Source organism: Pelobates fuscus, chromosome 2 (assembly GCF_036172605.1).
Source record: "Pelobates fuscus isolate aPelFus1 chromosome 2, aPelFus1.pri, whole genome shotgun sequence".
NCBI lineage: Eukaryota > Metazoa > Chordata > Amphibia > Anura > Pelobatidae > Pelobates > Pelobates fuscus.
In genome coordinates, this window is record NC_086318.1 from 9,047,281 (window position 1) to 9,119,369 (window position 72,089).

At 45.5% G+C, this 72,089-nt stretch overlaps 1 protein-coding gene across 1 annotated transcript; it reads left to right on the forward strand.

The window, feature by feature from the left end:
• The first annotated feature begins 8,775 nt into the window (after positions 1-8,775).
• On the forward strand, positions 8,776-31,726 carry LOC134586414 (uncharacterized). Its single transcript, XM_063441917.1, has 7 exons — positions 8,776-9,982; positions 14,579-14,823; positions 24,414-24,540; positions 25,362-25,457; positions 26,082-26,195; positions 27,972-28,076; positions 29,917-31,726. The coding sequence occupies exons 1-7, from the start codon at positions 8,947-8,949 to the stop codon at positions 30,414-30,416; spliced, it is 2,223 nt and encodes a 740-aa protein (XP_063297987.1). The 5' UTR covers positions 8,776-8,946; the 3' UTR covers positions 30,417-31,726.
• The last annotated feature ends 40,363 nt before the right edge of the window (positions 31,727-72,089 follow it).

Genomic DNA, 72,089 nt, shown 5'->3' on the forward strand with positions numbered 1-72,089 from the left:
AATCATAGCGGGATAGTGAGATATAGTCCGATGGGTGATACATCAGAAATCATAGCGGGATAGTGAGATATAGTCCGATGGGTGATACACCAGAAATCATAGCGGGATAGTGAGATATAGTCCGATGGGTGATACACCAGACATCATAGCGGGATAGTGAGATATAGTCCGGTGGGTAATACATCAGAAATCATAGCGGGATAGTGAGATATAGTCCGATGGGTGATACATCAGAAATCATAGCGGGATAGTGAGATATAGTCCGGTGGGTAATACATCAGAAATCATAGCGGGATAGTGAGATATAGTCTGATGGGTAATACACCAGAAATCATAGCGGGATAGTGAGATATAGTCCGGTGGGTAATACATCAGAAATCATAGCAGGATAGGGAGATATAGTCCGATGGGTGATACACCAGACATCATAGCGGAATAGTGAGATCTAGTCCGGTAGGTAATACATCAGAAATCATAGCGGGATAGTGAGATATAGTCCGGTGGGTGATACACCAGAAATAATAGCAGGATGGGGAGATATAGTTCGATGGGTAATACATCAGAAATAATAGCGGGATAGTGAGATATAGTCCAATGGGTAATACACCGTAAATCATAGCAGGATAGTGAGATATAGTCCGGTGGGTGATACATCAGAAATCATAGCAGGATAGTGAGATATAGTCTGATGGGTAATACACCGGAAATCATAGCGGGATAGTGAGATATAATCTGGTAGGTAATAAACCAGAAATCATAGTGGGATGGGGAGATTATGGGTAATACACCAGACACCATATTGTGATCAAATAAGGAACAGACCACTGATGCATCGTAATACATCGTGATAATGAGTTATAGTTCGGTGGGTGGAATTCATAGAGGGAGAGTAAGATTGTTATTAATTGGAGTTCGCAGTGAGGTAGAATATTCTAATGTTCTGTGGATTACACAGCAAGGTCTGATATCTGATAATAATAAGTAATGCAGTAATCCGTAGAGTGGTAGGAGCTTGTGCACACTCCAATCAGTCTTCCTTTGTATATCATACTGCTGACTAGCACAACCTATATACCTCTGGCAGTCTAAATAATGCCAATATCCCATGGTGTCAGTCCTTTATACACAGCGGCTGTCACGGCAGAGGGAACTAGTCCATGCACACAAGTCTAGGGTTAGAATCGAAAGAATAATTATGATTAATTGACATTAAGTTATTAGGTAAATGAGAATATCAATATGTTGCACCTAGCATCACTGCAAGGAGAGTCGTGTTCAGAGGAAAAAAAAAAAACGTAACCAGCCATCAGCGGAAAGCAGTTGATCCCAAATCATGCTTCGACATGTGAAGCCCTTTCATACTCTATCTTCACGGTAGTCTGCGCTAATCTGCCACGTATGACATACTGCATAGCACAATGAAGGAGAGTATGAAATGGTAATCCATTGCAGCCACGGTACATTTACTAAACAGAGAGATCAGGAGGACTCACAAGGGAAGGGAGATTTATAGTCCAAATTAAGACAATCACACAATGGGGATTACGTATAAAAATATCTTGCTCAATTATCGGCTCGTTTTCTGACACCTTTCCAATGTGTGCCTATTCATTCCCTCATTTGCTCTAAATATGCCTTTCTGTGCCTCTTCCATCACTTTGTTGTCCTGTTCCAGTCTGATTCACAACTGTGTCAGTCCCAATGTGTACAAAAACTCTGAAACTGGTAACACATTGTCGCCATCTTCCTTTTTGTTTAAGGAATAAAAAAATACTAATATCTAAGGAGCAAAATAATTCGAAAAGGGATGTAATGTGCAGCCAAGACTTATTCTAACGCATTACAGAAAAGGCTGATAAAATTTAAGTGAAATCAAATGTGTAACTTTTTATACATAACCCACGTTGATTGAACTTTACAGCGGTTATAATTTCACAGTGCCAAGAGGACGTCGGTCTCTGTAGACATACAAGTTGGGATGTGGATCCTCCAATACAGCGGCCTCTGGACTGTGGGTTAGGTTCCAGGATGGAGAATAAGTTTGTAGCTTCGGATACCAGACTAGAAGATATACACACCCACAGAATTATAAACCCAAGGAAGGAAAGAGGCCAGATGAAATGAATTATACCATGTCTTTAGTCATGTATGAAAACTCCTCATTATGTCAGGGACAGCGTTTTAAATCTATATATCCAGTAAGATTTATTTTTTTCCAGCAGTGTATGATAAAAGTTGCCCTTTCTACTGTTCAATTTGAGGTTTTAAATATACTGGAAGGATAAATAGGTAGGTTCCCCATTGTGGAAAGTTGTAATATGATGGGAAATAGGTGTAACTATATTGATGTTTGTAAAAAATAAGCCGTCTGAATTCTTGATAAGACTTGCCTACGTACAGTTGATGAACTTATTGATTTGTACTCTCTCGAAGGTCTGAGAATAGGTCACTGATTTGGAAGGAAGTTAGTCATAAAAGGGTCTTTTTTCCAGGGTGTAGATGGTGATGAACCATATGTCTCAGATTTTTAGATCTTCATGCAGTAATAGATAGGAATGGTTTAAGAAGCTGTTGGAGTTCACTATCATGGGCCAATATCTTTGTCAGGATTACTAGTTGATCCAGCACGCAGACCTTTATCACACCTAGGACTAAAGGCAATGTCTTACCCGGGCCTTAGAATGGCCGGACACAAAAAGTACCAGAGAATAGTCAGAATACTTGCCAAGGTCAGGGACCCAGAAAGAGACACAACGATGAGGAAAAGCGAAAAGTCAAGGATACCAGAATACAAGGAAGTCAAAATAAAGCCAAAGTCAATAACCAGAAACAAACGCTCAGGAACACTCTCTCAGATAACCTACTAAGGGAAACCACGGCAGGGCAATGAGGAAAACTAAAAAAGGAGTTTAAATAAGCCTTCTTTATATCAGATTGGCTATACCCGGCCCTTGACCCCAGAACGTGCGTGCCTGTCCTTTTGGTGGACGTGGGGTTACAAATTGGTATGGATCCACAGCAGCCGGCGTCCTTCAACATGCCGCAGGAGTCAGATACACCGGCACAGGGCCGCTGAGTAGAACCTCCGTCAATGCCAGGAAGGCAGTTACCATCACAGACACCACAAGGTGAGCATGAACATGTGACAATCTTCTAATTATGTAGTTTCTAGGTTTACGAACTTTGGTCAAATGTGCCTATGACCTTATAGAAGGTTTAGGGTCTACAGGTCTAGATTAGCTAAGGCAAGTGGGTCTGTCTAAAGCGCATACTCTTTGAAAAGCTTAGTAGGGTAGCTCTGTGCATTAAAATGCAATCTTAGTTCATGAGTTTCTTGAAGAAATGATTCCTCATTAGAGCAATTCCTTTTTGCTCTAAGATACTGGCCAAAAGGAATGTCAGATTTGAGTTTATGAGGATTATGACTAGTCCAATGATATTATATATACATAGTACTCATGTTAAGGATGAGATTATGTACAGTTGTGCTCAAAAGTTTGCATACCCTTGGAGAATTGGTAATATATGTACCATTTCTAAAGAAAACATGAGTGAGCAGGCAAAACACATTTCCTTTACTTCTTATGGGATTCATATTAAACTGTAGGTTATAACAGAATGGCACAATCATAAAACAAAACATTGAAGCAAAAACAAAGACTATGAGAACTCAGAGAACGGACAAAAGCTTAGAGAAACTCAATAGCTTGTCCTTCGGTAAATCCTCTCTCAGGTCTCAGTTATTTTTGTTCACTTGTGCCATTACAGAGAGAACACATCTGAAGCATATCAGACTGGTCCCACCCGTACCGGCAGTCCAGATCCAAAATGCCAGCAAGTTCCCTCTGCATGACAAAAAAAAAAAAAAAATATGATAAAACAAAACATGGCAACAAAGCACAAAATGAAATGATCGCTGTACAAAAGTCTGCATACCCCTAGTTCTTAATACTGTGTATTGCCCCCTTTAGCATCAATGACAGCGTGCAGTCTTTTGTAATAGTTGTCTATGAGGCCCCTAATTCTTGCAGGTGGTATAGCTAGCGATTCGTCTTGGCAAAATGCCTCCAGTTCCTGCAAAGTATTTGGTCGTCTTGCATGGAACCGCACATTTGAGATCTCCCCAGAGTGGCTCTATGATAATAAGGTCAGGAGACTGATGGCCACTCCAGAGCCTTCACCATTTTTGCTGTAACCACTGGAGGGTCAACTTGACCTTGTGCTTAGGGTCATTGTCATGCTGGAAAGTCCAAGAGCGTCCCATGCGCAGCCTTCGTATAGAAGAAGGCAAATTGTCTGCCAGAACATGCTGCATTCATCTTGCCATCAATTTTCACAAGATTCCCCATGCCTTTAGAGCTCCCCCCCTCCCTCCCCCCCCCCACCCTCTATTTTGCTCTATTTTGGTCTTGTCACTCCAAATTACAGTGTGCCGCAAGCTGTGAGGCATGTCAAGGTGTTGTCGGGCATATTGTAACCGGGCTTTTTGTGGCATTGGCACAATAAAGGCTTTTTTTTCTGGCAACTCGACCATGCAGCAAACTTTTGTTCAAGTATCGTCGTATTGTGCTCCTTGAAACAACCACACCGTCTTTTTCCAGAGCAGCCTGTATTTCCCCTGAGGTTACCTGTGGGGTTTTCTTGGTATCCTGAACAATTCTTCTGGCAGTTGTGGCTAATGGTCTATCTGACCTTGGCTTGGTATCAAGAGATCCCTGAATTTTCCACTTCTTGACTGGCATTTTCAAGGCTTTGGTTATCTTTTTATATCCTTTTCCATCTTTATTAAGATCCATTACCTTGTTATGCAGGTGTTTTGACAATTATTTTCTGCTCAATATCTAGCCTGCTCAGTGAGCTAACAAACTGATTGACCATTTATACACAGACAGGAACGGCAATTTAAAAAGCCACAGGTGTGGGAAATTAGCCTTTAATAGCCATTTTATCCTTTGTGTGTTTGTAACAAGGCCAGATATTCAAGGGTATGTCAACTTTTGATCAGGGCCATTTGGGTGATTTCTATTATCATTATGATTTAAAAAGGAGCCAAACAGATATGTGATAATAAATGGCTTCATATGATCACCATCTTTCAATAATATATATATTTATTTTTTGCATGATTAATCATATTTTTAATTCAATGGCAAAATTTCACAATTTCTGCCAGGGTATGCAAACGTTTGAGCACAACTATATACACACACTCTCACACACACACTCACACACTCACACACACACACTCACACACACACACACACTCTCACACACACACTCTCACACACACACTCTCACACACACACTCTCACACACACACTCTCACACACACACTCTCACACACACACTCTCACACACACACTCTCACACACACACTCTCACACACACACTCTCACACACACACTCTCACACACACACTCTCACACACACACTCTCACACACACACTCTCACACACACACTCTCACACACACACTCTCACACACACACTCTCACACACACACTCTCACACACACACTCTCACACACACACACACTCACACACACACTCTCACACACACTCTCACACACACTCTCACACACACACTCACACACACTCACACACACTCACACACACTCACACACACTCACACACACTCACACACACTCACACACACTCACACACACTCACACACACTCACACACACTCACACACACTCACACACACTCACACACACTCACACACACTCACACACACTCACACACACTCACACACACTCACACACACTCACACACACTCACACACACTCACACACACTCACACACACTCACACACACTCACACACACTCACACACACTCACACACACTCACACACACTCACACACACTCACACACACTCACACACACTCACACACACTCACACACACTCACACACACTCACACACACTCACACACACTCACACACACTCACACACACTCACACACACTCACACACACTCACACACACTCACACACACTCACACACACTCACACACACTCACACACACTCACACACACTCACACACACTCACACACACTCACACACACTCACACACACTCACACACACTCACACACACTCACACACACTCACACACACTCACACACACTCACACACACTCACACACACTCACACACACTCACACACACTCACACACACTCACACACACTCACACACACTCACACACACTCACACACTCACACACTCACACACTCACACACTCACACACTCACACACTCACACACTCACACACTCACACACTCACACACTCACACACTCACACACTCACACACTCACACACTCACACACTCACACACACACTCACACACACACTCACACACTCACACACTCACACACACACTCACACACACACTCACACACTCACACACACACTCACACACACACACACTCACACACTCACACACTCACACACTCACACACTCACACACTCACACTCACACTCACACTCACAACTCACAACTCATGTGAAGCATGATTGTAGATATACACAAGATTGTCAGGAGTGCAGGAATTGTTGGATAATATATATATATATATATTTATTAGCCCAATGAGAAGAAAAATAGGAGGATATCCAAGTATCGGGAGTAAATAAAACAAAATGGTAATAATAAGGTGTAGTGGTTGTGGTTAGAGTCGAAAAAATACCTAATTCGGTGGAGAAATGACTGAAATGAAAAAATAAATAAAGCTTAGCTTTTAATAAATACTAGTGTAAAAAGTGGGATATGCACAGCAGCACAGTACCCATCATTCCAATAGGAGAAAACAGTCCCAAACACTAATAAATAATAATCCACAATCTGCTTAATAAGTAAAATGCCTGCCTATATTCCTTCTGATAAAGGAAATGTAGGACAGGAAGGGTAAGTCTACTAAATAAAGTGAAATGGAGGAACCTACAAACCTCCCACTAGATGTGATCTAAAAGTAACAACAACAACAACAACAACAGGAGTATATATATATATATATATAACATCCAGTATAAGATAGCACTCTAAGGACTTCCAGCTCAAAAAAAAAATAAATTTAAATGTTATTGCTAACATAAAAATCGATGTTTCAGTTTGTCACCTAAACTTTCATCAGGATCCTGATAGGACTCCTGTTATTATTAATATTATTATTGGACTCCTATATTATTATTATTATTATTATTATTATTGGACTCCTGTTATTATATAATAATAATAATAATAATAATATAATACCAGGAGTCCTATAATAATAATAATAATAATAATATAATACCAGGAGTCCTATAATAATAATAATAATAATAATAATAATAATAATATAATATAATAATAACAGGAGTCCAATATTAATAATAATAATAATAATAATAATAATAATAATAATAATAATATAATACCAGGAGTCCTATAATAATAATAATAATAATAATAATAATAATAATATAATAATAACAGGAGTCCAATAATAATAATAATAATAATAATAATAATATAATACCAGGAGTCCTATAATAATAATAATAATAATAATAATAATAATAATAATAATAATAATATAATAACAGGAGTCCTATAATAATAATAATAATAATAATAATAATAATAATAATAATAATAATAATAAGACTCCTGTTATTATTATAATTATTATTAATATTATTATTATTATAGGACTCCTGGTATTATATTATTATTATTATAGGACTCCTGTTATTATTATATTATATTATTATTGTTATTATTATAGGACTCCTGTTATTATTATATTATATTATTATTATTATTATTATTATAGGACTCCTGTTATTATATTATATTATATTATTATTGTTATTATTATAGGACTCCTGTTATTATTATATTATTATTATTATTATTATTATTATGATAGGACTCCTGTTCTCCCTGCTTGCTCTCAGCTGATTGGTTGCTGCTTTCCTCCTGAGGCGGTGCCATGGTTACACAGTACGCATGCGCAGACCCTGCCAGGACCAGACTAGGACGCTCTGTTTACAAGTGCGCCTGCGCGAGCACTTCCCTGCCATTCTGCGCATGTGCACATCGTGACCACGCCCCCCGCTAGGAGGACTTTGTGTTCTCGCGGGATTTGTTCAGTTTTTAGTTCCTGTGGCCCCCGGAGGTGTCATTGTTGGGGCCCCGTCCTTTTATTACATTATGTACGTCACCTGCTGTGCCTGCACCCCCAGCAAGCCACGTCATCCGGCTCTGAGTGACGTCATGGTGCTGTGAGAGTGGCCCCTGGACTATCCAATCAGTGTGTGGCCCCTGGATTATCAGTGTGTGGCCCCTGGACTATCCAATCAGTGTGTGGCCCCTGGACTAACCAATCAGTGTGTGGCCCCTGGACTAACCAATCAGTGTGTGGCCCCTGGACTAACCAATCAGTGTGTGGCCCCTGGACTAACCAATCAGTGTGTGGCCCCTGGACTAACCAATCAGTGTGTGGCCCCTGGACTATCCAATCAGTGTGTGGCCCCTGGACTATCCAATCAGTGTGTGGCCCCTGGACTATCCAATCAGTGTGTGGCCCCTGGACTATCCAATCAGTGTGTGGCCCCTGGACTCTGTCAGGACTTAGTGACAGTGTGTGGCCCCTGGACTAACCAGTGTGTGGCCCCTGGAGTCTGAGCCACCCCCAGGACTTAGTGACAGTGTGTGGCCCCTGGATTATCAGTGTGTGGCCCCTGGACTCTCCTGTCTGGTCTAGGTGACCGTGTGTGGCCCCTGGATTAACAAGTGTGTGGCCCCTGGACTCTCCTGTCAGGTGTTGGTGACCGTGTGTGGCCCCTGGACTCTCCATTCAATGTGACTGGGGTACCCAGTGTATCCATTCAGGGTGTCAGGAGCTCTTGGCGATCTTCAACATCTGTCAGTGTGTACAGAGCCTCCCTCCACGCCGGCAGACACCATGCAGCACCCCAGAAGGGACGAGGACACCGGCAAGCTGGATAACAAGAATACACTGAAGAAGACCAAGTTTGACCTGCGCATCATCCATGCGTACCTCGCCAAGGTGAAGGAGCAGCGCGAGCTACTGAAAATCCCAGTGGATGAGCTGGACACTCATCTTGCCAATTTCATTTGTAGCCACCGCAAGCAGGATGGTTCAGAGTATGAACCAGGGACATTACGTGGCATCCTAGGCAGCCTGGACCGCCACTTTGAGAAATCCAACTACCCATTCGCCATTTATAGATCCAGAGAGACTAAGTTCCAGAAGACAGTCAAAACCATGAAAGAGAAGCAGAGCTACTTGAAGACCATCGGCAAGGGAAACCACCCAAACCAAGCCGAGCCGTTGACAGAGCGAGAGATTGAGCTTCTCTACTCCACTGGCACTATCGGCCTGCACAACCCAACAGCTCTCTTGCACATGCTTTTTTTTAATATTGGACTCCACTTCAGCCTACGGACCATGGAGCAGCACAGCCTAAAGTGGGGAGACATCACACTCAAAGCCGACCCCAGGGGCAGGAAGTACTTGGAGCACATCAAGAAGTTGACTCCAGGCAGAAATTTGGGAAAATTGCACCCATCCCAAACTATGAGGATGCAGATCTATGAAAGCCCAGAGCAGCCGGAGAGGGATGTGGTCAGAGCCTATGAGAAGTACGTTGTGGAGCGTCCAGAGAAGATGAAACACAAAGATTCCCCTTTTTACCTGACTCCACAGCCAGACTGCAGGCCGGGGTATGCACGCTGGTTTAAAAATCTCCCAATGGGAGAGACCAGGATCCGGAGTATCATGAAAAACCTAAAGGTGGCTGCAGGACTCTCGCCTGACAAGAAGATCACCAACCACAGCCCCATGAAGACCTTTAGCATTAGAGGGAACCCTGGGACACTGAGAATCAAGACTCAGAGGGACGACCTGGCTACGAACGGAGCTTGCAAGGTGTCAGAAACAGCACTCGCCTGCGGTGGCCGCAAGTTGATCAAAGCTGGTACAGTCTAATAGCTACAGACAAAAAAAAACCATGCAAAGTCTTAACTTAGAGAATGTTCATTAAAACATGTATTAAAGTGGTTATGTCACCTTCTGGATTTTTTGCATATTTTGCAAAGACCCATCGATGGTGACATGGCCACTTGGTGTGTAGTGACCCGGAGGTGCAGCGGATGGGAGTTATATTTACCGGATGTTTTCCTCCACGGGCTCTACCATCTTCTAGTTTCAGCTCATGATGCGTAATCCGCTAGGAGCCCACGTCAGTGCTGAACAAGAGTAGAACACTGATGTGTATAGAGAATCCATGAGACCGCTGGAGTCTCTACAGATATTATCAGATAATGAGCGAGATATTGCCTTATTCTCACAGCCATCACTAATGATAGTTGTGGGAAGTGTCAGAACATAACGGTTCTAACTCTGCCTTTGGTCAGCTTAAGAATTTACGGTTTTAGTAAAGTTTGACGGCTTACTGCGGCCCCGCATCTAGTGTTTTCCCACCGGGAGGTCTCAGCTTAGAGCAGGGCTGTCCAACCTGCGGCCCCCCAGATGTTGCTGAAATACAACTCCCACGATTCCCTGTCTGTCTTTTTAATTGAAAGAATCATGGGAGTTGTAGTTCAGCAACATCTGGGGGGGCCGCAGGTTGGACAGCCCTGGCTTAGAGCAAAGCAGAAGCACAAGCTGGCTGAGAGCAATAGGTTGGCTCAGCCAATGATTGCGGTTCTGCATTGTCTTGCTCTGTAGAGCAATTTGACTTCTGCTAAATGGAAAGAGGTTCGATCCCATTGTACAGCGCTACGGAATCCGATGGCGCTATATAAATAATAAAATAATAATGTGGGAGCCAGGTAAACTATCAAATCATGCTAAAACCATTCAAGATCTTACCTTGGGACAGAGCCACGATACTTCTGGCTCCAGCTACACTCTAATGGACTACCTTCTCCTCTGCATGGGGTGTGTAAAATACAGCACTTCCCTGTCCAGGGAGACATTATTCTCCCATGATCCTCTGGGATTGCTCAGGATGGCTTACAAAATGCTATAAGGTGCAATACAGGTTACCTTGCAGTAGATATTATCTAATATGGCAAATATTTATTTACAAAGAAGATAGTCATAATGGTCTGATATAATATGGTCAGTCGTGAGTCCACATAGAATCTACCAACAGTACACAGATTTCTGTGACATGTTTTAAAAGAAGATAAGATGTTATTCCAGTTCAACGCGACGTTTGCAAACATTTCATGTCACATAGTCTGGTGGTAGGGTATCCCGGGGTGTTTTACTACAACCCTCTAATATTAAAGGGACACTCAACCCCTAGAGAACGTCAGCTTTCTTTAGGGGTTACCTGGACGAGACCCTTGTCTCCGTTCATAAAAGTGCTGATTTCAAGATGAATTTGCACTTTTTTGGATTGATTTGGGAACATCCCCTGTCAATCAGCATCCGGTTACCTAACCAGGAGCAAAGAGCTTCATAGGGGGCATTATTCAGGGCTATAAGGGCGATTGCCACATGAGCAGTAGCGATAAGATTAAAGGAAAACAAATATATGTTTAAATTGAAGTATTTCCACATCCAACCTCTTCACAGTTAAGTATATTAAAGGGACACACCAGATCCCTAAATAACTATCTTTCTGAATATCTTTGTGTGAAGAGCATGTCATACATAGCTGAAAGGGACATGCTTCCATCAAATACAGCCTTTTTCACATTTGGTTTTGCGGTTGCTCTAAAACTAGGCGAAAAAAAACAAAAAACTTTTTGAGGGCTTCCAATTTTGCAAGAAGCTATGAAAGAATTCCTTCTTCACCACAGAATGGCAGTTCGATCTCTCCTTGGATCAATAAGCCATTACCCCACCAATTGAAATATCCCTGAATACAATGTCTTTGCAAGTATTTATCCAAATGCTGTTTAAACATCTGTGTAGACTCGGATAAAACAATATTTGTCTTAGACTAAATTTCCTTTCATCCAGTCTAAACGAATTACCTTGTGTCCTATGTATAGATCGGTGTGTTAATAGATTTCCAGACAAGGGTTTGTATTGGGCCCGGATAGATTTGTATAATGTCATATCCCCTCTTAGGTGACGTTTTTCCAAACTAAAAAGAGATTTAAGTTTGTTAACCTCTCTTCTAAAAACTAAAATGCCCTATTCCTTTTATTAATTTTGTAGTCTGCCTCTGCACGCTTTCTAGTGATATAATATTCTTTAGAACAGGTGCCCAAAATTGTACAGCATATTCAAGGTGTGGTCTTACCAGCAATTTCAATCTAGAGAGTCAAAATGATATTCTTATCCCGAGAATTAATGCCCTTTTTTATACATGACAAAACCTTACTGGCCTTAGCCACTGCTGATTGACATTGCACATTGTTGCCTTGTTTGTTTATAACAATTCCCAAATCTTTCTTGTGTGTTATTTATCGATTTCATTTTGCAAAAAGTGAAAATTTCAACAGAAATTGAAATTTTTTGGCAATTTTGGGCACCTTTCTAAAGAAGGATCTTATGTCACTAGAAAAAGTGCAGAGGCGGGCTACAAAATTAATAAAAGGAATGGAACATATCAGCTATGAAGAAAGGTTAACAAATTTAAACCTATTTAGTTTAGAAAAACGTCGCCTGAGAGGGGATATGATAACATTATACAAATATATTCGGGGCCAATACAAACCATTGTGTGGAAATCTATTCACAAACCGGACTTTACATAGGACACAAGGTCATGCGTTTAGACTGGAAGAAAGAAGATTTCGTCTAAGGCAAAGGAAAGGTTTTTTTTACTGTAAGAACAAGCAGGATGTGGAATTCTCTTCCTGAAGAAGTGGTTTTATCAGAGTCCATACAGATGTTCAAACAGCTACTAGATGCATACTTGCAAAAACAGAATATTCAAGGACATAATCTTTCAATGTAGGGTAATAACTGCTTGATCCAAGGATAAATATGACTGCCATTCTGGGGTCAAGAAGGAATTTTTTTCCTAGCTTGTAAACTGGGTTTTTTTTGCCTTCTTTTGGATCAACAGCAAAAAACAAATGTGAGGAAGGCTGAACTTGATGGACGCAAGTCTCTTTTCAGCTATGTAACTATGTAACCCGGTTACACTCCTTTTCTTTAAATCAGACACTTGGTCCTGTTACTTCCTGGTTGTTTAGCTCAAGAGGCAAAAATTGCCCAGAGCACCTACCTTACAGAGAATTCTCATTGAGCTGCATTTGGAAGTCTGTGATTGGACAGTTACGGAAAGTCTGGGAGGGGTTAGAATAGTAGGGCTGGCAAACCTTGCAAGTTGTTTTTACATATAACCCATTGAAATAAATGCAAGCAATATTTCATTTGGAGTATGTCTACTAAACAGTGAATTTTATTTAATTTTGTATTTGGGCAGTGGAGTGTCCCTTTAACCCCTTAAGGACACATGAGATGTGTGACATGTCATGATTCCCTTTTATTCCAGAAGTTTGGTCCTTAAGGTGTTAAAGGGGGAAACATTTTTTTATAAAATAGTTAGACAAAAACTCAAAACACAATCACCATTGTATGCTGTAGTGGTTATGGTGTCTGGAGTTCCCTAGCCCAGGGTAAGTAGGCAAAAAGGAGTTCACAACTTAACTGTGATCAGGGTCGGTGCAAGCATTTTTGGCGCCCTATTTGCGCCACCCAATTATGCAGACTGACACACACTGACCCATGCAAACTGACACACGCACTAACCCATGTAGACTTGCGCACACTGACCCATATACACACACACACACACATAGAGACACTGACCCATGCAAACACACATTAGACATGACACACACACAGGCCCATACAGACATGACATGCACACACAGGCCCATACAGACATGACATGCACACACAGGCCCATACAGACAGACATATACACACTGACATACACAAACATACTGACTGAAGCAGACTGACACACATTCTCTGACATACCTTACCTTCATTGCTGTTCGTTGCCTGCGCCTGGCTGCCCATCACGTCCTTTCTCTGCACATTTCCTGTTCTGCTCCTGCGGCCACTGCCGCTGCAATGGATGTCTGGGAGGGGGTCCTGGCTGATCTGTATGCCGCCAGACCTGTGTTCTACAGGGCGCTAATCAGCAACAATTAAGTGCTTCTGAGCGCCCAGTAACATGGCCGGTGGCATGCTCAAAATAATCTAACTTGTCAGGGCCGGCACCCCCCCTTAAGCAGCGCCCTAGGCCTAATTTGCCGATAGGAAGCGCCGGCCCTGACTGGGATGTGCTGGAGACTGGTCTCTGCTTCCATGTGACTTAAAAGCTCATGCTCCTCCGTTCGCTCCCCTGAGCGGCTTGCAGCCCAGTGTTAAGAGGTTCCAGCTCCCCTGGAGAATGCCTGGGTACCTGGCAGACCCCAGGTAAATTGTCAAACCCTTTGCAAATAGTTTTACTTACCGGCACTATCATTTCTACAGCGCTCTGTAGTGATTATAGTGCTTGGAGAGTCCCCTTTAAAGTCCCCTTGCCACATCCTTGTCAATTTGGCAGAGATCTGGTTGTGAACCTTTAATGGATTTATCATTTTTGCAGGTGTGAGCTCCTACTGCGCTGATGCCGTTTCCGATACCAAGGTCCAATACAGTGATGGGAGCAGCACAAACAGAGCATCAAACGAACACACAACGAACAGAAATCGGCTTCTGCCTTCCAGGATATCCTCAATACAGCCTGACTTTAAACTGGCCGATCACAAGGGCAAGAAGATTAAAGAAGAGTGGGACAGAGAGCCCAAACATGCACCCAAGACAAGGAACAAAGGTTTTTTCACGGGTCAGGTAAGATACCAGGGTCTGGTAGGTTTAGTGGAGAGAAAGCACAGCAGAAACATTGTTAAGCAAGCAAAGCAGGAAGGGGAATTGGATGTACTTGTCCATCTAGGGACAAATGACTTGGCTTGCAATGAGGTTTTCAGAGGTAAAGGAAGTTTTTAGTGTTTTTGCCAATGATATACGGCAGGTTGCTTCCACACGGTCATTCTCTGAAGTTCTGCCTGTGCATAACACTCAGAATGACAGGCGGATGCGTATTAGGGACTTTAACTTGTGGCTTGGTGAATGGTGTCAGGAGCAAGGATTTGGCTTCATTTCTCATGGTACAAAAAAAGATGGTTTGCATCTTTCTCAAAAGGGAACAAATGTTCTCAGTGAGCTGTTCAGAGGTTTTGTTAGGATGTATTTAAACTAGGAGGGAGGAGGGTGGAGGGTGAGGGCAAAAGGGTGATAGAACATCAATCCAATTGCCCCCCAAAACAAGCACATAAGGTGCCTGTAACAAGTGTGTTAAAAAATGATAAGCTTAGAGTCATGTCTACAAATGCTCGCAGTTTAGGGAATAAGATCCATGAACTTGTGGCAATAATGGCAACTAGTGTAGATTTAGCCGCTGTTACGGAGATATGGTATAATGAGAAAAATGACTGGGACATAGCAATACCAGGGTACTCTTTATATAGAAAAGACAGGGGAGGCCAGAAAGGGGGAGGAGTGGCCCTGTATGTGAAGTATAGCATAAAATCTAGCCTAATAAAAGTTAGTGAGGCGAACATAGAGTCCATTTGGGTTACGTTAGAATTTGGTAATCACACAGTAGTTCGTGTAGGTGTGATTTATAGGCCCCCAGGACAAATTGAAGAGTTAGATAATTTACTAGTTGAGAAAATAGCTAAAATGACAATGAAGGGGGAAGTTATCATCATGGGTGACTTTAATCTTCCTGATGTGAATTGGAAAACCAGAATAGCTGCTTGTGCCAGGAGCACACATATTCTAAACTCCGTACTGGGACTCTCTCTAAAAGAAGTCGTTGAGGAGCCAACTCATAAAGAACCATACGAGATTTAGTGTTAACAAATGGAGATTTGGTATCCGATATTACTGTAGGTGAAAGTTTAGGATCCAGTGATCATCAGTCAGTGTGGTTTAATATAAGAACAGTGACTGAGTCACACCACACAAAAACAAAAGTTTTAGACTTTAGAAAAACAGACTTTTTTAAATTAGAATATGTGTAAAGGAGTCATTATCAGACTGGAGCAATTTAACCCCTTAAGGACACATGACGTGTCTTACACGTCATGATTCCCTTTTATTCCAGAAGTTTGGTCCTTAAGGGGTTAAATGGAGTCCAAAAGAAATGGGATTATTTAAAAGTTGCACTGCTGAAGGCAACAGAAAATTGCATTAGGCTTGTCAGTATAAGCAAAAAAATTCAAGAAGCCACTGTGGTACTCCACAGATGTGGCCAAAGTAGTAAAAAAACAAAAAGTTAGCATTTAGTAATTATAAAAAAAAAACCAGAGTGAGGAAGACAGAATGATCTATAAGATTAGGCAGAAAGAGGCTAAGCAAGTTATAAGAGCTTCCAAATAAAAAAAGGGACAAACATTTTCTTAGATACATAAATGAGAAAAGGAAAGTAAAACAAGGATTAGTTATAATAAAAACAAAAGAAGGAAGGTATGTAGATGAGGATAAAGGTCTAGCTGACTGCCTAAATGAATATTTTTGTTCGGTATGTACAGATGAAAATGAAGGAGAGGGACCTCAGTTAGGAAAACTGACAAATTAGTCATTTATTACATGTGAGTTTAAAGAGGAAGAGCTTCTATTTCAACTGTCAAAAGTAAAGACAAATAAGTCAATGGGACCTGATGGAATACACCCAAATGTAATTAAAAGAGCTTAGTGGTGTACTAGCAAAACCATTAACAGATTTATTTAACCAATCATTGTTAACAGGAGTAGTCCCAGAAGATTGGAAATTAGCGAATGTTGTGCCAATTCACAAGAAAGGTAATAGGGAGGAGTCGGGCAACTATAGGCCAGTAAGCCTTACTTCAGTAGTGGGGAAAGTGATGGAAACCATGTTAAAGGATAGGTTTGTTGAACATCTAAAAACACATGGATTTCAAGATCAGAGACAACATGGGTTTACTTCAGGGGGATCATGCCAAACTAATTTTTTTTTTTTTTATATATATCTTTATTACGTTTTCTTTAGCGCATTACATTAACCCCTTAAGGACCAAACTTCTGGAATAAAAGGGAATCATGACGTGTCAGACACGTCATGTGTCCTTAAGGGGTTAACACAACATCAAAACTATAAATACTTGTCATTATTAGCTTGCACCTACAGACAGACATATACAGTATACATAAAACAGACAAACATTAACAGTTACACATCGCCTAACCCCATGTTGGGTTTTTTTGTTCTCTTGAGAACATATATCTTTCAATTTTTGAATCCATATTTTGTAATTAAGCTGTTTAGTTGGATCCAAACCTTGTGTTCTATATAATAATGCTTCCATCTTTAGTTGGAACAAGACCTGTGAGTTCAAGAAGTCCAATATAAATGGTGTTGAAACCTTAACCTTCCATTTTCTTGAAATGATTACTTTGAGTACAGTCATTTAGTGGATGTATAGACATGCCTCATTATAATGAAGGTTCACAATTTTCAAATGTAAGATTTTCAGGTGCCTTGGATATTGTTTTATTCAACAGTATCCCGAACTTAGAAAAAGCTTTGGTCCATAAATTTACCATTTCACATTCCCACCAAATGTGCATAAAAGATCCAAGATGCCTATTACATCTCCAACATATAGGGGAGTAGGTTTATACATTTTAGATAGTCTAGACGACACTAGATACCATTTATTCATTACCTTAAAGGGACACTCCAGGCACCCAGACCACTTCTGCCCATTGGAGGGGTCTGGGAACCAACTCCCACTACCCTTAACATGCAAGTGTAATTATTGCAGTTTTCATAAACTGCAATAATTACATTGCAGGGTTAAGTCCTCCTCAGACAGCCACTAGAGGGACTTCCGTGTTCTTAGAACACGAAAAGTGTGATATATGAGTACATATGTGTTATGGGAGGACCTCCAGCGTCGCCAAAATTCCCATAGGAAAGCATTGAATAATGTTGGCGGGGGAGACCTAATGCGCGTGCGCATCCATTGCCGCGAATGCGCATTAGGTCTCCTTCGCCGACGTCAGGAGAGTAGGCGAGGGACATCGGCGCTGGACTCTGGTAAGTCACTGAAGGGGTTTTGTGGGAGCAAAATTCTTATTGTGTTAAAAAGTTTTTTAATCTAATTAAACCATTCTCCAATCGGCAAATGAAATTCTTGTACTAGTTGTAAGAAAGACTTCATTTTGTCTCTCACTATTAAAGGACCACTCTAGTGCCAGGAAAACATACTCGTTTTCCTGGCACTAGAGTGCTCTGAGGGTGCCCCCACCCTCAGGGACCCACTCCCGCCGGGCTCTCGGGGGAGGAAGAGGTTAAGCTTACCTCTTTATCCAGCGCCGGGCGGGGAGCTTTCCTCCTCCTCCTCTTCTTCCTTGCGACGTCATCGGCTGAATGCGCATGCGCGGCAGGAGCCGCGCTCGCATTCAGCCGGTCGCATAGGAAAGCATTCATAATGCTTTCCTATGGACGCTTGCGTGCTCTCACTGTGATTTTCACAGTGAGAAGCACGCAAGCGCCTCTAGCGGCTGTCAGTGAGACAACCACTAGAGGACATAGGGGGAAGGCTTAACCCATTCACAAACATAGCAGTTTCTCTGAAACTGCTATGTTTATAAAAAAAAAAAAAAAGGGTAAAAGCTAGCTGGACCTGGCACCCAGACCACTTCATTAAGCTGAAGTGGTCTGGGTGCCTAGAGTGGTCCTTTAACTGTTCCACTCTTATTATGCCATTTTGTAACCACTTACTTAATGACAGGATATATACTCTGTCTTAATGTTTGACGGAAGCTTTTCTTTCTATTCCACACTTCTTTCTGACCTTTTTCCAGCAATCTAGAAGTAAATCTAAAATCACATTACAATTTTTCACCGCAGTTATTTGTGGATCAGTACTTTCAAACCACAAAAGTCTACCTAGATCCCGAATTCCACAATTCTCTTTCTCCAAGTAATACCATCCCATAAATTTCTAAATGCGCTTTGGAACATGTCCAACCATATTTTGGTTATCTTTAAAAGGTATCATTCTAAACAAATAAGCCCACTTAGGAAGTACGTAAGAATTAATCCAAATTATTCTCCCCCACCAGGAAATTTTAATTGGTTTCCATTTTTTTAATAAGCTATGTGTTACTCTAAGCAGATTTTAACAATTGGACTGTGTTAGTTCTGATACATCACTTGTTAGGATAATACCCAAGTACGGGAGATTATTTTTAGCCCACGGGAAGTTACATTTATTTTGTATTAGTTCTCTGGTGACTGTGTCTAAATTAATGTCCATCAGAATCGATTTACTGACATTCATTTTGTAATTTGAGATATCACTATATGCCTTCACCTCAAGCATGAAATGGTACAAGGAACTGACAGGGTTGGTTAGGGTCATGATCAAATCATCAGCATATAGGTTCAGCTTTAAAGGGACACTATAGTCACCAGAACAACTACAGCTTAATGTACGGCATACAGCTTAATGTACAGTATACAGCTTAATGTACGGCATACAGCTTAATGTACAGTATACAGCTTAATGTACGGCATACAGCTTAATGTACGGTATACAGCTTAATGTACGGTATACAGCTTAATGTACGGCATACCGCTTAATGTACGGCATACCGCTTAATGTACGGTATACCGCTTAATGTACGGTATACAGCTTAATGTACGGTATACAGCTTAATGTACGGTATACAGCGTAATGTACGGTATACAGCTTAATGTACGGTATACCGCTTAATGTACGGCATACAGCTTAATGTACAGTATACAGCTTAATGTACGGCATACCGCTTAATGTACGGTATACCGCTTAATGTACGGCATACAGCTTAATGTACGGTATACAGCTTAATGTACGGAATACAGCTTAATGTACGGTATACAGCTTAATGTACGGCATACAGCTTATTGTACGGTATACAGCTTAATGTACGGAATACAGCTTAATGTACGGAATACAGCTTAATGTACGGCATACAGCTTAATGTATGGTATACAGCTTAATGTACGGAATACAGCTTAATGTACGGCATACAGCTTAATGTATGGTATACAGCTTAATGTACAATATACAGCTTAATGTACGGCATACCGCTTAATGTACGGCATACAGCTTAATGTACGGCATACCGCTTAATGTACGGCATACCGCTTAATGTACGGTATACCGCTTAATGTACGGCATACAGCTTAATGTACGGTATACAGCTTAATGTACGGCATACAGCTTAATGTACGGCATACAGCTTAATGTACGGCATACAGCTTATTGTACGGTATACAGCTTAATGTACGGCATACAGCTTAATGTACGGTATACAGCTTAATGTACGGCATACCGCTTAATGTACGGTATACCGCTTAATGTACGGCATACAGCTTAATGTACGGTATACAGCTTAATGTACGGAATACAGCTTAATGTACGGTATACAGCTTATTGTAGTTGTTCTGGTGAGTTTAATCATTGCCTTCAGGCATTTTCATGTAAAACACGGCCTTTTCAGAGAAAAGACAGTGTTTAGATTGCCTCTAGGGACACCTGGCTCAGTGCTGCACAGTAGGCAGCAATGCCACTGAGCGTCTCTACGCTCTGCATGGAGACTGTAACGGATCGCCTGGCACCCCGACCGGGTACCTCCGTTAATGGATGCTCCTAGCGCTTCCTGAGGACTCCAAGCACTCTGGCAGACACCACAATCACCGTATCGGAGAAGCATATGAATCTTCTCAAGCCTCTGAATGCTGGTACAACCCACACATCCCCTCCCCTCAGATAAGCAATTAACACAATTATTACATACAGTAAAAATACAGTTTCCACACATACTCTGTAACTTTAAAACCATACATCACATTCACACAAAAATACATATCCACAATCAATCCATTCAGGGGAACAACATATTAAAAAATGGCATGAATCCGACCAGGGGTTCAAAAGTTACTAAAAGTATCTTTTGTCCCTTACTAGCCGCATGGCAAACCGGTTTAGACAGGTTTTACATAGGCCTCTATCCTGGAGACAAAGAGGAAAGTAATCCAATTATCCAGGGCTAGAAGCAGACTCCATTAACCACATGGTTACAGAAAGACATAAAACACTTTAAAATACAGAAAGTTACTTTTTATCCATAACACACAGACATTTCACATATCCCCAGATAGCTGGGATCTGAGCGCACAAAACCAGAGACGCTGAATTTTCCTCACAGAGATGCACTGATTCAATGCATCTCTATGAGGAGGTCCTGATTGGCCAAAACTGCATTTGGGCCTGCCCCCGTGCCGATTTTAGCCAATCCAATGCTTTCCCGAGTGGTTAAAAAATTTCCCTATGGGAAAGCATTGGATTGGAAAAAAAAAGTTTTTCAAAATCTGCCATTTTGATGTCACAAAGGGGGCGGGCCAGCACCGGCGGGCCAGCACCGGCAGACCCGCGCGGCGCTGGAAAATGGTGGGTTTAACACGATTGGGTCAGCGATGTGTTTACATAAAATCCAACAAAGACATATACGTTACATAAAATACATAACCAATTGATCATTCCAATCCTATTGGCTTGGAATGTCCTCCCTTCAACTAGCTAGTCAAGGGAGCCAATCTCTCAGATATTGGGTCTATGACTCAATAACTACGGTATTTGTGTCACAAAATTGAACACTTAGTGGGGAATAGGGGTACCTAAAGGATAGGTCACCTATTTTTGTATTTATCGGAGGACACAATCTCCAAAAGGTCAGAGGAGATAGAGAAAAATAAATACCCAAAGAAAAACAAAAACACAAAATACACAGATTAAAACTACAGAACTCACTCCCGTGTAATACTGTACTTCTCTCGTATTTATTATTACTGTTCTTGCAGAAATCACTTTTTACATCTTTCCATTAACCTATCACTGCCCATCCATGCTTGTCCTTTACATCCAAACCTTTTCCGTCTTTACTCTCATACCTCAACTATTACGCTCGTGTATATAAAAATGTAAAAATAAAATTGTCCAAAACCATTTATACCCGTGTATATTTATCAAGTAAGTGAAGAAACGGGTGCGTTCCCTGAGCTCTCCCAGGGGGGCCAGACCTCTCCGATCTTCACCATGCTAACCAACACCCCGACCCCCAGATCTCCATCCAAGCTTATACAACCATCGTATTTAGAAACACTGTGTGCCGAAACTTCTGCCCATCCTCCCCCAAGATCGTTTAGCCCATCCTCCCCCAAGCACCCTCTTCTCTCCACCTACCCCAACTCCCTAATAATAAACAGCATATTTATTTAAAGCAAGTAAAGATAAAGTGCCAAAGCTTTTGTTCTCTCCCACCTTCTCCCCATAAAAACGGCCAAATCATTCAGAATTTCATCATCGCTGATATCCAGCAGGTAATTAACCACATAATGTAACCAAAGAAATCCTTTCTAGTGGAACAATATTAATCTTATATGTGTTCATGCTGCTAAGGTGTAAATCAGATAAGCATGCCAATCTAATCTTATTGCTTTTTTTGATTGGGTAACTAAAATTATAGATCAGGGTGGTGCAGTAGACATTGCTTACCTAGATTTCAGTAAGGCTTTTGACACTGTTGCACATAGAAGGCTTATCAATAAACTGCAATCTTTGAGTTTGGATTCCAATATTGTTGAATGGGTAAGGCAGTGGCTGAGTGACAGGCAACAGAGGGTTGTAGTCAATGGAGTATATTCGAAGCTTGGGCTTGTCACCAGTGGGGTACCTCAGGGATCTGTACTTGGACCCATTCTCTTTAATATTTTTATTAGTGATATTGCAGAAGGTCTTGATGGTAAGGTATGTCTTTTTGCGGATGATACTAAGATATGTAACAGGGTTGATGTTCCCGGAGGGATAAGCCAAATGGAAAATGATTTAGGTAAACTAGAAAAATGGTCAGAGTTGTGGCAACTGACATTTAATGTGGATAAGTGCAAGATAATGCATCTTGGACGTAAAAACCCAAGGGCAGAGTACAGAATATTTGATAGAGTCCTAACCTCAACATCTGAGGAAAGGGATTTAGGGGTGATTATTTCTGATGACTTAAAGGTAGGCAGACAATGTAATAGAGCAGCTGGAAATGCTAGCAGAATGCTTGGTTGTATAGGGAGAGGTATTAGCAGTAGAAAGAGGGAAGTGCTCATGCCATTGTACAGAACACTGGTGAGACCTCACTTGGAGTATTGTACGCAGTACTGGAGACCCTATCTTCAGAAGGATATTGATACCTTAGAGAGAGTTCAGAGAAGGGCTACTAAACTGGTTCATGGATTGCAGGATAAAACTTACCAGGAAAGGTTAAAGGATCTTAACATGTATAGCTTGGAGGAAAGACGAGACAGGGGGGATATGATAGAAACATTTAAATACATAAAGGGAATCAACACAGTAAAGGAGGAGACTATATTTAAAAGAAGAAAAACTACCACAACAAGAGGACATAGTCTTAAATTAGAGGGACAAAGGTTTAAAAATAATATCAGGAAGTATTACTTTACTGAGAGGGTAGTGGATGCATGGAATAGCCTTCCAGCTGAAGTGGTAGAGGTTAACACAGTAAAGGAGTTTAAGCATGCATGGGATAGGCATAAGGCTATCCTAACTATAAGATAATGCCAGGGACTAATGAAAGTATTTAGAAAAGTGGGCAGACTAGATGGGCTGAACGGTTCTTATCTGCCGTCACATTCTATGTTTCTATGAAACAATGGTGTAGAACTCAGGTGCCATCCAAAAACAAGGAGTATAATAGAGAGATATACCAAGCACATTGTTCACCATTTATTGCAGACACAAATGCAACATCTCGGCTCTCAATGGGACCTTTTCAAGAAACGTTGCATTTGTGTCTACAGTAAATTGCTTTAAACGGTTATCGGTTTGTCTGGTCCTTTTTGGGAGTTTGAATACAGCAGGACAATTTACTGCAGGAGTTTGTGTGTTTACTGATTGGCTGAGAGCGTCACCAATCCTGACCCAGGGAACGCCATGCCTTGCACCGCCATTTTAGATTAATAAAAAGAGATTCCAGCAGAGAGCAGCACTTGGTAGACCCCGGGTAAGTGGTCACACCATTACTAAACAGTTTTACTCCTTACATTCAGGGGATGATGGGGCATTGCTGGCATTATAACCACTGTAGCAGTTATGGTGGTTGGAGTGTTCCTTTAAATCCTTTATATCGTATGGAGCTGATAATGGTGCATACAGCAGCGGTTCGATGACAGAGTAGTGCTTTTGCGTTTAAGAGATTGCAGTGTAATTCTAGATTTATCCACATTTTGAATGCAGATTCGGCTGTATAATAGCAGGAAGGTGCTGATATGTGATCTTTTCCCATCTCTGTATCAGGTATCCGTCACCTTCCACGACGTAGCAGCGTGCTTCTCCGCAGAGGAATGGGGTTTGCTGGAGGAATGGCAGAAAGAGCTCTACAAGAACGTGATGCGGGACATCCACGAAGCCCTCCAGGCCATGGGTAAGGGATTTAATCCGTTATTACGGCTGCATTGTAACAAGGCTGAGTGATACAAATGCAGAAAGATAAGTCCTGCGCTCACTCCTCCATTTGTTTAAAAATACATAGGGATTAAGGAAAGAGCGCAGGTAACTTGCTTTTCTTTGGTTTTTACTATATATTGGGACTGATGTGTATTGTAGTCATTTGCAGCCGCCCAGTGATGGGAGTGAGCGCAGGACTTATCTTTCTGCATAAGGATACCCCCTACCACATCTATAACGTGAAGAATTGCCTCTGCACTTGATCCATAGGCGGCGATTATTCCGCCCAGGCGCATACACTGGAGCTGTATTGAAGCTCCAGGAAAGTGTGAGTGCACATCTTTTATTTCATTTATCACCACTACAGTTTTAAATACTACACTATTATTCCTTCTCTGGTTCTCTTCACATATACCTGGTCAAGGATTACTGAAGCGCTGCACCTACCCCCCTGTTTTTATCCAACAGTTCTAGTGAGATTGGCAGAAAATATACTGAGCTGGATGTTCTTTATGGACGTGCACCAATGTACACACGGCTAATGCAGACATGGTCATATCTCCGTGTGATGCTCTGCTCAGTGCAGACATGCCTTCTAGCTGAGAATCATGGGAAATGTAGTTAAGAGACATCTGGAATGTCAAAAATTGCCTTACAAAGTGCCACCATGTCATTCCAGAATTATAAAACGAATGGAGTGTAGCAGGAAAGCAGTACTACACGTGATGCATGCTGGGTAACATGTTGATTTATATGAAAAGCATGTGAGTTCAGTTTCAGCTGGTGTCCTGTCCGCAGGTTACGCGATTATGAATTCGGATGTGCTTTTGAAGATTAAAGAGGATGATGAGGCTGGAAAGAGTCCTGAAAAGGTCAAGTCAGAGATGGATAGTGGTGAGAATACCTTTTTACATACAAAGTAAAGCCTGCCAACGGGCACATCCTGCAATGTCTGTGGCTCAGTCCTTAGCCGAGTGCATTGCTTTCGGACATTGACCCACATATCCAATTATGATGAGCTATAGCTTGTATCCAAATCATTACATGTATAATTCACATTCAACATTCTGTGTACTGTCCAGGCAGGCTCTCAAATCTCATTGCAGATGTGATAGATACCATTATTTTCTTTGTACTCATAAACTCTCCCTCTGAATAAAGTATAGCATCCAATTCAATCATTTATATCTCTCTGCAGTTCTGTGCCCATTCAGAGCCAGGCTACTAGTCCTGGTAATCCCTACCCATATGTGCCCGCCTCCCACTGCCGTGTGTTAACACTGGTATCATGGTAACTATGGCAGCTGATACATGGGTGAAGTAACGACCCCATACTAAGCCACCAGCATTCACAGTTAGAACAATAAACCTTTATAAAATGTGGTCAAGTTCTCTCTCACAATGTAAGGAACCATTAGAATGGGAAAATATCTTTGGTTTCTATGAAAGGGACCGGTCTTTATTGACGGTTGGCCAATAATGCCTCACTTTTTTTTTTTAAATTTATTCTCTGTGCAGCTCGTGCCACCAACATCAGTCCCGACATCTTGCTGCGGATCAAACAGGATGATATTCCAGATTGGAGGGACCTGGAGGTACCAGAGAAGGAGGAGCTGGATACCTCAAATTCCAGTGAGTGAGGATGGGGGAGACATTTAGTGCTTGGAATCCTTCAAATGTGTCCAGCTAAACCACTGCTGTGGTTGGGGGTGAAGCGGTCAGAGCAGTTCTATCTTGATCGTCGGGGGCATTTCTCCTCATGTTAGCCTAGTGGGGCAGTTACACCTTGGTGGGGCACTTAAGTTTTCTGGCCTTTTCGGGGTAGTCATATCTGTTAATCCTACAGTGTAGTTTTATCTTTTAGTTTTGAAAATTGTTTTAATTTATTTCTTAATACAGAACTTGTTGATAAGGTAAGAACTGTAGCATTGAATACTGTGGTCGTTTCCATGGACTATATTGCACAGAACTCAGGAACGATACAATAAGAAGTAAGTTAGCAATCTGAGAGAATAGCTATGCAGAGTCTAGGACGCCATCTAGAAGATCTGTTCTCAGTCTGAGCTGGAAGACCAAGTATTGTACATGTGTGCCAGCCATACAGATGACCGCTCAGACACTCTTTTCCTTGGAGTAGGATGCAGGGGGTGGTATTAGGCTATGGCCAGTCTCACAGATAAATTAATTTTGGCATTCTTAAAGCCCGCAATGGGATTTGAAGTAATGAGAGAAACAATGTCTAAGTGCTTGAAATAATTGATCTTCAAGTTTTACCCACTGAGATAGTCATCATAGACTGAGCTCACAAAGTTCAGTCAGTTACCAATGTGTCTATATTACCCTTCCTATATAGATGATCCCTCCACTAGATAGTCATTAATAACCACCACCAGGCCTAACTTTGTGACCAGAGGACGGGGGGTCTAATGTAATGAATTAGAGCCAAAGTTAGCTATCACAGAAATCTAACCAAAGATGGGGGTCTAGTGTAATGGATTGAAGCCAAAGTTAGCTATCACAGAAATCTAACCAAAGATGGAGGTCTAGTGTCATGGATTGAAGCCAAAGTTAGCCATCACAGAAATCTAACCAAAGATGGGGTCTAGTGTCATGGATTGAAGCCAAAGTCCGCTATCACAGGAATCTGACCAGAGGACGGGGGGTCTAATGTAATGGATTGGAGCCAAAGTTAGCTTTCACAGAAATCTAACCAAAGATGGGGGTCTAGTTTCATGGATTGAAGCCAAAGTCCGCTATCACAGGAATCTGTCCAAAGGAGCAGGGGGGGGGGCTTGTGTCATGAATTGCAGCCAAAGTTAGCTATCACAGGAATCTGACCAGAGGACGGGGGGTCTAATGTAATGAATTAGAGCCAAAGTTAGCTATCACAGAAATCTAACCAAAGATGGGGGTCTAGTGTAATGGATTGAAGCCAAAGTTAGCTATCACAGAAATCTAACCAAAGATGGAGGTCTAGTGTCATGGATTGAAGCCAAAGATAGCTATCACAGAAATCTAACCAAAGATGGAGGTCTAGTGTCATGGATTGAAGCCAAAGTTAGCTATCACAGAAATCTAACCAAAGATGGGGGTCTAGTGTAATGGATTGGAGCCAAAGTTAGCCATCACAGAAATCTAACCAAAGAGGGGGGTCTAGTGTCATGGATTGAAGCCAAAGTTAGCTATCACAGGAATCTGACCAGAGGACGGCGGGGTCTAGTGTAATGGATTAGAGCAGCCAATTCTTACTCATCGACTCACTTTTATTTCCCCCCTAGACTGAGCTCACAAAGTTCAGTCAGTTACCAATGTGTCTATATTACCCTTCCTATATAGATGATCCCTCCACTAGATAGTCATTAATAACCACCACCAGGCCTAACACCCAAATTCCATGAAATTTTCCAGGTATCCCAGTGTTTGATCCTGACCTCTCCCTGTGGATCTTCAGAGAGGAACCTGATCTCAGTACTCCTGATGTTACAGAAGACCAAGTGCTGCCCAGAGACACAGGTCCATACACAAACTATTATTATTCAATGACCAACATATTACACAGCGCTGTACATTTGGTGATTTTACTCCATGTTTTCCATGTACAAACAATGTAAAATGTCAATTAGTTATCAATGTACGTATAGATGGGACAAGAGCAATGAATGTGAAAGATGCCAGTTCCCTAGGTGGCAGCCACCGCGGGATCTAAACACAGCTGCTCAGTCTAGTGAAATGTGTTCATTCCACAGAAAGTGTGTTTGAGGAGGGAGAACTCCAGTACAGAAAGTAGTCGGCAGAAATGATAGTTTTATTTTACCTTTCTAAAAAATAAGAAAAGAACAAAGAAAAAAAAATGAAAATACAGGCAGTAGCTTTTTATAATAATAGGGTTTATTGTCTATTAGCTATCACAGGAATCTGACCAGAGGACAGGGGGGCTTGTGTCATGAATTGCAGCCAAAGTTAGCTATCACAGGAATCTGACCAGAGGACAGGGGGGTCTAATGTAATGGATTAGAGCCAAAGTTAGCTTTCACAGAAATCTAACCAAAGATGGGGGTCTAGTGTAATGGATTGGAGCCAAAGTTATCTATCACAGGAATCTGACCAGAGGACGGGGGGGTCTAATGTAATGGATTAGAGCCAAAGTTAGCTTTCACAGAAATCTAACCAAAGATGGGGGTCTAGTGTAATGGATTGGAGCCAAAGTTATCTATCACAGGAATCTGACCAGAGGACGGGGGGGTCTAGTTTAATGGATTGGAGCCAAAGTTAGCTATCACAGGAATCTGACCAGAGGACGGCGGGGTCTAGTGTAATGGATTGGAGCCAAAGTTAGCTTTCACAGAAATCTAACCAAAGATGGGGGTCTAGTTTCATGGATTGAAGCCAAAGTCCGCTATCACAGGAATCTGTCCAAAGGAGCAGGGGGGGGGGCTTGTGTCATGAATTGCAGCCAAAGTTAGCTATCACAGGAATCTGACCAGAGGACGGGGGGTCTAATGTAATGAATTAGAGCCAAAGTTAGCTATCACAGAAATCTAACCAAAGATGGGGGTCTAGTGTAATGGATTGAAGCCAAAGTTAGCTATCACAGAAATCTAACCAAAGATGGAGGTCTAGTGTCATGGATTGAAGCCAAAGTTAGCCATCACAGAAATCTAACCAAAGATGGGGTCTAGTGTCATGGATTGAAGCCAAAGTCCGCTATCACAGGAATCTGACCAGAGGACGGGGGGTCTAATGTAATGGATTGGAGCCAAAGTTAGCTTTCACAGAAATCTAACCAAAGATGGGGGTCTAGTTTCATGGATTGAAGCCAAAGTCCGCTATCACAGGAATCTGTCCAAAGGAGCAGGGGGGGGGGCTTGTGTCATGAATTGCAGCCAAAGTTAGCTATCACAGGAATCTGACCAGAGGATGGGGGGTCTAATGTAATGAATTAGAGCCAAAGTTAGCTATCACAGAAATCTAACCAAAGATGGGGGTCTAGTGTAATGGATTGAAGCCAAAGTTAGCTATCACAGAAATCTAACCAAAGATGGAGGTCTAGTGTCATGGATTGAAGCCAAAGATAGCTATCACAGAAATCTAACCAAAGATGGAGGTCTAGTGTCATGGATTGAAGCCAAAGTTAGCTATCACAGAAATCTAACCAAAGATGGGGGTCTAGTGTAATGGATTGGAGCCAAAGTTAGCCATCACAGAAATCTAACCAAAGAGGGGGGTCTAGTGTCATGGATTGAAGCCAAAGTTAGCTATCACAGGAATCTGACCAGAGGACGGCGGGGTCTAGTGTAATGGATTAGAGCAGCCAATTCTTACTCATCGACTCACTTTTATTTCCCCCCTATAGAGGCTGGAACCCAAGAATTGCAATCCATTCCCTCCCCATTTAAGGAACCGATGTCTGACACATCCACCATGTACAACCCACCTTACTCAGAAGGTCCCCGTCCTGGTAAAAGGAAGAGACGTCCTCCTCAGAGGAGAAGCTGCGAGCACAGACGAGACCTCGATGATGAAGATCAGATGGAATGTCAGGAAGATTATAAGCACCGTCTTCAATGCCGCAACCAAACCTTAGAGAGTCAGACTGAATGGACTGCTCCTGAGAAGTTGTACCAGTGCGATCTTTGCGACCAGAGTTTCAGTGATCGGTCCATCCAGTTCAGGAATTGTCAAAATGGGCATCTCCTCTCCTGTCCTCAGTGTGAAGGCACACTCAGCCTTCACCCACTTTTCAACCGGCCATCATGTACTGAGATCGAGACCAGCTTTGCTCATACTGTCCGATTTAATGACCACTCAGGGGACTCTGTTCTTTCCCAACCAATGCAGGGGCCAGTGGGGTGATATCTGTCATGTTCCTCTATTGTATACACACTGGATCTTATTTATTGATTTTTTTTTTCTCTCCCATTCCTCCCAATTTACCAAGGAGATAGGGAATTTTCTGGTTCACCTGGTACTGAGAAGGCATCTGCTATCCCTCAGTCTGGGTACAAGGAGAAATTCCTAAGCTTCTGATCCTCAGACTTCCAACACATGCAGGGTTGTTCACAGACTGAACCCCGATGGGCCTGTAGACACAGAAGAACTCACCAGTTCAGTAATTTTGCAAAGACAGATGTTCGAGATTTCTTACTAAGCTACGGCTTTGGTGGAGACCGAGTACTTTATCCGTTACTCACTTTGTGCCCATGGTATTCTCCTCCTGGCCTTAATTATGAGTTCTACGCAACCCAAGAAATGGAGAGAAAATAGTTTCTTCGCCCAACATGTTTCACTATCTGGGTGCAGGCCTGGGTTTAGAGCTTTTTACCAGGATAATTAGGCTTATTTATATGGAGATGTTGGTCTGTTTGCTGCAAGAGCCTTATTTATTTTATTTTTCAGAGGTGGGGGATGATTAACAGGGTCTGGCAGGACAAACGTCACGTGTTTGCAGTGTGAGCTGCAGGGCTTAACTCGTGCCTTATTCTAAAATCACTGTCTTCACAGAATCCTCCCTGTCCCTGACAGGATAATTCACATTAACTCTGCATTTACCAGGCTGATCAATAGATCCCACCTTCCTTACTAGTTTGTAATGTGATTGTCTGCACAGGACAGCTGATGTTTTTACCATTAATTCCTGGAGTGTCTTGCCTGTCCCATTGCACTTCAAGTGATAAATTCACAGTTTTTTAATGTGCATGCTAGAATTAGCGTATCTATGCAGGGCTTACACCCTGCGGGCACTAATCTATTTTGTACGGTTTATAATTGAAATGCTTTCTTGTGCCCGGTATGATTTTAACAGTATTGTAACCTTTGAAGTGCTGACAGTTAACCTGTTAGGACTAACGCAGTGAAGATTTTCAGTGTTAGGGATGTGTGTACAGTTATTGTGATAAGGCTAGACTCGCTGGGCGACTTGGGTCCAACATGCAGACATTAAACGGACACAGGCAGCCTGTACTGGCAACACACACAGGGCTATTCGCCAAAGTGAGAATTCAAAGAGATTAACCCTTTCAGTGTGGTCACCGAGGGCCCATAGAAGTAGACCAGCTGAGCCAGCTGTGGAGAACCTGCTTTGTATCACCAGTTGGCATCGCAGTATAGAGAGAAGAAGCTGCAGGAGTTCCAATCATGGCACTGGTCGGCAGTTCTGTCTAATCCCGGATGTGTCAGAAAAGACAATGTAGATTCAGTTATTCACTTAGCGAGTTGTGGAGAGCTGACAGGGGAATAGTAGTTTTATTTAACATTTTCCATTTCCCTGTTAATTCTCCACATTGAATAGCCTTTGGTGTATGTAAGCCGGTATATGTGTAAATGTTTGCTGTTGAACGTGTGCCTGTGATAAACTTTTAGTATTGAAGCTGTAGCCTGTAATAAACAAACATTCAGGAACACTGTAATACTAAAAATATATTAATGATATCAAACTGAACACATGTATTTTTAATGATAGAGTCTTCCTCACGATAGGGGGCAGCGCCTGCGGCTCTGAGTGTGGTCTCTAGAGGGGGCAGCGCCTGCGGCCATGAGCGTGGTCTCTAGAGGGGGCAGCGCCTGCGGCTCTGAGCGTGGTCTCTAGAGGGGGCAGCGCCTGCGGCTCTGAGCGTGGTCTCTAGAGGGGGCAGCGCCTGCGGCCATGAGCGTGGTCTCTAGAGGGGGCAGCGCCTGCGGCTCTGAGCGTGGTCTCTAGAGGGGGCAGCGCCTGCGGCTCTGAGCGTGGTCTCTAGAGGGGGCAGCGCCTGCGGCCATGAGCGTGGTCTCTAGAGGGGGCAGCGCCTGCGGCCATGAGCGTGGTCTCTAGAGGGAGCAGCGCCTGCGGCCATGAGCGTGGTCTCTAGAGGGGGCAGCGCCTGCGGCCATGAGCGTGGTCTCTAGAGGGGCAGCGCCTGCGGCCATGAGCGTGGTCTCTAGAGGGGGCAGCGCCTGCGGCCATGAGCGTGGTCTCTAGAGGGGGCAGCGCCTGCGGCCATGAGCGTGGTCTCTAGAGGGGGCAGCGCCTGCGGCCATGAGCGTGGTCTCTAGAGGGGGCAGCGCCTGCGGCCATGAGCGTGGTCTCTAGAGGGGGCAGCGCCTGCGGCCATGAGCGTGGTCTCTAGAGGGGGCAGCGCCTGTGACTCTCGGCGTGGTCTCTAGAGGGGGCAGCGCCTGCATCTTAGTGTCTGTGTGCTGTGAGTGTGGTCTCTATAGGGAGCTCTGTCAGTTGTCCTCCAAGGAGGTTTCACAAGGCGTCTCCTTTGTCTTTCCCTGATTGCAGTGAGCACTATGTGTAGGGGTTCGGCTCATGTGACTGTAGAATGTTCTGAACAGGTTTCTTTTTATAAAATACCTTTTATTGTGTCAAGTATTAATTACTGTATTTTTCTGTATTGCAGTGTTTGTAGGTTCTTGGCGTTCAGCCCTCGCATGCGGAGAGAGTGAGTGTGTGCGTGTTTCATCTCCTTCAGACTTTAGACTCTGCCAAAACCATCTCATACCTTTTCATTTAACACACCATGTACCATATACACATCAGCCTGCTGTAGTGGTCATGGTGCCATTATTACCCTTTCACCCTACAAGGTAATTTGTAAAAAACTTTTTAGCATTGGTAAGACAGCCTGGGTGCCCACGGCCATCGCCCTGCTTCTTCAGAATACTATTAGCTTGACTCAGCTAAGCTGGGCTGTGCACGTCAGCTCATCACTCTCAGCCAAGGATTGCAGTCCTGGATCACCAAGGCTTAGCTCGAGGAAGAAGTCCGGCTTCTCTTGCAGAAGAAGGCCAGATGTAAAGTAAATGACACAAGTAAGTTGTCAAACTGGTCAAAATGGTTTGACAAATTAGATTACGAGAGTGTCAGGGGACTCCTGGCACCATAATCACTGCAGCAGGCTGGTGCATGGAGTGTTACATTAAGTATGAACAATATAACTGCTGCACTCACGTTCTACCTTGTCTGGCCGTATTAACCATTAAAAGACGTGCTCTGTAAATTCAGATACCACAGACAGTAACGACAACACGATAGGTATGCTGGGAAAAAAAAAGTAAGCTTTGATTGCCTTATTCAGGAGAGCAGTCTGTCCCATCACAGTTAAATGCTTCTACTCAAATAAGGCATGGTCAGTCGTGCTCGTGCTAGTATAATATTGCCCCAGTACTTCAATGCCTTTATTGCCATGTGGGTTTATCAGCAGCACAGTGACTAACAGAGGATAGGAGATTTCATTCCCCCAGGGAAGGGCTGTATTAATAACTGGAGGACTCAGGCAAGCAATTTCGGAAGTACAAGGTAGTTCCCGGACCCTAGCAGGCATTCATTGTTCCAGCAGAGGCAGTGGCGGGTTTCTTGTTACCTCACCGAACATGTCTGCAGCAGCTGCTTTGTGTTTTGATATTTCTGTCTGTGTGTGTATTTTATATAACGGGGCAAAACGACTTGATGTGATGTGTGAAGGAGAAGCGGACATTACTTGGTCACTATGTCCTGTCTGACTGATCCCTGCCACACATGGCTCACAGTGGATAAACTCTCGTACGGAGTCCTGATTGCCAGGTTTAGGTATTACTGATGTATGTATAGCTTTGTTAAAGCCAGAATACTGTAGTTATAACTTAAGCAATAAACTTGTTTTTATACAGACCTGTGTGTCATGAGTCATAGTCTACATCTACACACCTCCATCGTGTTAAAGTGACACTCCAGGCACCCAGACCACTTCTGCCCATTGGCGTGGTCTGGGTGCCAACTCCCACTACCCTTAACCCAAGTGTAATTATTGCAGTTTTTTTTATAAACTAACAATTACCTTGCAGGGTTAACTCCACCTCTAGTGGCTGTCTACCAGACAGCCTCTAGATGGCATTTCCTGGTCCATAGCACAGAAAACCCATGCTTGAGCGTCGCTGAACGTCCTCACGCTGTGTGAGGACCTCCAGCGTCGCTCAATTCCCCATAGGAAAACATTGAAAAGCATTTTCAATGCTTTCCTATGGAGAGCACTAATGTGCATGCGTGGCATTGCCGCGCATGTGCATTAGGTGGCCGGCGGGCGGGATCAGTCTCCCCCACTGGCCCACGTAATGAGGAGGAGGAACGGCGGCGACCCGAAAGCACCGCCGAGGACATCGGCGGGGGCCTAAGGTAAGTGACTGAAGGGGTTTTCACCCCTTCAGCAACCGGGGACTGGGAGGGAGAGGGGACCTGCAGTACCAGGAAACGGATTGTGTTCCTGGCACTGGAGTGTCCCTTTAAGCAGGACCAGTCCCAGGTAGGTCTGATGATACAAGTTTAGAAACCTGTGTTAACCCCTTAAGGACAGAGGTAAGTGTCCAAGTTCTAAAACAAAATCTAGAATTTGTGTTATGTGTTTGGTCCCCGTAATTTAAAGGTTAATCTCAAAGTGTTCCCTTAATAAATAAGGGCTTTTAAAAGGGCTTTCATTTAATATCTTATATTGATCCCTAACACAACATTAAATGTTGTCCTGATCGGAAATGCCTAATGTGTCCAGGATCTAAATAGGTTTTGGTAGTGTTACGATTGCCTCCGGTCTAGCAGGAGGTTGGATCGCTTAGATGTCCTGGTTCCCGAAGTCGGAGAGTCGAACGGTGCTTCAATCGGTAGAAACCTGTTAGTGTAGAATATCCCACTAGCTATAATAAAGCTAGGTTTCCCGGTTCCCTACAACACGAGTCAAGGGTGCGAGTTGAGGGTAAGAACTGGCTTTAATGGCACACAGGCATGGCAATTTATGCAAGTCACCAGGTCCAGGGACAGCCCCCTATGGACCTGATGGGATACAGGTACAATACAAGGATTCAACCAATCACATTACACTGTATCATTCAAACTAGTACCCGCCCAGCTTGGAGATAATGAGTCCAACGGTTATACAATCTAATTATCTCCAAGCGCCCAAAAGACCATGCTTTATTTTGTCCTCGAAAACACCATAAAAATACATAACTTCAACATATTAATGGGAATATAGTTAATTCGACTATTCATTTGGTAGCTCAGATCTGGGTGCATCTGGTATACCAATTGCGCTCAGATCCCACGAACAGAACAGAGTTTCTGCCATATAAAGTCTTATTCGGTACTTTTGTCACGAACTCCTGATGGCGGCCATGTTTTAAGGCTGGTCAATGGACAGCGGGACCTCGACCTAGAACTCATGGAGCGAGTGTCAACTACATATTTTCACGAACCCCGCTCTCAATATGGTTGTCCCAGCCATTCAGGAAACAAACGGAGACCGCCCGGAAGTGGGTACTTAACCTGCGGTTAACCGCAAGATCAACATTCTAATTGAGGCCACACGCCAGAATGTAGGTGGTCCTCATTCGTGAGTCTTTCGGTAGTTTTCCCTTCTGGGAAATGTACACGAACGTGGATGCCTTGCGACCATCAATTAGTTTGTGGTTAACCGCAGACCGCAGCTCCTTTGGTGAATTGGAGGCACGCTCCGCTCGTAGGATGGTCGGTTATTTTGTACTTTCAGAGGTGACCAGTAGTGATGTCCCAAACGGTTCGCTTGCGAATAGTTCCTGGCGAACATCGCGTGTTCGCCACGGATGGCGAACATATGCGATGTTCGGTCCGCCCCCTATTCGTCATCATTGAGTAAACTTTGACCCTGTACCTCACAGTCAGCAGACACATTCCAGCGAATCAGCAGCAGACCCTCCCACCTCCTGGACAGCATCCATTTTAGATTCATTTGGAAGCTGCATACATTTTTTTTTTTTTTTATTCTTTATTTTTGTAGTGCATGGGCACAAATGAGCATGTGGTACCCCAACGGTATTCCTCATGCTTTTCAAGTAACAATTGTAACAATAGGGTATGTTAGTACCCTAGTCTGCGCGGAGCCCTCCATGGGTGAAGATGGATTAATTTTTTGAGCGTCGGGTGTTTTCTTTTTGCGCTCTGGTTTATTATTTTATTTTTAAGTTCGACGGGTATGATGGCTTTTTATTTGGCCTTTTTTGGGGCTGAAAAATGAAGATTTTAGAAAAAAGAAGATGTCGAATAGTAAGTTGAATTTTACTTTACAGGGTAGTAATTTTATTCCCCCTCACTATTTTTTAGGGTCAGGGGGGTGGGTAGGGGCTTTTTTTATTTGGGTGGGGGGGTGGATTTTCATTTAGTGCCCCCACCCGCCGCTCACGGGTGAGGGCCGGGGGGGGACAGTAGGTTCCCCCCCTTATTGTTTTTAGGGCCCCCACCCACCGCGCAGGGATGGGAGCCGGGGGGAGGACAGTAGGTGTCCCCCCCTTATTGTAACTTAGGGCCCCCACCCACCGCGCAGGGGTGGGGGCCGGGGGGGAGGACAGTAGGTGTCCCCCCCCCCCATTATTCTTTAATTGGGCCCCCACCCGCAGCTCACGGGTGGGGGCCGGGGGGAGGACAGTAGGTCCCCCCCTCGTATTGTAGCTTAGGGCCCCCACCCGCCGCGCAGGCGGGTGGAGGACAGTAGGTCCCCCCATTATTCTTTTATAGGGCCCCCCCGCAGCTCAGGAGCCATGTTACTCGGTATATAGAGGGGAGCCATGTTTACGCAGTATATAGAGGGGAGCCATGTTTACGCGGTATATAGAGGGGAGCCATGTTTACGCGGTATATAGAGGGGAGCCATGTTTACGCGGTATATAGAGGGGAGCCATGTTTACGCGGTATATAGAGGGGAGCCATGTTTACGCGGTATATAGAGGGGAGCCATGTTACTCTGTATATAGAAGGGAGCCATGTTACTCTGTATATAGAGGGGAGCCATGTTACTCTGTATATAGAGGGGAGCCATGTTACTCTGTATATAGAGGGGAGCCATGTTACTCTGTATATAGAGGGAGCCATGTTTACACGGTATATAGAGGGAAGCCATGTTACTCTGTATATAGAGAGAGCCATGTTACTCTGTATATAGAGAGAGCCATGTTACTCTGTATATAGAGAGAGCCATGTTACTCTGTATATAGAGAGGAGCCATGTTACTCTGTATATAGAGAGGAGCCATGTTTACACGGTATATAGAGGGAAGCCATGTTACTCTGTATATAGAGGGAGCCATGTTACTCTGTATATAGAGGGAAGCCATGTTACTCTGTATATAGAGGGAAGCCATGTTACTCTGTATATAGAGGGAAGCCATGTTACTCTGTATATAGAGGGAAGCCATGTTACTCTGTATATAGAGGGAAGCCATGTTACTCTGTATATAGAGGGGAGCCATGTTTACACTGTATATAGAGGGGAGCCATATTTACACTGTATATAGAGAGGAGCCATATTTACACTGTATATAGAGGGGAGCCATGTTTACACTGTATAGAGAGAGGAGCCATGTTTACACTGTATAGAGAGAGGAGCCATGTTTACACTGTATATAGAGAGGAGCCATGTTTACACTGTATAGAGAGGAGCCATGTTTACACTGTATATAGAGGGGAGCCATGTTTACACTGTATATAGAGGGGAGCCATGTTTACACTGTATATAGAGGGGAGCCATATTTACACTGTATATAGAGAGGAGCCATGTTACTCTGTATATAGAGGGAAGCCATGTTACTCTGTATATAGAGGGAAGCCATGTTACTCTGTATATAGAGGGAAGCCATGTTACTCTGTATATATAGGGAAGCCATGTTACTCTGTATATAGAGGGAAGCCATGTTACTCTGTATATAGAGGGGAGCCATGTTTACACTGTATATAGAGAGGAGCCATATTTACACTGTATATAAAGGGGAGCCATGTTTACACTGTATAGAGAGAGGAGCCATGTTTACACTGTATAGAGAGAGGAGCCATGTTTACACTGTATAGAGAGAGGAGCCATGTTTACACTGTATATAGAGAGGAGCCATGTTTACACTGTATAGAGAGGAGCCATGTTTACACTGTATAGAGAGGAGCCATGTTTACACTGTATATAGAGGGGAGCCATGTTTACACTGTATATAGAGAGGAGCCATGTTTACACTGTATAGAGAGGGAGCCATGTTACTATCTGAGGTGGTTAACTATGATTGGCCCTGGCATGTTTGTTAGTCTGGCCTGCATGGTTGTCTGGCATGAATAAAAGTAGCATGTTTCAACTATATTAGTAGTTAGACTAGTTTGCACTAAAACATGGAAGACATCCTAGTATGAATCGTGATCAGCCGCTCTCAGAGACTATGCATTGCGACATGTATATGATGTGGAAAGGTTAACTGTTATGACTGTCTATACACGAAGTGGCTTTAGCTGCACCTTAAGGATCACCAGTCCGTGGGTGCTGTATCTCTGCGACTGCTATTCAGGAGCCATAGATTGCCGGGTATTGTTGCCAATGCTATTCAGGAGCCATAGATTGCCAGGTATTGTTGCCAATGCTATTCAGGAGCCATAGATTGCCGGGTATTGTTGCCAGTGCTATTCAGGAGCCATAGATTGCCGGGTATTGTTGCCAATGCTACTCAGGAGCCATAGATTGCCGGGTATTGTTGCCAATGCTATTCGGTGGGTGAGTCCTGGAGCCTCCTGGACTGTTTGCGGTGCGTTAATCGAGGAGTTTGGTCTGTCACTGTGAAGCGGGCGTAACCCTTACACTACCTGATCGATACAACATCATACCTGATGTTTTAAAGCACGTTATTCCAAACAATTTAGGAATGTTAGGTGATGTATGCCCTTTATGGATTAAAACCAGACTCTGCATCAACTGTGTAGTTTTCCATGGGAGTTTTGCCATGGATCCCCCTCCGGCATCACAGTCCAGGTGTTAGTCCCCTTGAAACAACTTTTCCATCACTATTGTGGCCAGAAAGAGTCCCTGTGGGTTTTAAAATTCGCCTGTCTATTGAAGTCCATGGCGGTTCGCCCGGTTGCGCACATTTGCAGAAGTTCGCCGTTCGCGAACGGAAAATTTCATGTTCGCGACATCACTAGTGACCGGGGTTAAGTGGCGGCACACGCCAAGGGCTGGGTGATTCGTCGTTCGTATATACGAATGTGTAGATATAATTGTTCGTGGTATGAGTTTGTACAGTCTGAATACCGAACAGAGTATGTGTTTTAACAAAAAGGGGTTACTTTATAACAGTTTGGAGGGTTCTTGTAACAGGTAGTTATGGTTAGCCCTATACCTGCTGCCTCCCCACACATTACACTAGGGAGGGGTAATTATATCAGATGACTTAAAGGGACACTCCAGGCACCCAGACCACTTCTGCCCATTGGAGTGGTCTGGGTGCCAACTCCCACTACTCCTAACCCTGCAAGTGTAATTATTGCAGTTTTCTATAAACTGCAATAATTACCTTGCAAGGTTAACTCCTCCTCTAGTGGCTGTCTACTAGAGGGAACTCCCTCCTTCATAGCACAGGAAGCCTGTGCTAGAGCGTCGCTGGACGTCCTCACGCTGTGTGAGGACCTCCAGCGTTGCTCATTTCCCCATAGGAAAGCATTGAAATTATTTTTCAATGCTTTCTTATGGGGAGACTTAATGCGCATGTGCGGCATCGCCGTGCATGCGCATTGGGTCTCCACGGCCAGTGGGCGGGATCAGTGTCGCCCACCAGCCGACGCAATGGAGAGGAGGAGCGTCGCGGAGGAGGAGACAGCAACGAGGGACATCGTCGCTGCCTCAGGTAAGTGACTGAAGGGGATTTCACCCCTTCAGTAACCAGGGATTGGGGGGTGGGAGGGGAGGGAACCTCCAGTGCCAGGAAAACGGATTGTTTTCCTGGCACTGGAGATTCCCTTTAACCCCTTAAGGACCAAACTTCTGGAATAAAAGGGAATCATGACATGTCATACATGTCATGTGTCCTTAAGGGGTTAAAGGTAGGCAGACAATGTAATAGAGCAGCAGGAAATGCTAGCAGAATGCTTGGTTGTATAGGGAGAGGTATTAGCAGTAGAAAGAGGGAAGTGCTCATGCCATTGTACAGAACACTGGTGAGACCTCACTTGGAGTATTGTACACAGTACTGGAGACCGTATCTTCAGAAGGATATTGATACCTTAGAGCAGGGGTAGGCAACCTACGGCACTAGTGCCATGCACGGCACTCGAGGTGTCTTTGCACGGCACTCAAGGCTGCTAGAGTCAAACAGGCTCTGGCCTATCAGGAGTCCCAGTAAAACTTCAGATACCTGCTAATCCGAAAAGGTGGTGAAGGACAATCCTCAATTTATGCATTGCAGCACGTAGAGGTAGTGATCTCAGATCACTTCCTCCCAGCACTTGTGAATAGGAAGCCACTCTGTAGTAGAGCAGCTCGCAGTTGCTGTTGCAGCTCCTGTCCTTGACCTGTACCTGGCCGGCCTAGTCCCCACTGGAACCCAGGGAAGCAACCCACACTGCTAGATATACACAGAAATGCAGAATAACCCTCCCCTCATACAAATAATACGGACAGCCCACACACAAACATACACACAATCCGCACAAACGAAACACCACTAACAATCCACATACATGCACACAACCCCACATGCAATACCCCAAACAGCCTCCACACACTACCAAACACACACTTTGACATATCCATCCACACACACACAATTCCACAAGCAGCACCCATACACAGCTTACATTCATATGTATCATACACAATACCATAAACTACTCATGAACATAAGCAATATAATAGCTCATATACGCAGGGCCTTCTTTAAAGGACCACTCTAGTGCCAGGAAAACATACTCGTTTTCCTGGCACTAGAGTGCCCTGAGGGTGCCCCCACCCTCAGGGACCCCCTCCCGCCCGGCTCTGGAAAGGGGTAAGGGGTTAAAACTTACCTTTTTCCAGCGGTGGGCGGAGAGCTCTCCTCCTCCGATCCTCCTCTTCTCCTCCCCGTCGGCTGAATGCGCACGCGCGGCAAGAGCTGCGCGCGCATTCAGCCGGTCACATAGGAAAGCATTCATAATGCTTTCCTATGGACGCTTGCGTGCTCTCACTGTGATTTTCACAGTGAGAATCACGCAAGCGCCTCTAGCGGCTGTCAATGAGACAGCCGCTAGAGGATTAGGGGGAAGGCTTAACCCATTCACAAACATAGCAGTTTCTCTGAAACTGCTATGTTTATGAAAAAATGGGCTAACCCTAGAAGGACCTGGCACCCAGACCACTTCATTAAGCTGAAGTGGTCTGGGTGCCTAGAGTGGTCCTTTAACGCTGGGCAAACTGGGCGCCTGCACCGTGAGCCCTGCTGGCCTCAACTATTTCTAACCCTCTGGCTGGTAATATGCACACTTAGGAGGCCCACCAGGTGGCCCATGCACAAAGGGCCACCCGCTGGGCTTCTGTCAGCAGGGACCCGGTCACACGCTGAGGTGCTTTAACAGCGTGAGCGGGCCCCTTGCTTTTCGGCAGCAGGCTGGGAGGAAGTGACGGCCACGCATCACTTCCTCCCACAAAGAGAGGAGCGCGCAGGAAAGAAGAGTAGGCAGATTGGAGGGGGGTTGGCCAAGAGCTCTAGACCCCAACTCCCAACGCCTTCAGCCACCAGCAGGAAAGGTAGGAAACTGGAGGGTGAGTTTTAAAGTGTATGTCTGTGTCAGTATGTCTGTCAGTGTGTGTGTGTCAGTATGTCTTTGTGTGTCAGTATATCTGTGTGTGTGTGTGTCAGTATGTTTGTATGACAGCATGTCTGTGTGTGTGTCAGTATGTGTGTGTGTGTGTGTGTGTGTGCTTGCAATCACGCCAACACCACATACAAACATATTCCACAAAAACTGCTTAGTGCTAAATACAGACCTGCAAACATGAGTAAATGGTAGAGCCCCAGCTGTCAATGCTATTCTAGAGTTGCACGACAGATGGGGATCTACCTTTTAATCACCCGTGCAACAGGGAGACCGCCAAGAATTCTTGCACCTCTCTACTTTAGGTCCGCCACTGTGTTGAGGTGGAGGATGTGATTGCATGCCTGGGAAGGGGGGACAGGGTCCAGGGGGCCCTAAGCAAATGCTTTGCCCAGGGTCCAGTCATTATTAAAGACAGCCCTGCATATATACGCACAAATACAACGATACAATGCAATTACAGTAAAAATAACACAAGCAGAATAAGGCAGCATACACACCTCGATTTATAAAAAAATAGGACCGGCACGCTACGGGACATCACAATCCTAGATCGGCACAGTGCTGCTAAAAGGTTGCCTACCCCTGCCTTAGAGAGAGTTCAAAGAAGGGCTACTAAACTGGTTCATGGATTGCAGGATAAAACTTACCAGGAAAGGTTAAAGGATCTTAACATGTATAGCTTGGAGGAAAGACGAGACAGGGGGGATATGATAGAAACATTTAAATACATAAAAGGAATCAACACAGTAAAGGAGGAGACTATATTTAAAAGAAGAAAAACTACCACAACAAGAGGACATAGTCTTAAATTAGAGGGACAAAGGTTTAAAAATAATATCAGGAAGTATTACTTTACTGAGAGGGTAGTGGATGCATGGAATAACCTTCCAGCTGAAGTGGTAGAGGTTAACACAGTAAAGGAGTTTAACCCCTTAAGGACACATGACGTGTGTGACATGTCATGATTCCCTTTTGTTCCAGAAGTTTGGTCCTTAAGGGGTTAAGCATGCGTGGGATAGGCATAAGGCTATCCTAACTATAAGATAAGGCCAGGGACTAATGAAAGTATTTAGAAAATTGGGCAGACTAGATGGGCCGAATGGTTCTTATCTGCCATCACATTCTATGTTTCTAACCCTATGCTCTTACTGTATACCCAAAGTTACCCTGCAATAACCCTAAAAATCGCATTAACCCTTACTTAACTCTGACCCCCAAAGAAGCGGTTAATATCAGCATGGATACCAGCAGATGGATTTGTTCCAGTATTACTGGGAGATTTCCTTGTAACTTTTCCAGTTAATTATACTGTGATCAGTGCTGGGCAGCTGGCAAAGCCCAACACTAATCACATTCAGCATTGGGGCATGCAGGGAGCTCACCATGGTGTTCTCAATTAGCCAGCCAAAATTGGGCAATAACTAACGTAAAAACCATGTTAAACAGACACATCTCCGAACCGCACAATGAAAAAAGGGTTTTAACCACCAACAATACTGGAACAATGTACAGTATCTGCAATATCAAATGGATGCAAAATATACACATTTTATGGCTTTTTTTTTATTTTTTGCTTGCTTAATTCTTGGCAGTCTTTGTTGGAAAATGTGTGTTTTTTTTTTAATGATATTATATATATTGCAGCATTCTGCATGTTACCTCATTCCCCAGAATGGATGATGTCACAGCTCCCATCCTGCAGCGCCCAGTGCTTGTCCATGACATCAGAAAGCACTGGGAATGTTTGTGATCGTTTTGGTCTGGCTTTGTATCACCTTTGCGCATTGTGTGACCTTGTTGTGCACTATGGACTGAAACAAATGGTTTAGAAAGCCCCTCCCCACGTAAACTGATTCACTAAAGGGAATTTCAAATTCTAGACCAAACTAGCTGATCTGCAAGCATGGGTTGACTTCATTTCCAATTTATCTATTTTGACCTTAAATGTGAAGTTTACTTTGAATTCTAACTTTGGTAAATGTCCTTCAAAGTGTTAATTTGTCAGTCGAAGCATTGACCGCATAGGTCTACTCCTGCTGTGGCATTGGAAAGGCTACCATAGTTTTTGTCTGTTATTTATCCTGTCTAAATGTGATTGTCATTTACATCTTTATAAGCAGAAAACCTAATATTTGAACCACAACGCCCATCATCCTTTGCTCTGCCTGTAAAGCCCTCCTATGCAATAAATCAAGCCAGCAATTTGTAAAGTATTAGAGCATCGTGATTGGCCGATTGCCTTTCCAGACAGTGCTAACTTAACCCTTTAATGACTTCTGATGTGTAGGGTATGTTAAAGCCACATTGGCACTTAAAGGGACGCTCCAAAAACCTAAAGTGATTTAGCTTGCTGAAATGCTTTATGTGTGCAGAGCGTGTCCTCTTCATTTTACAAAACATTCAGATTTCAATGTAGTTCATCACTTTTATAAATTAACCTTGTTACACCCCCCTGGCTGTCAATCAAACACCCTTCCTGGTTTGGTTAGCTCAGTGGACATAAACCGAAAAGGCAGCAATCGCCCAGAGCACCTGCCTTGCTGACTTCTCATTGAGCTGCATTAGGACAGAAGTCTGGGTGGGGTTAGAAGAGGAGGGCTTGCAAAGGCTGCAGACAAGAGAACTGCAGCTTTTACAAACCGTTTTTAGACATACTCCCCTCTCCTCCCCAATAAAAAAAATGCGTAATTAAATGCATGCATGCATGTTTGCATTGTGGGTATATATACAAAACAAAATTGTTATTGGAGAATTGGAGTGTAACTATAATCACTACAGACTTGCTCTGTACGTTCGCAGTGTTAAAGGGACACTATAGACACCCAGACAAACCATTTCAGCTCATTCAAGTGGTCTGGGTGCATATTCCCAGGTACCTTAACACTGGAAAGGTAATTATTGCAGTTTTTAATTAACTTTAATAATTAGCTTTATGGGTTAACTCCAAACTAGAGGGACTTCCGGGTTGTTTGGCGACACTTGGTTGCCATACTGAAGCTGGACGTCCTCACGCTATGTATGAGGACATCCAGCGTGACCCGACATCCCATAGGAAAGCATTGGATAATGATTTCCTATGGGGCTGTTCTAATGTGAGCCATCACTGACAGATTCCGGAGACCAGGGAGCCATCACTGACCGCTTCCAGGGTTAAGGGAGCCATTAGTGACAGCTTCCGGAGACCAGAGAACCATCACTGACCGTTTCCGAAGACCAGGTAGCCATCATTGACTGCTTCCGGAGACCAATGAGCCATCACTGACAGCTTCCGCAGTCCAGAGAACCATCACTGACAGCTTCAGGAGACCAGGGAGCCATCACTGAGAGCTTCCAGGGTCAAGGGAGCGATCACTGACAGCTTTCGGAGACCAGAGAACCATCACTGACAGCTTCAGGAGACCAGGGAGCCATCACTGAGAGCTTCCAGGGTCAAGGGAGCGATCACTGACAGCTTTCGGAGACCAGAGAACCATCACTGACAGCTTCCAGAGATCAGGGAGCCATCACTGACCACATAGTTGCCAACAGACCCGTTTTTGCCAGGACAGTCCCGACAAGTTGGACACTGTTCTGGGTAATTCACTCTGCCAGGCAAGAAGGACTGGTGGGCAGTAACAGGAGTCCTGCTGCAAGGTACAGAGAAGCCCTGTTTACTGCACAGAGCAGCATGCTGCCCATAGGACAGATAGCATCCATGGGAAGCCCCAGCTTCCCATAGGAAGGCAAAGAGCTATTTGCAATACACAGAGCATGGTTAGACTAGTCACTACACAGTCAGCCAATCACAGGCTCCCTTACATAGTCTGCATAGTATTAACACTTACAGGATGGCTGCTGCAGAGAGTACCACCTGCCCTGCTGTGAGAAAGCATGCGGGCCTGGAAGTGACTAACCTGCCAGAGGGACTTCTAGGTAGGTACCTCAGCCCCTGCCCATAATCCCTTTGTGTTTTACCCTCTCATTCTGAGCTGTATATCAGAGCACTGCTAAATCTATTACCCACATTTTCAGTCCATGATCTGGGTACCCTTACCCACTGCCCATTTTATATTCCCAGCTGACCATGTTGTTACCTTGGTATCCAAATACCCAATGTCTCTGTGTCACACTCTACAACAGCCCTTCATTCTGGCAGCCAGAGAGGGATAGGGAGGGATTAAATAATGTCAAATCATGTTACAGAGGCGCTTGGTGTAACTGTACTTACTGTTATTGTGGCATTTCACTCTCCCACAGACATTATTTCTTCATTTCTATTACATTTTTAAGAAGCTGCCTTCCTAGAAATTCCATCAGATTCTTCAGTAGCCACTTGCAATCAGGGCATTGAACGTGTTTCTTTAAAATGTAACGTTTCCCACTTTATGTAACAATAACAGTATTTCTGCTTCTTTGCAGATATTTCAGACGCTCTCCGAAATGATAACATTTTTACCTCACTAATATTTTTGTAAATTGGGAATCAAAAATATGGAAGGTTAAATTTGAATACATTTAGTTTTTGTTTTGTTTTGTTTTTTTAATAAATCATTTTTAAATCTCTCTGAATAACAATTTACACAAAAAAATGCTTTTTATTCTACATTGATGTGAGTATATTGAGTGTACAGTACACCATAGTTTGCCATTTTGCTGGGAGAAAGAGGTGGGGCACTTTATAATTAGTGTTTTAGGCTGCTTTATGCTTCTAGTGTCTTACAAATATTTAGATAATATGAATAGATAATGGAAATGTAAAGCTTCCTCACTGTAATGTCCCCAGTTGAGAGGTGTACTTAGGGTGCTTGGGTATACTCTGTTTTTTGACAAAGACCAGTAGGCTCCTAACACTAATATTGCTATAGTAAGTTACATAGTAGCCAACTGTCCTGAATTTGCTGAGACAGACCCGGGAATTTGACTAGAAGTATGTGTAACGGATCGCCTGGCACCCCGACTTGGTACCTCCGTTAGTGGATGCTCCTAGCGTTTCCTGAGGACTCCAAGCACTCTGGCAGACACCACAATCACCGAATCCGAGAAACCTTTAAATTCTCCCAAGCATATGAATGCTGTAGACCATTGAATAGGAACCATACGAATAGGCTTGTACTCCTAGCAGTCAACTGGAACAGCATGCAATAAATCCTTCCCCCAATAATGAGACGACACATCACTTTGAGGGTAAAACAGGAACTCTGGACTGGCTCATCCAGCCTGGCTTTTATTTCCAACTCACACATACAGGCCACACACAGGGGGAGGCATAAAAGAACCAATGACATAGATGTTACCTCCCACACATCCCCTCCCCTTAGTGTGACACATAATCCCATTATTCATACAGTTTAAAATATACTTTTTACACAATATTTATAACTTCAAAACCATATATCACATTCACACAAAATTACATATCCACAATCAATCCATTCAGGGGAACAACATATTAAAAAATGGCATGGATCAGACCAGGGGTTCAAAAGTTACTAAAAGTATCTTTTAAAACCCCTAGCTTTCCAGGGCCTTCTCTGTGCTGGAGAAGTAATCCAATTATCTCCCAGCACAGAGACAGACTCCATTAAGCACATGGGGACACAAAGACAGTAAAACACTTTAAAATACATAAATTCACCTTTTACACATAACACACAGACATTTCACCTATCCCCAGATAGCTGGGATCTGCGCGCACAAAACTACCGAATAGCGCGCAGATCCTACTCACACAGTACAATTGCCATGGAGCTAAAGTCTTTCCCATAGTCTTTCATTATGAATAGGCTCCATGGTATAGCTATCTGGGGTATCACATTCCCATAAAGTCTGGTCCATAGTCCAAAGGCAAGAGGCGGGCAATCGGCCCCCTCCAAGGACACGTGGCGAGGTCGGTTTGCCACAATCCCAAAAAGTCCCAATATGTCCATCGATGATTTTAAAAGGGCCAGTTGCAGCAATATAAAGTACAATATGCCCCAAATAACCCAGGGGCCATAGTCAGCAGGTAGGAGGCTAGCAAACAGGCTTCTCCAGGGCCCAGTGGCGAGGTTGGTTTCGCCACATTTCTCCCCTTTTCCAAACAGACTAACAGGGTACCTGACCTCTTGCCGGTCAGTGCCCTTGTTAGTCCAGCAGCCCACCCACAAGACAGAAACAGCAGTACAGCCCACCCGCAATAAATGGTTACTACACCTGGGTAAGGGAGAATCTTGTCCATGTCCAGGTGCCTTACCACGGCTGTGTGGGGGACTGGTAGGCTGCCTTGGTGGGTTGCTGAGGGGGCAGAGACCAGCGGTACTCTGTCCTGGTGCCAGCACTACCACGGGAGTAGTCTGGTTGGAGCCTGGTTGCTGGAGACCGACTGTCTCCTCTTTAGCTGCACAGCTCTGCTGCTGGAGACCGACTGTCTCCCCTTTGGATACATAGCTCCGCTGTTGGAGGGGGAGACCAACTGTCTCCCCTTTGGCTAAGCAGCCTTGTTGCTGGGGGACAGGACTGACTGTCCTTACCCCCTGTGCTGTAGGTGCAGAGACCACAGTCCCATCTGCACAGTTGTGGGGCTTACAGTCTCCCCCTGGTACATTAAGCTGCCGCTGGGGAGAGATGGTAACCAGCTCCTCTCCCATTAGAACACTCTGCCGCTGGGGAGAGGTGGTAACAATCTCCTCTCCCATGCATACTTTCAGTCTTTGTGGAGGGAGACCGACTGTCTCTCCTCCCAATGCAGTGTCCTGCTGCTGGGGAAAGGAGACTGGGCTCTCTATTCCCTGCTGGACACTCTGCCGCTGGGGAAAGAAGACTGGGCTCCCAATTCCCAACAAATCACACTGCCGCTGGGAGGGAGGACGGCCCCTTCTGCTCCCTTTAACTTGGGCGCAGAGACCACGGTCCCATCTGCGCTGGTGTTGGGCTTACTGTCTCCCCTTGGTGCGTTAAGCTGCCGCTGGGGAGAGGGGGTAACAAACTCCTCTCCCTTACACACTTTCAGCCGCTGGGGAGCAGGGCTGACCCTCTGTACTCCCTGTAGGCAGGGCGCAGAGACCACGGTCCCATCTGCGCTGGTGAGGGGCTTACTGTCTCCCCTTGGTGAGCTGCGCTGCCGCTGGGGAGAGGGAATAACAAACTCCTCTCCTTTACACACCTTCAGCCGCTGGGGAGAGGAGATAACAGGCTCCTCTCCCTGCACCGTAGACTGCCGCTGGGGAGCAAGAACGGCACCTTCAGCTCCCTGTAACGCACACTGCCGCTGGGGATCTGGGCCGACTGCCCAGCATCCCTGTAGGGCCGGTAGAGAGACCGCAGTCCCATCTCCACCTGCCATCTGTGGGTCTTCCCAGGACCAATCCGTGAGGCCCCTCAACATTTGTGAGTAAGGGCCACCTGTTTCCCCACCTGGCAACTCTGGCTGCTGCTGGGGATCTGGGCCGGCTGCCCAGCATCCCGGTGGAGAGACCTGGGTCCCATCTCTACCTGCCTGTTGTGGTTCCTCACAGGACCAGTCTATGAGGACCCCCACTTCGGGTTCCTCCCGCCGCCTCAGGGAAAGACGGCTAACCTCCTCGGATGCAGCCTCTACTCGGCTGCTGTAACGCTCCTGCTGCTGAGCATACTTCCTCTCTTTTGCCAACCGGAATTCTCGGTCCAGCCTTGTGTTTCGCTCGGCCATGACCTGGTTCCAGATCACCCGGCGTGTCTCCATGGGTATATCATCCCCATACTCGGCCACTCGCTGCCTCACCTCGGCCAGCCAATCATCTCCAGAGCCAGAACCTTCCATACTTGTCTGCTCCCAGGGGCGCTGCACGACTGCTAGCGTTGCCCTCAATTTGTAAATCCAACCAGTGTCTCTGAGCTGCTTTACCTCACACTAGGACGCCATCCCACCGCTGCCACCAATGTAACGGATCGCCTGGCACCCCGACTTGGTACCTCCGTTAATGGATGCTCCTAGCGTTTCCTGAGGACTCCAAGCACTCTGGCAGACACCACAATCACCGAATCCGAGAAACCTTTAAATTCTCCCAAGCATATGAATGCTGTAGACCATTGAATAGGAACCATACGAATAGGCTTGTACTCCTAGCAGTCAACTGGAACAGCATGCAATAAATCCTTCCCCCAATAATGAGACGACACATCACTTTGAGGGTAAAACAGGAACTCTGGACTGGCTCATCCAGCCTGGCTTTTATTTCCAACTCACACATACAGGCCACACACAGGGGGAGGCATAAAAGAACCAATGACATAGATGTTACCTCCCACACATCCCCTCCCCTTAGTGTGACACATAATCCCATTATTCATACAGTTTAAAATATACTTTTTACACAATATTTATAACTTCAAAACCATACATCACATTCACACAAAATTACATATTCACAATCAATCCATTCAGGGGAACAACATATTAAAAAATGGCATGGATCAGACCAGGGGTTCAAAAGTTACTAAAAGTATATTTTAAAACCCCTAGCTTTCCAGGGCCTTCTCTGTGCTGGAGAAGTAATCCAATTATCTCCCAGCACAGAGACAGACTCCATTAAGCACATGGGGACACAAAGACAGTAAAACACTTTAAAATACATAAATTCACCTTTTACACATAACACACAGACATTTCACCTATCCCCAGATAGCTGGGATCTGCGCGCACAAAACTACCGAATAGCGCGCAGATCCTACTCACACAGTACAATTGCCATGGAGCTAAAGTCTTTCCCATAGTCTTTCATTATGAATAGGCTCCATGGTATAGCTATCTGGGGTATCACATTCCCATAAAGTCTGGTCCATAGTCCAAAGGCAAGAGGCGGGCAATCGGCCCCCTCCAAGGACACGTGGCGAGGTCGGTTTCGCCACAATCCCAAAAAGTCTAAGGTGGCTTGTCCTATATGCTGTTGTTACATTGTTACATTTACAAAACTGTCCGTATGTATTTCGGCTTCCTTATATCATTCTATTACCACATGGTAACAGGCCTGGGGAATAGGCTGAAACTCCAAACAGTAGGTGTCCAAGCAGATAATTGTATACTGTCTATTTGTTGATGTACATCACGTTGTCGGCAATTGGGGGCCAGAGCAGAAAATGTTATTTAAAACCATACATATATTTTATACCATACTGTATTTGGGGTACGGTTAAAAATGCTTAATATTTATTTGCCCGATTTGCTTTTCATTTACCACTTTAGGAAAATAGATCTAAGATGTCCATCGATGATTTTAAAAGGGCCAGTTGCAGCAATATAAAGTACAATATGCCCCAAATAACCCAGGGGCCATAGTCAGCAGGTAGGAGGCTAGCAATCAGGCTTCTCCAGGGCCCAGTGGCGAGGTTGGTTTCGCCACAGTATGTGTTTCCTCTATTTATCTGTGTGTGTTATTGTGTGTCACTGTGTGTATCTCCTATGTGTATCTCTGTGTGTATCTCTGTGTGTCACTGTGTGTATCTGTGTGTCACTGTATGTATCTCTTTTTTTTTTTTAAATTCTTTATTTTTGCACACGATGGTTAAGGCAAGAATCATATAACTGGAAGGCTTGCGCAGAAGCCGAAATACATACGAACAGTTTTGTAAATGTAACAATGTAACAACAGCATATAGGACAAGCCACCTTAGAAATTCTATACAACTTGCCCCCCATCGAGGGTTTTATATGGTTTATACAGCAACAGTAATAATATTCCTCACTTTTGCCCGAGGGTGTCATAACTGGAGCGGTACTATCGTGTGTCCTGCTTAGGAGCCTCAGTGGAAGAGGTCGAACTGAGGAAAACACTCATAATTGACCACCGCCCCCCATACACGCTTGTCCCTAGTTTCGGTAGCGCCTGATCCCCTTCAGGGATTTGGTAATATGCTATACGATTTGGTTATTGTCTTCCGATTTCTATTCGATTAGAGGACCAGGAGCACAAGGTAACGTGTCCGGTTAGCAGTGACCAACAGTGGTGATAAAAGAGGTCGCCTAATAGCAATAGCTAAACCACCCCGAGCTTCCCTATACAGGTCAACACGGTCAACTAACTCTAGTTCAAAGTGGTGCATAGGACTCGGTCAATTACCCTCTATCCCATAAGGGTCCCGTCAGGAAAAAGGCATCCGGAGAATACGATATCTCCGTCTACCCTTATCGCACCGATCGTACCTGGAGAGATGTCGGTGAGACAGGCAAAGTGAGGAACCAAGGAGAATAATACCTTCGAGTAAAAGAAAAAGAGATCTACCCCTGAGCCCCGTTGCCGAGAAACCAGGGAGTAGTTGTGGAAAAGAAAGGAGTAAAAGGTGCAGAGAAAGAAAAGAGAAGAAGAGGTGAGGTGCTGGGGCCGGGCCGAAGCGAGAGTGGGCGATCAGCCCGGGACATCGCGGGATCGACAAAAGAAAAGCCCACGGGCCCTCAATACCCCATTTTCCTGGTGGACGCGTTCCATTTACGCCAATCCTGCTACACTATTATCCCAGGGCTCCCAAAGTTTCAGGAACTTCTCTGTCGTACCCTTCACCCGTGCAGTCAGGTCGTCCATCAATCGGCAGTCTCGGATCCGAGATATCACGCCTGAGAACTCCGGGCCTTCCGGAGAGAGCCAAGCTGTAGCAATAGTACGTCTAGCCCCGAGGGTTAGTTTATGTACCAATGTCTGCTCCCGTTTGGTCCATCCGTCAAGGGATCTGTTCAGTAAGTATACCCATGGATCCAATAGTAAGGGTTTGTTAAAGGTCTGCGTCAATAGGTCTTCTACTGCCTTCCAGAAGCTACGTAGTTTGGGACAATCCCACCACATGTGGAGATATGTACCTCGGTTACCACATCCCCTCCAGCAATCATCGGTATCCATTTTGTGCATCTTATATAATTTGACAGGGGTGGTATACCAACGGAACATAGTCTTCCATGTTTGTTCTTGGAGAGTGATGCAGACGGAGGAGCCAGGTATGTCCTGCCATTCCACTCCCTCCAGAACCTCTCCCAGGTCTGCCTCCCATTGGTCGGCGTAGGCCAGACGGCCCCATTCTTTGTTCTCCGTGCTAAGGTAAGCATACAAGAGTGTTATCATCCCCTTAGGGACGGATCCTTCTCGGCACAGTTTCTCGTAGAAAGTCATCCCTGTTTGCGCAGCTCCCTTTATGTGGGGTTTTTTGGCGAAGTCCCGGATCTGAAGATAGCGAAAGAAGTCTGCTGGTGTCAAATGGGAGTCCCGTCGAAGGTCGTCAAAACGGATTATTTGCCCGTTGTGGTAAAGTTGGTGAATCCGCCTTAGCCCTAATCCCTCCAGGTTCCGAAAATCTCGAGGAGCCATTCCCGGTGGGAATTCCCTATTCCGGAGAATCGGGGTCAAGGGGGAGGGGGAAGATGACAGCCCGTATTTGCAGTTATTCTCGTCCCAAATGCGGAGCGAATTCTGTATGGACGGGCAAAGTGCCCACGTCGGGGGTCTGTATTTCTTCGGGACCCACATGGTAAGGTGGGGGACGTCTCTCCCCGTCATCTTGGATTCTTACTCCACCCATCTCCTCTCCCATGTCGACGAGTGCCACATCGCAACCTGTGTCAGCTGGGCTGCCAGGTAGTAAAAATAGACGTTTGGTAGGCCCAATCCCCCTCGATCCTTACGTCTGAAGAGGACTTGACGAGATATCCTGTGTCTCCTATTCTGCCATATAAAAGTGGCGATTGATCTCTGTAGCGGTATCAGTTGGGTTCTCGTTACTCTGATTGGCAGAGCTTGGAATAAGAACAGGATGCGAGGGAGGGTGTTCATTTTGACCGAGTTGATCCGTCCAATCCAAGAGATAGGCTTGTCTGTCCACTTCTCCAGGTCACCGGTCAGTACGCGAATCATGGGGTCGTAATTAGCTGGGTAAAGGCGTAAGGGATCGGCTGTAAGTTGTATCCCCAAGTACTTCAGGGCGTCTCTTTCTATTTTGAGGCCGTAGGTCTCTCGAATGCGGCGAACGGTGGCATCTGGCAAATGGATTGGCATCGCACTGGTCTTGCCCATGTTGGCCTTGTAACCCGACGCCGCGCTGTACTCTCTAATGACGTCTTGTAAAGCGACCATTGAATCCAGAGGATTGGTAACGGTAAGGAGGACATCGTCAGCGTACGCCGAAACGGTTAATGCGCTGTCTCCCACCTTCACTCCCTGTATATCCGGGTGTTGCCTTATAGCTTGGAGCAGTGGTTCCAGTGCTAGTACAAACAGGAGGGGGGAGAGTGGGCAACCCTGTCTTGTCCCATTAAACAGTCGAAATGGCGTCATAGGGGCTCCTGCGATCCGCACTTGTGCCTGAGCGCTGTAGTACATGGCCCTCGTGGTTAGTATGAATTCGTCCGGGAATCCCAGGTGTTTCAGCACCGTAAACAGAAATTGCCATCGCACCCTATCAAAAGCCTTTTCTGCATCGATAGCGACCACCAGCGTTGGCGTTTTCGAGGTCACTTGCTGCCAGATCAGGTCGATATTTCTCCGCGTGTTCTCGAACAGTTGCCTATCCGGGATGAAGCCCACTTGGTCGGCGTGTACCAGGGAGGTCAGTAACGGATTCAGTCTATCTGCTAGTACTTTCGCCAAGATCTTAAGGTCGTGGTTGATCAGCGAGATAGGCCTGTAATTTTCCGGTGCGAGTGGGTCCTTATCGGGTTTGGGTATCAGTACGATTGTCGCGAGGGCCATGGTTGGATCCAGCCTACCTCCCTGCCTGAGATCTGTAAAGAGCCTGGTCAGTGGAGGTACCAATTCTTCCTTAAATATTTTATAGTAAGAGCCATCGAAACCATCAGGTCCCGGTGCCTTTTTGCCTTTCAGGGTAGAAATGGCTTTACTAACTTCCTCCTCGGAGATATCAGCCGCCAAAGTGCCCACCGCCTCCCTCCTGAGTTTAGTCATTCCGAGTTTATCGAGGTATTCGAGTATGGCCCTTTCCTCACTCTCTGCATTAGTCTGCTGATCCGGCGTATGGTTATATAATTGCTTATAGAAGTTTTCAAACACCCGAGCGATCTCATCGGGCCTCGTCCTGGTCGTGCCATCTGGGTGTCTTATGGCTGTTATATGAGAGCGTTCCTGTCTGGGGCGTAGCGTCCTGGCAAGGAGCGAGTCCATTTTGTTGGACTTTTCGTAAAAAGACCGCCGCGACCATACCATGGAGCATGCCGCATCGTCTAACAGCAAAGTCCTGATATCTCTCCTAACCACCTCCAATCGTTCGTATGTCACCGTATCAGGGGCCGATTGGTGTTTTAGTTCTAGGGTCCTCAGCCGTTCCAGCAGATTTTCCAATCGAAGGTGTTTCAGTTTCTTTCGCCTGGTTGCCAGCTTTATGAGGGATCCCCTGATGACTGCTTTGTGGGCCGCCCAGATTGTGCACGCAGTGACATCTGGGGTATCGTTCATATCAAAGTATTCGAGGATTTCCAGGCGGATCTGTTCCTTCAAGGCTGGGTCCTGTAACAAGGACGTGTTTAACCTCCAGTTCCACGGAGAGGCCACGCAGAGGCTGCCCAAAGTGATGGTCACGTCGGCGTGGTCCGACCAGGAGATACTACCGACTTTCGAGTCGATTATCCGGGGCATACCCACTGCGTTGGCTAAGAAAAGATCGATCCGTGAATACGTGCCATGTGGCGCTGAGTAAAACGTGTAATCCCTGTCCCCCGGGTGATGGGCGCGCCAGACATCCACTAGGCCCGAGTCCGTCAAAAAACGATTGAGCAACCGGTCTTGACCCCCTCGGCCCTGGGATCTCGGGGTACCATCCGTCGTGCTCCTGTCTACTGCCGGATTCGGAGTGGCATTGAAATCCCCTCCAACGTAAACCATACCGTGGGGCAACGCCGCAATTTTCCCCTGGAGGTTCTGCCAGTAGGTCAAGTCCGGTTGGTTTGGGGCGTACACATTGATAAGGTGAATCGTATGTGAGTGCAAAATGCCCGAGACTATAATATACCGCCCTTCCGGGTCTGATTCTTGGGCCGTTTTCCGGAAGGGGCAGCTGGCTCTGACAAGGATGGCCACCCCATTACGTTTACGGAGTGACCTGGCTTCATAGGAACCTTTGAAGACATGGTCCTTGAGTCCGAACTTGGCCTGCCTGGGGAGGTGTGTTTCCTGAATAAATGCTACGTCCGTATGTAGCCGCTTGAGTTCCTTAAACAATAGGCGACGCTTCCTGGGAGAGTTTAGCCCCTTGACGTTCAAAGCAGTGATTTTAAGTGTCATAACGCATCACAGACATCCCTGCTGCTGAACTCTGGGACCTTCGGAAGCCCGCCCCCCCCCGAATCCCGCAGTCCCGCCAAGATCCCCCCGCGCCCCCAGCCCCCCAGCCCCGCACCTCTCGAGGAAAGAACAAAGTAAAAGAAAAAGGAAAGAAGAAAAGGGAGTAGAGAACCAAGGCATCCAAGTCCATTTGGATGCAAAGAAGCACTAAACTCACCAGTAGCCAGTGTTTTGTGGGTAGCGTGTTCCCTCGTCTCCCACCACGATCAACGCGATAAGGGGGCGAGGATCCCTGAGCTCCCACTCTAGCGCGCCCGCTAAGACCTACATATACCCGAGTAGACCTAAGTGGGGCCCCCACCAGTTATAGGTCCGTGAGAAATGGGAAGTCTACCACTGTGTGTCTCTGATCGGTCACCGTTCTACGTCTCGTCAGTGAGGTCCCCAGAGCGGTATCAGCCCTCCGTCCGTTTGGGGCCTAGGGTAAGTCAGGACTGGTCAGATCTTAAGTGGTGAGCCCCTAAACTAAAGGCCAAAATTATCTCCCCATGGGAGATAACCACCACGCTCCTCCACCTGTCAGCGACCCCGTAGCGTCCACAGTGGAACTGCATGTACAGGGATCCCACCACAAATAATACATACAAGCAAATGTGAACCCCAGTAGGACGGAGCTCTAAACAGTGAGAGACGTATACGTCAAGTCATGGGTACCAAGCCTGAAGTGTAAGTACAGTAATAAAGCTGCAAGGTCAGCCACAGTATGCGGCCCGAGTATGGATGAGGCGCCACCCGCTTCCCGTGGGTCGCCGCGCCCCCCATAAGGGGAGCCCCGCGATGCGGAGGAGTATAAAGCGAAAACGAAAAAAGGAAAAAACAGGGGGGGGGGGGCAGGGCACCCATCCCCCCCCATGCCAACGGCTCCTCCACTATGTCCGGCAACCGGGGTGATACAGGCCAAATAACACTCGGCACCATGAAGCGATATATAGGCATGCAGCAATAAATTATAAGTTGTAAGTCGTGAGTCAGGGGGGTCCTAGGACCTCCCCCAATCCCTGTAATGAGGTGGAGCCTGGAACCAAATACAACGCAAGGGACTATGTACAAGAAATGTAACAGTGGATAACTTGATGCCCGTCTATGAAAGCTAACGTTCTATGTTTATCAGTTCCCTTCGGTTTTTACATTTTTCCTGTTCTGTTTTTCCCTAAATAACAAAATATTAGTTTTGCCAGTAACAAATGGGCAGAGGAGGGTACAGTGACGGAAGGGCGCTTATAAACTTGAGGACACTGCAAATAGTCCCATGTGAACTAGATGTCCCCGTTTTTGTGAATAGGACGTCTAAATATATATACCGTATATGTTGTATTTACCCACATTCCTTTTTTTTACCCTATCCTTTTTTTTTTTTTTTTTATAAACATTTTATACATATATATACAGATATATTTCTATACAGTTTATACATATATATTTTTATACATTTTATACATTTAGTGTTTTCCCTTTTTTATTAAATTTTTTTTATTTTTTTTCATTTTGGGGGGGTTATTTACGTTAGAAACAAAAATCGAGATATATATATACACCTGAATTGTTTTGTGCCAGGTTTTTTTTTTTTTTTCGTTGTGATTAGTGCTTTCTGTGATTAGGTACCAGTGCCTTAAACATTTCGGTGTGCCTGAACCCTGTACTAAGACGGGAAGTAGGTAGGGGGGGGGGGGGAGGAGAGGGAGGGGGGGTGGTGAAGGGGAAGGGGGGGATCGAGGGGAAAGGGTAAAGGCACACTAACCTCAAAAAACATAAATGGCATATCAATACAATTATGTGCTAGTTACAATAGAGGTGACTGATGCAGATCCTTCCTGGTGCAGCCTAACCCAGGCATAAACGGGGCAATAACCGTATGCCCATTAGACGGGTGTCCTCGGGCCAGCACACCAAGTCTTTCAAAAAGGCCCCCACATTGGTAGACTCCCAGCCCCGAACCCCCCCAAACCAATTGAGGGGCGCCCGGGCGGCCAAAAGACCATCCATCCGTGTCAATAGCGGCAAATACAAAACAAGGGAAAACAGTTAACCAGGGGCATCTCAGTTTTGTTGCAGAGGGAACCCACAACGAAGGCCTTAAATACAAGGTAGGAGGGGGGCAAGAGAAGCACCGCCGGCAGGATCCGGACATGGCTTTAAAAAACACCCTGCAGTGGCCCCAGCCCCTCAGCCCGCTCCCCCACCCAAACGGGAGGGTGACAGCAACCCCCAACCGTGCAGACCCCTCCCCATCAGACCCCCTCCCCAAGGGGGAAAGCAAAAGAGAAAAAATAGGGGCACCCCACTGGGGACGGTCCCAGGAAGACCGGGACCCGTCGGGCACGGTGTAAGAAGGGCACATACCATACCCCGCGGTCATCAGCGATGGCTCCCGGTTCCGGCGGCACTCCAGTCGTTCGGCAGCTGAGGAAGGTCATCCATGTACAGGGAGACATCCGGGATCCCTGGGGGTGGCTGCACGCCAAGGCTCTGCAGGAATCGCTGGGGGTCACCTCCAGGCAGCAGAACGTGTGCCCGATCTCCCCGGAACACCAGCAATTTGAAGGGGAAGCCCCAGGCATACTGCAGGCCTGCTCCTCGTAAGGCCTCAGTGATCGGCCGCGACTCCCTCCGGCGTTGCAGTGTCGAAGGCGCCAGGTCGTGGTATAAGGAGACAGCAGCCCCCTCGTGCTGGATGGGCCCATCGCGGCTTTTTCTCATGAGGGCCTCCTTGGTGCCGAAATAAAGGAAACGTACAATGACGTCCCGCGGGGTGTTGCTGTCCGCCCTCTGGGCTCGCAGGGCTCTGTGCACCCGCTCGATGTGCCACTGTTCCTCAGGGAGGCCCGGAAGGAGAGGCCGCAAGAGGGAAAGCAAGGTCTCCCGCAGGTTTTCGTCCCGCGCCTCAGGGAGCCCCCTAAGGCGGAGGTTGTTTCTCCGGGACCTATTCGCCATATCCTCCAGTGCCAGGTCAGTCTCGACCATGCGGGCCGCCATCCGGTTCACCCGTTCGACCACATCGTTGTGGGCTCGAACTGTGGTGTCCACGCGGTCCTCCAGGGCTGCAGTGCGCTCGCCCAAGGCCCCTATATCCGCCTGGAGCACGGCCGTGGACCTGGCTATTTCACCCGCCAGGAACGCCCTTACTTCAGCCAGCTTGGCCAGGACGGTGTCCTGTTCTGTGGCCGACGCTTCAGTACCGGCCCGGGTCGGGGTGCGCGGAGGTCCTCCGTCGCCATCTTGGCTCTCCGCCCGACCAGGCCGTTGCATGGCAAAGTGATCGAGGACGGAGGCCCCGGACTCCGCGGTTTTTTTCCCCTGCTTTTTCAGCATCCTCCTCTCCATGATTGGGGACCCGTAGTGGGGCAGAATATTGTGCAGGTAGGTCACTTTCGTAAGCTTTTAGGGCGCTGTGAGTGCGGAGCCCTACTGAAACACGTCTATGAGCATCGACGGTTCGGCCACGCCCCCACTGTATGTATCTCTGTGTGTCACTGTGTGTATCTCTGTGTGTCACTGTATGTATCTGTGTTTTACTGTATGTATCTCTGTGTGTCTCTCTGTGTATCTCTGTGTGTCACTGTGTGTATCTTTGTGTGTGTCACTGTGTGTATCTCTGTGTGTCACTGTGTGTATCTCTGTGTGTCACTGTATGTATCTGTGTGTCTCTCTGTGTGTCACTGTGTGTATCTCTGTGTGTTACTGTATGTATCTTTGTGTGTATCTCTGTGTGTCACTGTGTGTGTCCCTGTGTGTATCTCTGTGTGTTACTGTATGTATCTCTGTGTGTATCTCTGTGTGTCACTGTGTGTCTCTCTGTGTGTCACTGTGTGTGTCTCTCTGTGTATCTCTGTGTGTCACTGTGTGTATCTTTGTGTGTCACTGTGTGTCTCTCTGTTTGTCACTGTGTGTATCTCTGTGTGTTACTGTATGTTTTCCTGACATTATTCATGGCAGCATTTACTCATGGGTTAGCTCCTCCCCTCACAGCCGAAAGGACAGGAAATAGAACTCTGAAACTGGTATAAATAGATCCTCCCCCTTCCCATCAGCCAATCTTTTTTCCTGTCCTTCACAGCAGTTTGGAAGGAGTCTGCTTATGCAGGCCTAGATTTTCTTTTATGCTCACCAGGCAATATTTTTGTAGCCATGCCGGGGTTCAGCCTCTAAGCCCTGAAGACCCAGCAACGCACTATTGTAAAAGTGGCTAGCCTGGGTACCCCCTTTAGTGACCGGGGGTCGGACCCAACCTCTCCCTCAGGGGATGAAAATGGTCCACTGCATGCCAGGGTCCAGCCTCTTATTCCTGAAGACCCAGCAACAGGCCAGCTTGGGTACCCCGTCAGGGGATGAATGTGATATACTGCCTACAGGAAACCAGGCCTGGGTTCAGCCTCTTATCTCTGAAGACCCAGCAACAGGCCAGCTTGGGTACCCCCTGAGGGGATGTATGTGATATACTGCCTACAGGAAACCAGGCCTGGGTTCAGCCTCTTATCCCTGAAGACCCAGCAACAGGCCAGCTTGGGTACCCCGTCAGGGGATGAATGTGATATACTGCCTACAGGAAGCCAGGCCTGGGTTCAGCCTCTTATCCCTGAAGACCCAGCAACAGGCCAGCTTGGGTACCCACTCAGGGGATGAATGTGATATACTGCCTACAGGAAACCAGGCCTGGGTTCAGCCTCTTATCCCTGAAGACCCAGCAACAGGCCAGCTTGGGTACCCCGTCAGGGGATGAATGTGATATACTGCCTACAGGAATCCAGGCCTGGGTTCAGCCTCTTATCCCTGAAGACCCAGCAACAGGCCAGCTTGGGTACCCAGTCAGGGGATGAATGTGATATACTGCCTACAGGAATCCAGGCCTGGGTTCAGCCTCTTATCCCTGAAGACCCAGCAACAGGCCAGCTTGGGTACCCCGTCAGGGGATGAATGTGATATACTGCCTACAGGAATCCAGGCCTGGGTTCAGCCTCTTATCCCTGAAGACCCAGCAACAGGCCAGCTTGGGTACCCCGTCAGGGGATGAATGTGATATACTGCCTACAGGAATCCAGGCCTGGGTTCAGCCTCTTATCCCTGAAGACCCAGCAACAGGCCAGCTTGGGTACCCCGTCAGGGGATGAATGTGATATACTGCGTACAGGAAGCCAGGCCTGGGTTCAGCCTCTTATCCATGAAGACCCAGCAACAGGCCAGCTTGGGTACCCCGTCAGGGGATGAATGTGATATACTGCCTACAGGAAGCCAGGCCTGGGTTCAGCCTCTTATCCCTGAAGACCCAGCAACAGGCCAGCTTGGGTACCCCGTCAGGGGATGAATGTGATATACTGCCTACAGGAAACCAGGCCTGGGTTCAGCCTCTTATCTCTGAAGACCCAGCAACAGGCCAGCTTGGGTACCCCCTGAGGGGATGTATGTGATATACTGCCTACAGGAAACCAGGCCTGGGTTCAGCCTCTTATCCCTGAAGACCCAGCAACAGGCCAGCTTGGGTACCCCGTCAGGGGATGAATGTGATATACTGCCTACAGGAAGCCAGGCCTGGGTTCAGCCTCTTATCCCTGAAGACCCAGCAACAGGCCAGCTTGGGTACCCACTCAGGGGATGAATGTGATATACTGCCTACAGGAAACCAGGCCTGGGTTCAGCCTCTTATCCCTGAAGACCCAGCAACAGGCCAGCTTGGGTACCCCGTCAGGGGATGAATGTGATATACTGCCTACAGGAATCCAGGCCTGGGTTCAGCCTCTTATCCCTGAAGACCCAGCAACAGGCCAGCTTGGGTACCCAGTCAGGGGATGAATGTGATATACTGCCTACAGGAATCCAGGCCTGGGTTCAGCCTCTTATCCCTGAAGACCCAGCAACAGGCCAGCTTGGGTACCCCGTCAGGGGATGAATGTGATATACTGCCTACAGGAATCCAGGCCTGGGTTCAGCCTCTTATCCCTGAAGACCCAGCAACAGGCCAGCTTGGGTACCCCGTCAGGGGATGAATGTGATATACTGCCTACAGGAATCCAGGCCTGGGTTCAGCCTCTTATCCCTGAAGACCCAGCAACAGGCCAGCTTGGGTACCCCGTCAGGGGATGAATGTGATATACTGCGTACAGGAAGCCAGGCCTGGGTTCAGCCTCTTATCCATGAAGACCCAGCAACAGGCCAGCTTGGGTACCCCGTCAGGGGATGAATGTGATATACTGCCTACAGGAAGCCAGGCCTGGGTTCAGCCTCTTATCCCTGAAGACCCAGCAACAGGCCAGCTTGGGTACCCCATCAGGGGATGAATGTGATATACTGCCTACAGGAAGCCAGGCCTGGGTTCAGCCTCTTATCCCTGAAGACCCAGCAACAGGCCAGCTTGGGTACCCCGTCAGGGGATGAATGTGATATACCGCCTACAGGAAGCCAGGCCTGGGTTCAGCCTCTTATCCCTGAAGACCCAGCAACAGGCCAGCTTGGGTACCCCGTCAGGGGATGAATGTGATATACTGCCTACAGGAAGCCAGGCCTGGGTTCAGCCTCTTATCCCTGAAGACCCAGCAACAGGCCAGCTTGGGTACCCCGTCAGGGGATGAATGTGATATACTGCCTACAGGAAGCCAGGCCTGAGTTCAGCCTCTTATCCCTGAAGACCCAGCAACAGGCCAGCTTGGGTACCCACTCAGGGGATGAATGTGATATACTGCCTACAGGAAGCCAGGCCAGGGTTCAGCCTCTTATCCCTGAAGACCCAGCAACAGGCCAGCTTGGGTACCCACTCAGGGGATGAATGTGATAAAAAGAGTTGTGCAAATTGTGCAAAAAGAGTGCTGGTAATGAAATGAGGCATTGTGAAAAAGAGTGCTGATAATGCAATGAGGCATTGTGAAAAAGAGTGCTGATAATGCAATGAGGCATTGTGCAAAAGAGTGCTGATAATGCAATGAGGCATTGTGCAAAAGAGTGCTGATAATGCAATGAGGCATTGTGCAAAAGAGTGCTGATAATGCAAGGAGGCATTGTGCAAAAGAGTGCTGATAATGCAAGGAGGCATTGTAAAAAAGAGTGCTGATAATACAATGAGGCATTGTGAAAAAGAGTGCTGATAATGCAATGAGGCATTGTGAAAAAGAGTGCTGATAATGCAAGGAGGCATTGTGCAAAAGAGTGCTGATAATGCAATCAGGCATTGTGAAAATAGTGCTTATGATGCAATGAGGCAGAGTAATATCCAAGGTAAGAGAACTTTCCTGGATAACTGATTGAAGTACACACATATATATGACCGGTTTTAAAAACCTAACTCTAAGTCCACACACACTTGTTTCTATCAAGATATGTGGCATTGATTGCTGTTGTCTGTGCATTATTACAAATAAGCAGGCTTTTCCAGAAAGTGGAAGAATATACTGCACAGGAGACCACGGGGCCTCAGTATCCATACATAATCTGGTGGTGGTACAGCATCGGTATGTTTTCACTTTATGCTCTAACGTATGAACAGAATGTGTCCAGTATATGCTCCATGTATGGGTTACTATAAGGACACGGCCTCAGTATATGTACCCACTATATGCTCTATGTAGGAGTTACTAGGAGGATACGGCCTAAGTATATGTACCCACTATATGCTCTATGTATGAGTTACTATGAGGACACAGCCTCAGTATATGTACCCACTATATGCTCTATGTATGAGTTACTATGAGGACACAGCCTCAGTATATGTACCCACTATATGCTCTATGTATGAGTTACTATGAGGACACAGCCTCAGTATATGTACCCACTATATGCTCTATGTATAAGTTACTATGAGGACACAGCCTCAGTATATGTACCCACTAAATGCTCGATGTATGAGTTACTGTAAGGACACAGCCTCGGTATATGTACCCACTATATGCTCTATGTATGAGTTACAATGTGGACACAGTCTCAGTATATGTACCCACTATATGCTCTATGTAAGAGTTACTATGAGGACACAGCCTCAGTATGTGTACCCACTATATGCTCTATGTATGACTTACTGTAAGGACACAGCCTCAGTGTAACGAGAATATACCCCAACACGCAGGATCCAGCTAAACAGAAGACAACACAGAGGGGAGATACGTCTACCGGTCCTTAGAGTGGCCGGACTCGACGTATATAGGAGAAGTACAGAGTCAGGAATGATCCGAGGTCAAGGGCACAAAGAGACAGCATAAACTAGGACTAGCCGGGGTCTGGTACACAGTAAACAGCAAGCCGGCAAACAGAACAGATAAGGATAAAGAGTAAACGAAGTCAGAATACAAAGCCAAGGTCAAGTACGAAGGAACACAACCGAATACAACAAGCGCTAAATGGAACTGAAACAGAAACCACGATAGGGCAAGGAACTAAGGGAAAAAGTTAAGTATATATAACTAAACATCTATTTTGATTGGTCCCTGTCATATCCACGCCCCCAAAAGGTAAGTGTATGAGGAGTGTGGCATGACAGGGACCAATGGGAGGCCCTTTCCAATTTAGGCTCCCACTGTCCCTTTAAGAGCGCGCCTGAGACTCGCGGCGCGCTCTTAGAGTCAGGCGGGACACGTGACCGCTTCTCGCGGTCACTGCCCGCCTTCCAGTTCCAGCCGTCGGATGAGCCACGCGCGGCTTGAACAGAGGACCCCGGTCGGCATCTGGAAAAGGTAAGTACCGCTACACTCAGTATATGTACCCACTATATGCTCTATGTATGAGTTACTGTGAGGACACAGCCTTAGTATATATATCCACTATATGCTCCATGTATGAGTTACTATGAGGACTCCATCTCAGTATATGTATCCACTATATGCTGTATGTATGAGTTACTATGAGGACACGGCCTCAGTATATGTACCCACTATATGCTCTATGTATGAGTTACTGTAAGGACACAGCCTCAGTATATGTACCCACTATAGGCTCTATGTATGAGTTACTGTGAGGACTCTGCCTCAGTATATGTACCCACTATATGCTCTATGTATGAGTTACTATAAGGACACAGCGACAGTATATGTACCCACTATATGCTCTATGTATGAGTTACTGTAAGGACACAGCCTCAGTATATGTACCCACTATATGCTCTATGTATGAGTTACTGTAAGGACACAGCCTCAGTATATGTACCCACTATATGCTCTATGTATGAGTTACTGTAAGGACACAGCCTCAGTATATGTACCCAATATATGCTCTATGTATGAGTTACTATGAGGACTCCGTCTCAGTATATGTGTCCACTATATGCTCTATGTATGAGTTACTATGAGGACACAGCCTCAGTATATGTACCCACTATAGGCTCTATGTATGAGTTACTATGAGGACACAGCCTCAGTATATGTACCCACTATATGCTCTATGTATGGGTTACTATGAGGACACAGTCTCAGTATATGTACCCACTATATGCTCTATGTATGAGTTACTATGAGGACACAGCCTCAGTATATGTACCCACTATATGCTCTATGTATGAGTTACTATGAGGACTCCGCCTCAGTATATGTACCCACTATAGGCTCTGTGTATGAGTTACTATGAGGACACAGCCTCAGTATATGTACCCACTATATGCTCTATGTATAGGTTACTATGAGGACTCCGTCTCAGTATATGTATCCACTATATGCTCTATGTATGAGTTACTATGAGGACAGCCTCAGTATATGTACCCACTATAGGCTCTATGTATGAGTTACTATGAGGACACAGCCTCAGTATATGTACCCACTATACGCTCTATGTATGAGTTACTATGAGGACACAGCCTCAGTATATGTATCCACTATATGCTCTATGTATGAGTTACTATGAGGACACAGCCTCAGTATATGTACCCACTATAGGCTCTATGTATGAGTTACTATGAGGACTCCGCCTCAGTATATGTACCCACTATAGGCTCTGTGTATGAGTTACTATGAGGACACAGCCTCAGTATATGTACCCACTATATGCTCTATGTATAGGTTACTATGAGGACTCCGTCTCAGTATATGTATCCACTATATGCTCTATGTATGAGTTACTATGAGGACAGCCTCAGTATATGTACCCACTATAGGCTCTATGTATGAGTTACTATGAGGACACAGCCTCAGTATATGTACCCACTATACGCTCTATGTATGAGTTACTATGAGGACACAGCCTCAGTATATGTATCCACTATATGCTCTATGTATGAGTTACTATGAGGACACAGCCTCAGTATATGTACCCACTATAGGCTCTATGTATGTCAGGGTACCTGTGGTCTCTACCTCCGAAAGAGGTAGAGACTTAGCTGTTCCTCCATCCAGACGGTCTGATGGCTCCCTTCCCCGCGGTCTATCCGGTCATGCTAGGCCGGCCGCGAGGGAGTGACTGCCTTTTACAGCATCTAGGCAGGAAGTAGTCATCAGGACACTCCCCCGGAACAACCTGTCAGTCAATGGCTGCAGGACCAATCAGGACGTCTTGGGGGCGTGGTTACTGCTCTGAACAGGGTATTTAACAGAGCTTCTTTCATTAGCTCATTGCCCTGTCGTGGTTCTAGCTTGTTCTAGTCACTCAGTGCTTGTGTATTCTATTATCCCTTTTGGTTTTGACCCGGCTTGTTTACCTTACTCTGCTTATCTCTGTTACCCTTGATTCGGCTTGTCTCTCGCTTACCTGTCTTCTGTTACCCTCGACCTCGGCTTGTCTTTGACCATTCTATACTGTACTACTTACGTTAGTCCGGCCATTCTAAGGTCCGGTATACGTATCTGGCTACTGTTTGTACTCTGCGTGTTGGATCCCTGTCCCGATCCTGACATTACGACAGGGCCAATGGATCCTGCAAGTACAAACAGTCAGCTGGCTGCTCCTGATCCTAGGTTTGAGGCCATGGATCACAGAATGGATCAGATGGCGCTTGCGCTACAGGCTCTATTAGCTTGTGCCAATAAACCACCAGAGGAGATACGTAATACCCCTGTTTCTCCTGTCGGTTCAGGTCTAGAGGTAGCCACAGTGGGTGCTTCTTCTCACATTACCCCCCCAGTACGCTATGGTGGGGCTCCTGAGAAGTGTCGTGGTTTTTTAAACCAAATTAGTATCCACTTTGAATTGCAACCTCGCTCTTATCCTACAGATAGGGCAAAAGTAGGATTTATTATCACCCTACTCATTGAGAAAGCTCTGAGATGGGCCAACCCACTATGGGAGAACGATAACCCATTAGTTTATAACTATAACGCATTTGTAGCTGCTTTTAGAAGAACATTTGACCCTCCAGGTAGAAAGGTTAATGCAGCCAGATTACTGTTGCGCCTGAGACAGGAGAACCGAACACTGGTGGATTATGCACTAGAGTTCAGGTCTCTGGCGGCAGAAATCAAGTGGAATGAGCAGGCGTATATGGATGTATTTTTGAATGGCCTATCTGATGTAATCCTTGATGAGGTTGCTACCAGAGAACTCCCTGAGAATTTAGAGGATTTAATTTCGTTCATCTCTCGTATAGATGAACGTCTAAGAGAGAGACAGAACACTCGAGAGGGGAACCAGAGACCTTCTTTTAGGTTAGCTCCCGCTGTTCCAAGTCCTGACTCCACGATATCTTTGCTTACTGAACCTATGCAGATAGGGTATACCCGCCTCTCTGAGGAGGAAAGACAGCACAGGAGAAGAGAGGGTTTGTGTATGTATTGTGGAGCCAAGGGTCATTTACTCTCGAACTGTTCTAACCGCCCGGGAAACGCTCGCACCTAAGTCTCTCTAGAGGACAGGCCTTGGGTGTTTCTATTTTGTCCTCTACTCCTGATTATAAAGATCACAGGCTTCTGCTACCAGTTTCCTTAACTTGGGGGAAGGAAGTAGTAAGGGCTATGGCATTGATAGATTCCGGTGCTGCTGAGAATTTTATCGACCAAGCCTTTGCTAGTAAGAACAATTTCCCATCCCAGCTAAGGGAGACACCTTTGGCCGTTGAGGCCATAGATGGTAGACCACTACTAGACCCTGTTATCTTTCGTGAGACCATACCCATTAATTTAAATGTGGGTATCCTACACGTGGAGAATTTATCTCTTCTGCTCATTTCGTCTCCTTCCGTTCCCATAGTTCTGGGGTACCCATGGTTGAAAAAACATAACCCTATTATCGATTGGGAGTTAGGAGAGATACTCTCGTGGGGCCAGGGCTGCCAGGATCGGTGTTTGTGCAAGGTTTCTCCATTAGCTAATATTAACATACCGGAGAATCCTACTCAGTCCACAGAAAGACAAATACCAGACCTTTACCTAGACTTAAGGGCAGTGTTTGACAAGAAGAATGCCGATTCTTTGCCTCCACACAGGTCATTTGACTGTAAGATTAAGCTTCTACCCGGCACTATGCCTCCGAGGGGCCATGTATATCCTTTGTCTGTTCAGGAAAACTCGGTTCTAGAGGAGTATATTCGGGAGAATTTAGAAAAGGGATTCATCAGGAGGTCTTCTTCTCCGGCCGGGGCTGGGTTCTTTTTCATTAAGAAGAAGGATGGCACGCTGAGACCTTGTATCGATTACCGAGGCTTGAATAAAATAACTGTCAGAAATGCCTATCCTATCCCACTGATTACCGAGTTATTTGATCGTCTTAAGGGCTCCAAAATCTTCACCAAGTTAGATCTCAGAGGGGCTTACAATTTGGTGAGAATCCAGCAAGGTCACGAGTGGATGACGGCATTCAATACCCGGTATGGCCATTACGAATACACTGTTATGCCATTTGGACTATGCAATGCTCCTGCAGTATTTCAAGATTTGATTAATGAGGTACTTAGGGAGTTTCAGCATGATTGTGTTATTGTTTACCTGGACGACATACTAATACACTCTAAGGAGATTGAGACTCACCATAGACAGGTCAGAAAGGTATTACACAAGCTGCTGCAACATGGTCTATATTGCAAATTGGAGAAGTGCAGTTTTGATCAGTCTCAGGTAGACTTTCTTGGATACGTGATTTCTGGGGAGGGTTTTAAAATGGATCCTGTAAAACTTCAATCTATTTTAGACTGGCCCTTGCCCAAAGGACTCAAGGCTATCCAAAGGTTTATTGGTTTTTCCAACTACTATAGGCGCTTCATTAAAGGATACTCCTCTATCATTGCGCCTATTACCAATATGACCAAACAAGGGGCTGATACTAAGTTCTGGTCTAAGGAAGCTCTGGGTGCTTTCAAGACTCTCAAGGAACTTTTTGCCTCGGCTCCCATTCTAGTCCATCCTGATACGACTCTGCCTTTCTTGCTCGAGGTCGATGCCTCTGAGACAGCAGTTGGGGCTGTTCTGTCTCAAAGGTTAGGGGTGGATAAACCGTTACACCCTTGTGGTTTCTTCTCTAAGAAATTTTCTGGGCCTGAGAGCAGATATGACATCGGGGAAAGGGAACTGTTAGCAGTCATTAAAGCCTTAAAGGAGTGGAGACATTTGTTGGAGGGGACCCTACACCCTATTACGATTTTGACGGACCACAAAAACTTGTCCTATATTGGGGAGGCTAAGCGCTTATCCTCTAGACAAGCTCGTTGGTCCTTATTCCTGACTCACTTCAATTATGTACTGACTTACAGACCTGGTTCTAAAAACTCTAAAGCCGATGCATTATCTCGCCAATATGAACCTTCTACTGTACCTGAACCAGTTCTTTCTTCTATAGTTCCGAAATGCAATATCATTGCTAATACGAATCTCAGGATTCATTCTCCATTACTGGCCGAGATCATTAAGTTGCAACATCTAGCACCTAAACAGACTCCTGCGGGCCGTCATTTCGTTCCTCCTGCTCTTCAACTGGAACTTTTACAGTGTTTACATAATAGCAAGATGGCGGGACATCCTGGTATCCGCAAAACTTACGCGTTGATCTCTAAGGACTTCTGGTGGCCTGCTTTACGGAGGGACATTGAGGAGTTCATCGCTGCATGTGAAGTTTGTACTAAAACCAAACAACCCCATACGCTTCCATGTGGATTCCTGCAACCCTTGGAGGTTCCAGAAAAACCATGGTCCTGTTTGGCCATGGACTTTATTGTCGATCTACCTATCTCTAAAAGACAGACTGTTATCCTCACCGTGGTTGACAGGTTTACTAAGATGGCACACTTCATTCCCCTGCCTAAACTCCCGTCTTCTCCCGAATTGGCAGAGATATTCGCTAAGGAGATTTTTCGCCTACATGGGATACCCTCTCAAATTGTATCGGACAGAGGCTCCCAATTTGTTTCCCGCTTTTGGAGGTCCTTCTGCTCTCAACTTGGTATTAAATTAAACTTTTCTTCTGCCTATCATCCTCAGTCTAACGGAGCTGCTGAACGTACCAACCAGAAAATTGAACAATATTTACGATGCTTTGTTTCTGAACACCAGGATGATTGGGTCGGTTTGATTCCTTGGGCGGAGTTTGCACACAACAATCTCGTTTGCGATTCTACTCATTCAAGCCCCTTCTTCATGAATTATGGTTTTCATCCGTCTATTCTTCCTTCGGATTCCCCTTCCCAGGGGGTGCCGTCGGTTGATGTTCATGTTGCCAATTTGAGGAAGTTGTGGGATCAAACTCGACAAATCCTTGTGCACAACTCTATGTTGGTCAAGAAACACGCTGATAAACGTAGAAGGGCGGCTCCGGTCTTTGTTCCAGGTGATAGGGTATGGCTGAGCACGAGGAACATCCGTTTAAAAGTGCCCTCCATGAAGTTCGCTCCTCGTTATATTGGACCCTACAGGGTGCTGACCCGTATCAATCCAGTTGCGTATCGTTTAGCTCTTCCTAATACCTTACGCATCCCGAACTCGTTTCACGTTTCATTGCTGAAACCACTCATATGTAACAGATTTTCCTCCACAATAGCCCCTCCTCGCCCCGTTCAGGTGGAGGGTCAGGAGGAGTATGAGGTTAACTCTATTATTGATTCTCGAATCTCCCGGGGGAGAGTACAATATCTGGTTGATTGGAAGGGATATGGTCCTGAGGAGAGGAGTTGGGTACCTCAGGAGGATGTTCATGCTCCCCGTCTCCGCAGGGCGTATCACTCTCGCTTCCCATCTCGTCCCGGTTCATTCCGCCCGGTGGGCGTATCTGAGAGGGGGGGTACTGTCAGGGTACCTGTGGTCTCTACCTCCGAAAGAGGTAGAGACTTAGCTGTTCCTCCATCCAGACGGTCTGATGGCTCCCTTCCCCGCGGTCTATCCGGTCATGCTAGGCCGGCCGCGAGGGAGTGACTGCCTTTTACAGCATCTAGGCAGGAAGTAGTCATCAGGACACTCCCCCGGAACAACCTGTCAGTCAATGGCTGCAGGACCAATCAGGACGTCTTGGGGGCGTGGTTACTGCTCTGAACAGGGTATTTAACAGAGCTTCTTTCATTAGCTCATTGCCCTGTCGTGGTTCTAGCTTGTTCTAGTCACTCAGTGCTTGTGTATTCTATTATCCCTTTTGGTTTTGACCCGGCTTGTTTACCTTACTCTGCTTATCTCTGTTACCCTTGATTCGGCTTGTCTCTCGCTTACCTGTCTTCTGTTACCCTCGACCTCGGCTTGTCTTTGACCATTCTATACTGTACTACTTACGTTAGTCCGGCCATTCTAAGGTCCGGTATACGTATCTGGCTACTGTTTGTACTCTGCGTGTTGGATCCCTGTCCCGATCCTGACAATGTATGAGTTACTATGAGGACACAGCC

Coding starts and splice junctions, on each gene's coding strand:
- LOC134586414 (XM_063441917.1), top strand. CDS start 8,947: ATGCAGCACCCCAGAAGGGACGAGGACACCGGCAAGCTGGATAACAAG. Junction 14,824..24,413: donor AAGGTTTTTTCACGGGTCAG/GTAAGATACCAG, acceptor TCTCTGTATCAG/GTATCCGTCACCTTCCACGA. Junction 28,077..29,916: donor AGTGCTGCCCAGAGACACAG/GTCCATACACAA, acceptor TCCCCCCTATAG/AGGCTGGAACCCAAGAATTG.